Raw genomic sequence first — 61738 nt, 5'->3', positions numbered from 1 at the left:
CCATGGTCTCAATGGACTGATGCAGAAAGTAAAAAGGCCAAATTCGATTGCATTGCCAAAAATATTATAACCTCTGCTTTAAATTCTGATGAGTTTTCAGGGTCTCACAATGCAAATCATCAAAAGAAATGTGGGATACTTTGGAAGTCACTCGTGAAGGAACAAATGAGGTGAAAAGAGCTAGAAAGCATGCTCTCATCCAAGAGTATGAGATGTTTAGAATGCTTAAAGGTGAAACCATAGCTGAAGTGCAGAAAAGGTTTACACACATCATCAACCACCTTATGAGCCTAGACAAGACGTTTGATAAAGAAGAGCTGAACATCAAGATCTTGAAATGTCTTGATAGAGCATGGCAACCAAAGGTAACTGCTATTTCCGAATCCAAAGATCTAACTTCATTAAGTGTTGCTTCTTTGTTTGGAAAGCTTAGGGAACATGAGCTAGAGATGAATAGACTCAATGTTCAAGAGAGTGAAGATAAGCACACAAGGAGCATAGCCTTGAAAGCATCCAAACATAAGGGAAAGCAAGATTCAAGTGATGATAGTGATGAGGAAAATCTAAGTTTGCTGTCAAGAAAATTCAGCAAATTTCTAAAGAGAAACCGCAACAAAGACAACAACAAGGATATGTATGGAAACAAGAAACCCAATGAATTTAATTCAAATAACTATACTTGTTTTGGTTGTGGTGAGCAAGGTCACATAAAGGCAGATTGTCCCAACAAGAGCAAAGAGAAAAAGACAAGCTACAAGGAGAAGAAAGGCAAGACAAAAAGAGCCTACATAGCTTGGGATGAAAATGAGGTCTCATCATCAAGTTCTTCATCAAGTGAAGATGAAAAAGCCAACATATGTTTAGTAGCTGAGAATGATGATGATGATTCTTGCAGTTCAAGTGAGGTAAGTTCATGTGCTTCCTTAAATGAACAAAACTATAGTGAATTGCTTGAAGCTTTTCAAGAAACTCATGATGAAGCTAATAGATTGGTTCTTTCAAACAATCGATTGAAAGATCTTAACAATGAGCTTGAAAAGAAAGTTAAATCACTTGAAGAGGATCTAAGAAAAGCAAAAATTGATTTTGAAAAACTGGAAAATCATTTCAAAAATGCATCTTGCAAGTGTGATACTCTCATTTGCACAAATTGTGAAAATCTTGAGAAAAAGGTTCACTATCTTGTTGAAACTGTGGACAAGCTTTCAAAAGGGAAATCAAACTTTGAGAATGTCTTGGCATCTCAAAGCTGTGTTTTTGGAAAGGCTGGTTTAGGCTTCAATCCACAGAATAAGCAAGATAGGTTTTCAATTTTTTTTTAAGAAAATCAGAAAAACAACCGATTGTTAAGACGAAACAACCGGTTGTTACATGCTTTTACTGCATGAAGAAAGGCCACTCTGTTAGATTCTGTAAAATTAGAAAATATTGTGTTCCTAAAGGCCTTATGAAATGGATTCCTAAGGGATGTGATGTTTCTAACAACAAAGAAAAGCTAAAAGGACCCAAATTTGTAAGGGGACCAAATCTTGCAACTTGAATTTGTTTATGCAGGAAAAATGAAGAGAAAAAGAAGAACTGAGCCATCTGATCAAGCTGTTGAAGAAAAAGGCAGTCATTGAAGCTGAATCAATGCTATGAAAAAGATCAAAACAGTGAAAAGAAGTTTTCTTGATCAACAAGCAATTGGCTCATTGAAGAAACAACACAAGGATAAGACCTTCCTTTATTTGTTCTCAATTTTTGCTTCAAAGTTCTTTCTTATGATTAATTGTATTTTAATCAATATCATGTGCTTTAATCTGTTTCTGTTTATGGTTAAAAATTTCAAAATCAAGTTTTTAACTGCTGCAGAAAAACAACCGATTGTTTCTTCGAAACAACTGATTGTTTTGAGTCTGACAGCACTGTGAAGAAATTGATTTAATTGCTTTTTGAAATTTTATCCGTTGCAGATCAATTTCAAAGGGAGAATCTTGGTCAAAGGACCTGTGTTTAAAGCTGAGCATGATCAGAAAGAAGTTACAACAGTCATAAAGGAATAAATTCCAAAATCTTGGAAATTCAAGAGCCTTAATGACTAGTCAAAGATCACATGTGAAGACCATGTGATTTTCAGCTTTTTCTGACATTTTCAGTGCAGAACAGAGTCAAGTCCTCTCTCTGAAAAATCAGGTACCCATTGAATGAAATTAAATTCAAATTGATTCTCTTTCTTCTATAAAATCAGGTGCAGATTTCTTCCATCAAGAACAATCAATTGCAACATCTCTTGCAATATCTCTTGCTCCATCTCTTGCAAATTTTTCTGTGAAGTGAGTTTTCGTCTCTGCTGTCATGGAATCAACCCCTCCCACCTCTAAAAGAGTCAAAACCAGAGCTGTAAGATCTGGAGGAAGACTTGAAAGCTGGTTTTCTGGTGACACCGAACTCATTGAGAAGTATAGGCATGAAACAAGTGTCAAGAAGATAAACAACCCCAAGGTTGTGTGCTTTGATTGGCTGAAAAGTCAAAAGCTTGACAAAGTGAGGAGGCTTCTCAAGGACCAATCACTCAGAAAATGTCTGGAGCTAAAAGGGAACATATATTTAGATTTGGTGAGGGTATTCTACACCAACTTGAAGTTTGAGGGAAACAACCTAGTCTCTCATGTGAAAGGTGTGGAGATGGAGATAACTCATGAGGTTTGGGCAGCTGTTGCTGGGCTTAAGTTCTCTGGTTTGAGAATCAACAAGGGAAATCTTGGTGTGGTGGAAGATTTCAACAAAATCCAGTTCTACAAAAGTTGCTTGAAGAACAATCAATCTCAAGTTAGCACATGCTCGGTTGGAGGTTTGAAGCTTGATGAGAGATTGCTTGCTCTCATTGTTACTTGGATTCTAACTCCAAGGGGGAGTAACCACTCTGTACTGACTGAAGAAGATCTGGTTTACATCTTCTGCATCACCAAGAAAGTGAAGATCAATTGGATTCACATAATCAAAGAACATATGCAAAAAGCCATGAGGTTAGGCGATTACCACTATCCCTATGTTGTTTTAATATCTAAGTTTCTACTCTTTTTTGAAGTTAATCTTGAAGATGAAACTTCTGAGCTGGTCAAGTCAACTCAAGAGTTGAACAATTGATCACTCAGCAAGATGGGCTTTACAAATGTAGGTGGAAAGTGGATAAGTAAGGATGGTGATCATGGTGCCTCATCAAGTGGTGCTGCTCATCTTGAACAAGATGAACCTGCTGATATGGATGTTCAACATGAAGATCTAGCTGGAGATTTTCAAGATGCAGGGCCTAGTGCTGCTGATGGATATCAAAGAGAAAGAATGTCAACCATGTCATCTTTTGAAAGACAAATGATGGATAGGCTAGATAGCTTTGCTGAAAATCAAATAAGCCTTCATGATCTGTGTGTTAGTAACTTTCAGAGGATTGATACAAGGTTTGACAACATGGATACAAGGTTTATGACTCTAGACGAACAGATTGAAGCTGTCCAGAATCAAATCTTTGATCTTCAGTTTGCTGATGAAGAAGAATGAAGGAAAAACAACCGATTGGTCAACAAAACAATCGATTGTTTTTTAGTTGTTCTTTTCTGGTTTTAAAATTTCTTTCCTTCTGCTGTTGATGGTTTATTCTGATGTAATGGAAACAATTTTTTTTATCTCTTATCTTTTTCTATTTGTGAAGACAAATAGGGGGAGATATATGCTGTGTTTGTGTTTCCAGTTTGTTTAAATATCTCTGTTTTTCATTTTGATTAAAAACAGTTTAAGTAACATGTATTTTGTTTCTGATATTAACTGTTTTAAGCCTTAAATGTTTATCTGTATGCTAATAGAATATCAGAAGTTCAAAATATTGCTCAAAGTTCTATTGCAGGAACTGCTTCAGATTTAATCAGGTACAACACAAGCATCAAGGATTTGTCTTCATCAAATAGGGGGAGATTGTTGAACCAAGTGGTGTTCAATGTTTTGAAGAATCCAAATCCTTTGAAGGATGATGAAGCCTCTGCTTTGCTTTGTGTTGCTGTGCTGATTTAAGCTTTGTTCTGGGGTAGTTTAATGTTGTAATCCACCCTTAGATTAAATCTCAAGCATTAACATCTCAACTTTTATCAAAGCAAAATGTTTTTCAAACTAAGTTGAAACAACCGATTGTTTTGTCGAAACAACCGATTGTTTACACTTAGGTGTTTTGAGAAAGTTTGAAAACCGTTTTTGAATGGTGAAATTTGTTAAGTAACAAAACAACCGATTGATTCGAGGAAACAATCGATTGTTTGTTTTGAAACCATAACAGAAAAACTGTTTTCTTTGACTGAGCTTTAAATGCTTTAACTGAGTACGCTCCAGTCATTAAATGCTTTGACCAATCTATTTTAAATGCAATTAAGAGTTTGTTAAGATTTGATAACAAACTATATTCTTGAATATATTCTGAAAAACTGTTTTTAAGGATTAAGAATCTTGAGACAAAGTTTAACAATAACAACAACTAAGAGTTTTTCAAGAAGTTCTGAGATTGCTTAAGAGTTGAGAGATTGATCAAGGTGCTGGAATAGGATTCTACTTGTATTGATTTCAGATATTCATCTGTAACAAGTGTAATCTGTGTAAACTGCTGAACAATTCGTGTGCATGTTTTGCTGAGATTGGTTGTGTGTTCTTGAGGTGTTCAAGATCAGCAATCTTAGTGTTGGCCAAGGAGAGTGTGTTTCTTGAGGTGTTCAAGGTCATTCTCTTGGTTGTGGTGTAAGTGATCAAGTGGTGATTACTTAGTGGATATCCTTAGGGTTTCTGAGAAGACTAGATGTAGCTCTAGTTTGGAGTGAACCAGTATAAACAAATGTGTACAATCTCTCTATCCCTAACTCTTTAATTTCAGCTTGTTTGTTGTTTGCTGGTATAAACAACCGATTGTTTCGAAGAAACAACCGATTGTTTTTTTCTAGTATTACAGTTTTGCTTGTTGTTTTGGCTAACTGAATTGCTGAATCAATTGGTTTCTGAAATAAATTCATTCTAGCTTTGGAAAGTTTGCGAAAACCCCTTTAAACAATTCACCCCCCTCTAGTTTAAAGCCATCTTTTCTAACAAGAACAACAATAAGCTTAGATTTTCAAAATTTTGATTAGTGTGCAGAAACTTGGTAGCAGGTCACGACTTACTATGACTAACTACATTCACATCAAGATTAGAGAACTTGACCTTGGTGTCCTCCACTGAGGTCACTTTTTACACACATCCCATGTATCAGCCCACCTAAGAACAAAACAAAACTCAAAATTACATCACTATGCACAAAAAATGGTAGCAGATCACCCTTTATTCCTACACATGTCACCACTTATTGTGACTAACTATATTGAAATTGAGATTAATGAACTTGACCTTAGAGTCCTCCACTAAGGCCACTTTACACACACATCATGCACTTACTAAGAACAAAACAAAGTTTAAAATTTCTAAAAATATTTTACTGTACAAAAACTTGGTTATAAGTCACCTCTTATTCCTACACATGTCACCATTTAATGTGATTGTGACTAACTACATTAACAATGACATTAGAGAACTTAACCATCGTGTTCTCCACTAGGGTGACTTTACACACATCTCATGCAGTGTACCACCTCACCCAAGAATAATACAAAGCTTAAAATTTCAAAAATTACTTTGTGGTGCAAAAAGTTGGTAGTCGATCACCACTTATTCGTACATAGGTCACCACTTATTCTGATTAATTAACAATGAGATTTGATAATTGTACCTTGGTGTCTTGCATTGAGGTCACTTTACACACACCTCATGCACCACCTCACACAAGAACAAAACTTAAAATTTATAAAGTTACTTAACTGTGCAGAAACTTGGTAGTAGGTCACCACTTATTCCTACACAAGTCACCACTTAATATAACTATCTCTAACTACAATAATAGTAAGGTTGGAGACCTTGATCTTCGTGTCATCCACTAGGGTTACTTTACACATACCTCATGCATTGCACCACTCTACATAAGAACAACACAAACCTAAATATTTCTAAAATTAATTAACTGTGTAGAAAGTTGGTAGCAAGGGTCACCGCTTATTCCTACACATGTCACCACTTACCTTGACCAACTACATTAAGATTGAGATTAGATAATTGTACCTTGGTCTCCTCCATTAAGGTTACTTTTCACACTCCTCATTGATAAGTGTCAAATTTCAGCAATAAAGGCCAAGTGAGAAGACACTTAGCCCACAAAAATTAGGTTAAATAGGGGGCTTGAGGCACAACCCTAAATATCAGTGATTGAGAGGAAAACACCTTTGAGTGAATTGTAATCCAATTGGGAGAATATGAGGTGTTAGAAACCCTAGAGGAGGCAACCGTCAAGGAGAAAATCCAGAATCTTTTTTTCTTGCTCTCCCTACTTGTAACAACCATCATGTGTGGCTAAGTCTACCATTTGGATTAGGAGTAATCTGTTTTAACTTTTATGCATTGATGTGATATCTAAATATAATATTTTGTTCTTGATTAATGATTGGTATTATTTTTTTGTTTGTAATGTTTGGTTTTCCATGATTTCGAAACTTAGATTTGACTAAAAAGTACTTCTAAGGTTTTGACCCAAATGATAATGTTTAACATATTTGAATGCTAGGAATAGATTTGAAATGTTAATTTCTATCAACATCTAATATTAATAATAAGTTTTTTTTATAAATATGCGAAAAATCGATATTTAGGAAGCATATTAATAATTTTATATGCGAGGAATCGATATAAATGATTTTTATACGGGCATTAATATCAATCAAAGGACACAATATTTTCATGCTAATCAAAATACAAAAGAGTGAGAAAGATGAACCGCAATCCTTATTTTTTCAATTGAAGCAACAAACTCTTTGACTTATTTTCTTATTAATCATTGTCATCATAACAAATCCCAAAAACCTTTATTATTTTGTTTTCTATTTAGTGAATATTTTACTTGATTATTCAACTGTTCCTTGTGGGTTCGATATTCGTCCCTATAGACAAATTATTACTTTTGACAACACGATGCACTTGCCGTAAAAAAGTCATCACTCATGCACCACCCCGCAATAGAACAACACAAAACATATATGTTTACATAAGTGGTAGCCCTTCTATATGGTTTTACCTTCCTAGTGAGATCGTTGGAACAAGGAACACCCTAAAATATAGCTGGTTAAATTTTCTTGGATAGAATTGACTATATATAACTTAAATTTAGCCAAGAGGGGTTTGTGGTGATGCTGACAGAGAATGTAAATCGTGCAAAAGGATTGTCAAATACAAATGAATGCACACAAAACCTGTTAAATAAATGATTGTGAAATTCGTAATCCATATCATCATTTTGTTCTTTTTTAATACTTCTTTTATTTTTGCAAATTCTATGATTCTTTTGATGATAGTATTTTGTTATATTGTATATAATCATTGTATATTATTATGTTTATGTACTCTATTAATCAGGTTACGACATCAAATTTTATGGACTTCTCACAATAATTTAGGAAAAGCTTCTAAAGAATATCTATTAACATTCTAACAAGAAATAAATAAGGAAAGAAATAGAGATGTAAATGATCAATAAAAAATACTATTAAGTTTTACTATATGAATAATATAACTATTTTGTGAGTTTATAATTTTCATGTTTAATGTTTTACTTTTTCGAATTATTTTAAAGAGACATTAGGTATGTGAATTTTTTTATGCTTAAAAATTATGAATCTCATAAATTATAAATTTTATAAATAAATAATTGAATTAATAAAATATATTATTAATATAACATATAAACTTTTATTATTTAAATTTTCATTTTATTTTGAGAAAAAATAGATTTTCATGTACTCTACATAAATAATATTATTAGAATCATAACATAATTTTTTTGAAAATATTAGTTGTTAAAAATGTTACTTTCTTAAATATAGCAATTATTAGATTTTTTTTAGTTTTAATTTTTTGAAAAATTAAAATTTTCTTTTTATCAAACTCTCGTTTAAATTGAATAAAAAGACTTTAATAACTAAAAAAAATCAATTATTTAACAATATTTTAGCTTTTTTAATTTAAGTATAACATATTTTATTGTATATATTTGTATGTTAGTATTGAAAATGATAATATTATACATAATGTGATTACTCCAAAAAAGTTTTCTATTAGTTGAAAATAATGAATATGTAAAATCAGAAAAAAAATTATCAATTTTTTGTTTAAAACATCACAAAAATAATTTTCTAATTCTGTAATTTAAGCTAGTTGTCAAACAAATATTTTTGTTAAAATAAAATAATAAATTATAATTTAAAAAATAAATTTATTTGAAAACTTTGATTCAAATCATCATTTGATAATTTTACACCATATAAAAATTAGGTATATTTATTACAAGAATAAAAGTCACTTATAAAATGTATAGATTTATTGAAGGATAAAAAAACTTTGAATACATTATAATATGGCCCAAAAAAAAAGCAGTTGTGAAATAATCATTTTCTTTTGAGTAGTGTTGAAAATAGTCTCAAGTATTTATGATTAGTGTTGAAAAAAGTCTCAAGTATTTATGAGTAGTGTTGAAAAAAGTCTCAAGTATTTATGAGTAGTGTTGAAAAAAGTTTTAATTGATTAATTAAAATATAAAATAATAATGATTAAACTTAACTAAATTTTAAGTTTTTTCATTGGATTTTTTATAGTTGTATTTACCTACTAAAATATTATTAAATAAAATTTATTTTTAAATAAAAAATAATAATTAATCATTATATTAATAAAAATATAAATTATTTTAGAGATTAAAATTATTATTTAATTAATTAATTGATATTTAATTAGTTATCAAAGTTTTAGCTATTAATTTTAGAATATAAATTAGTTAATATTTAATTAAATATAAAATTAAAATTAATTTATAAATTTAGAAATTATATTAAATAATAATATTTTTTTAGTTTTTAAATTAGTGTATAATTTAATTAATATATTGATTAATCATTTTTTATCCCTAAAATTCATTTTTATTTAATTATTTTTGTGTGTGTTATGTTTATAATAACTATGTTATTAACTAGTTTATCATTTTGCAAACTTTTTTCTTTCTACTTATCTTGTGTATTTAAGACATAACTTTGGTATCTCTTATTCATTAAAAAACTTTAATTCAAAAATAAAGTTTGATATATATATATATATATATATATATTTTTTTTTTTTTTTTTTTAATTTTTCTTCTTCTATCATTAGTTTGTTAGCATTAATATGATACTAAACTTTATCATTAGTTTGATAAACTTTATTTTTTTATTCCTTTTATTTTTCTTTTATCTTTTTGAATTTGTTCTCTTTCTTTTATGAGAGAAATTTCGATAGAATCTAACTTGGATCCAACCAATTCTCTTTTTCTTCATTATTCTGGTAGTTGTAGTCGATCACCAAAATTACATTACATAGATCTCTCAGTGAAAAACTGTGAAAAACAATATTTCATTTCTACAGTAATAAAAGTTCTACATTATAATAGATGATATTTTTTATATTTAATATTTTCTAAGAATATTAAAATCAAGTGATCCGCGAGTCAATGTCTTACAAAAGATTTTCTGAATTTTTTCTAAATACAAATGACAATGAAAGAAAAACATGAAAATGAGTGATATTTTTGTAAGTTTTAAATATCAATATTTGTAAACTTAACATATAATACCAACAATGGAGAACTAGAATTTGACCTAAATATGGAACATTTTCTAGAAATCACCTACCCCACATGATCTTCTGGTTTTATAGGAAATTATTTTATCAGTCAATAAAATATTATCATTATATACTGTTTATAACTAGTTATTGAAAAAGCTAAAACAAGATTATGATAAAGGAATGTAAAAAACTGCATGCTTAGTGATTTTTACTCATAAAAAATACTGCAGGTACAATTTGCTGAATTATGGGTTTTCTGCAAAAAGTTGGAGTTCTGGATTAGGGAGACAAAATATTTGATTATTGATTCTGGAACATTCTTTTCTGTTCCATCTGCATAAATTTGAAGAAAATAACAATGAAGCTTATTAAGGAAATAATAATTATCAAATTATATGTAATTATTATATGCAATATTTGACGATATTGTACCAATTATATGCAATTAATTTAATAATTATATAATCTCATGGTTAGTATCTACATAATTAGATTGTAATTTGGGGAGAGAAACTCCCTATATATTTCCTATACATAAAGTGATGTAAAATACACATAAGAGAATAAGAAACATTTCTTCTTCTTATCATTTTTTATCATTTTCTTATATGGTATCATAACACCGATCTTGGTGCCCTGACAGCCTCTCCATTTTTATCCCCTAAATAAAAATCATGTCTAGCAAAGAAGGCACAGTAACGAGTCCGATAGAAACCTCGTACAACGCTTCAGAGCCGAGCAAATTCAGCAATTGGCAAGGGCTATTTACTCGCTCAACAATAACGGTAAAAGTGACACGTTTGTTAGCTCTGCAGATCTGCTTGCCCATAACTCCTCTTCTAATTCTGCTTTTACGAAACCATGGATTTTGGATAGCGGAGCAACCGATCACATTGCATCTGATTCACAATTTTTCACACACACTTCATCATCATTTATTTCAAATGTTAATCTGCCCACAGGCTCAACTGCGCCCATCTCATCTACATGCACAATTAAATTCAATGACAAAATCACTCTCAAAGATGTTCTTTGTGTTCCTTCTTTTAATTTAAATCTCATGTCCATTAGTAAGATAACCAGTTCACTAAATTGTTGTGTCGTTTTTACTCCACATGGTTGCGTTTTACAGGACTTGGCTACGGGGAGGATGATTGGCTCGGGTAAACAACACGCAGGCTTATACTATATGTCCCCTCTTCCAAACCAAGCCCACACATATCAAATATCGACCGATCCTGATTTATGGCACAAGCGCCTTGGACATCCTTCTCCGGCGTGTCTACAACTTGTATCTTCCTTACTACCTATCCCTATCAGTAAAAATCTCATTCCCATTCAGAATCATTGTAGTATTTGTCCCAAAGCTAAACAGACAAGGCTATCCTTTCCTTTAAGCACAATAAAATCTCATTCTCCATTTAATCTATTGCATTGTGACATTTGGGGTCCTCATAAAACCCCAACTCATTTTGGAAAACGTTTTTTTCTCACTATAGTCGATGACTATACTAGATGTACTTGGCTATTTCTTATGAATCACAAATCTGAAACCCAACATCTCTTAGAGTCATTCATTACATTTCCACAAAATCAATTTCAGGCATCTATTAAAACCATCCGCGTTGACAACGGACTGGAATTTATTTCAATGTATGATTTTTTTCTCAAAAAAGGTATTGAATGTCAACGCACTTGCGTCTACACTCCTCAACAAAATGGAGTAGTAGAACGCAAACATAGACATGTTTTAAACACAGCACGAGCCCTCCTATTTCAGTCCAATTTACCATTAGAATTTTGGGGAGAATGCATTTTAACCGCCACATATATCATTAATCGCTTGCCATCACCTTTACTAAAAAATAAATCACCTTTTGAGCTACTATATAATCAACCACCTTCACTTTCTCACCTAAAAACTTTTGGTTGCCTCTGTTACGCAACTGTTGTTTCACCTAAGCAAAAATTTGATCCGCGCGCCCGACAATGCATCTTCATTGGTTATCCTCATAGTCAAAAAGCATACAAATTATTTGATATAGATGCAGACACTTTTTTTACAAGTCGGGATGTCATCTTCCATGAAAGTGTTTTCCCATTCTGCCAACAGTCATAGACACCATCCTCACCTCCATTACAAGGTATTTTGCCCACTATTGACATTGACTTACCCACTCCTGTCCAACATTCACTCGATCAACCTTCTTCTGTTACTCATCACAATGCACCTGAACCTCCATCAAACCAACCTTCTTCTCCTACTCGTCACAATACACCTGAACCTCCATCAAACCAACTCTCTTCTCCTACTCATCACAATGCACCTGAACCTCCATCAAATCAACCTTCTTCTCCTACTCGTCATAATACACCTGAACCTCTAGTAGACCAACCTTCTTCTCCCATGCCAAGAAGTTTAGCACCCATTACCAAACCTTCTCCAACCGACCTTCCTGTTCGACGATCCAGTCGCACATCAACCCAACCTTCCTGGCTTCAAGACTACGTAACGGGATCCCAAGCCAATCATTCGACCACTGTCCAAGACCGACCGAATGGAACCAGGTATCCTATGCATCATTTTCTTTCTAATTCACGATTTTCTTCTACACATAGTGCATATCTTGCTAACATCACAGCCACCAAAGAACCTCACACTTATGCTCAAGCTATCCTTGATCCAAATTGGCAAAAAGCAATGGACGAAGAGCTTTCCGCCTTGCAGCTAAATCAAACGTGGACCTTGACATCGTTACCCGCTGGGCAGAAACCCATCGGATGCAAATGAGTCTATAAAATAAAGTACAACTCAGATGGTAGGGTCGACAGATATAAGGCGCGCCTTGTCGCAAAGGGGTACACTCAGATTGAAGGTGTTGACTATTCTGAAAATTTTTCACCAACAGCAAAATTAACAACTTTGAGGTGTCTCCTCACCATTGCAGCAGCCAGAAATTGGTTTACTCACCAGCTAGATGTGCAAAATGCCTTCTTACATGGCACATTGCATGAAATTATTTACATGGACTTGCCACCCGGGCATCATCGGCAGGGGGAGAACATTGTATGTCGACTCAACAAATCCCTTTATGGTCTCAATCAAGCATCTCGAACACGTGATTAAATCTGTAGGGTTTCAACAGTCCAAGACAAATTACTCTCTATTCACAAGACATAATAACTCATCATTTACTGCCATTTTGATTTATGTGGATGATATTCTTTTGACAGGAAATGATTTGACAGAAATTCAGCGTGTTAAAGATGGTTTATTACAACAATTTCGCATTAAAGATCTTGGAGACCTAAAATATTTTTTAGGGATTGAATTTTCCCGTTCCAAAGCTGGTATTTACATGTCCCAAAGAAAATATGCGCTTGATATTTTGCAGGATACGGGACTCACAGGTACTCGTCCAGACAAATTTCCAATGGAACAATACCTAAAACTCACACCAGACGATGGAGAGTTATTAAAGGATCTCGTCAAATACAGGCGACTTGTGGGACGACTGATATACCTCACGGTTACTCGGCCTGACATAGCATTTTCGGTTCGGACCCTAAGTCAATATATACAGGATCCACGAAAACCTCATTGGGATGCCGCAATTCGAGTCCTAAAGTACATCAAAGGATCACCAGGACAAGGATTGTTATTGCCATCTGAAAACAATCTTACATTGACAGCTTATTGCGACTCAGACTGGGGAGGTTGTCAAACAACTCGGAGATCAGTGTTTGGGTATTGCATTTTTCTTGGTTCCTCTATTATCTCATGGAAGTAAAAAAAAAACAGACAAACGTATCAAGATCATCAGCGGAAGCAGAATACCGCGCAATGGCCAATACTTGTTTGGAGATAGTTTGGTTACGATATCTGTTGCAGGATTTAAAGGTGCCATGTAACTTGCCAGCTCAACTTTTCTGTGATAATCAAGCGGCATTACATATAGCAACAAACCCAGTATTTCATGAACGCACAAAACACATTGAGATAGACTGCCACATTGTGCGAGAAAAATTACGAGCTGGGATAATCAGTCCTTCATATGTACTGACACAGTATCAACTCGCAGATATTTTTACGAAGGCATTGGACAAGGAACGATTTTTGACGCTACGACACAAGTTGGGGGTTCTTGATCTCCACCTACCAACTTGAGGGGGAGTATTAAGGAAATAATAATTATCAAATTATATGCAATTATTGTATGCAATATTTGACGATATTGTACCAATTATATGCAATTAATTTAATAATTATAGAATCTCATGGTTAGTATCCTACATAATTAGATTGTAATTTGGGGAGAGAAACTCCCTATATATTTCCTATACATGAAGTGATGTAAAATACACATAAGAGAATAAGAAACATTTCTTCTTCTTACCATTTTTTATCATTTTCTTATAAAGCTAAAGAAAAGAAAAGAGTAAAGCAAGATATTCATTAATCTCACAATACAGAGCTTAAAAAATGGAAATGCACTAATCTATGTGCTTCTTTTTACTTTACATCCTAAACAAACGAAGCATTTTCATTCTAGTCTTAAACATGGTACAAGAAGTTGGACTCTGAATGATTGAGTATAAACCAAACTACAACTTCATCAGAAAACTTATAAATCTAGTCAATCACAGATTGTGAACTACACAAGTTTTTTGACAAAATTGAATCTTTATATACAGGCCAATTGTAAGAGAAGAAATCCATGACTTTGGTGCACATGGGTACATAGATTTAGATCCATCCCCGGCTAATATAAATGTAAATCTCCCTCTTCTTCCATATCCATCTCACAAGAGTTACAAGAAGAAAAAAATTAAACACAGAAAATTGAAGAAGCAGGTCCTGCACCAGAGCAAATTGTGGATTCATCAGGGAAGAAGGTGAGCTGGTGACATTTACTACATTGTTCCAGCATCCTCTGATGTAGGTGGCCTTTCTCTCTCAATCACAGGTGAAGATTGCCCTCTTGATGTTGTAGTTGTTGATGGTTATCAAGGCCAGCAATTGATCTTTGTACCTGTTAATGATAAGAAAGGTGTGATTCGCGTTTCCACTGATTTCAACATCTATTTCTCCACCTGCACAAGTTGTCCACAATCCACACTGTGGAAGCTTAAGGACTATGATTATTCAACATAAAAGTGGTTTGTCACAACTGGTGGTGTTTTGGGCAACCCTTGTTGGAGATCCCACATCGACTAGAGATTAGAGCCTTTCATAGTATATAAGTGGGTGCAAACCTCACCCCATTGAGCCGGTTTTATGGGGTTGAGTTAGGCTTAAAGTCCACTTCGTATTATAAAGCTCTGTTGCGCACTCTGAAAACTTTCTTTTCTTTTTATTCTTCTTGGATTTATTTTCCTTGTTTCTCTGTTTGCAGCAATGGCAGAAGAACGCGTCACTTCTTCGTCTCAACCCGATCCGGCGAACAGCTACCTCTACCTTCATCCTAGCGAGAACCCCGCTGCTCCGCTCGTCTCACCAGTGCTGGATGCTTCAAATTACCACTCCTGGAGCCGCTCAATCTTGACGGCACTGAACGTTAAAAACAAAGTGGAGTTCGTTCTTGGAACACATCCTTGCCCAGAAAAAGACCATCGAAATTTCTCAGTTTGGAATAGATGCAATAATACGGTAGTCTCATTGTTAGTACACTCCGTCTCTTTACCTATTCGGCAAAGCATTATGTAGGGATATCGTGTGCGGAAGCGTGATAATTTCAACCAAAAATTATGAGAAATTAAAGTAACAAGTAAAGTGAGAATGATACCAGAATTTTTAGGTGGAAAACCCCTTTAAATAGAGGTAAAAAACCACCGGCGAGAGAGACAAAACTTTCACAATAATGATACTGGGAGTACAATGAATTCCTCTCAAACTACTAGATAAATAGCCCTAAAACAAATCCTCTCTATATGGGTTAAACACTTACACCCAAGAACAGAAATAGAGAGTATATGAAAAGAGAGAGGAAGCAAGTGTGTGTTGCTTGTTTGTAGTGTGTTACATTGCTTGAAGGAAGTCACTATATATAGTGGTTCTAGGAGACAACAATAATAAATACAATTAATGGTAATTAACCTCCCATTGATTGCAATTGATTGCGACAATTAATCTCCCATTGATTGCAATTGATTGTGGCAATTAATCTCCCATTGATTGCAATTGATTGTGACAATTAACCTCCCAATTATGACAAGAAAACGGAAAATGTGAGTCATAAATCCACACATTATTTGGATGGATAGTGCCCTAGACATCTGGAATGACTTGAAAACTAGATACTCTCAGGGTGACCTATCTAGAATTTCCGATCTTCAAGTAGAAGTAGCTTCTTTAAATCAGGGGGATTTATCTGTGACTGAGTATTTTACAAAATTAAGGATAATTTGGGACGAGTTTGACAACTTTAGGCCTATCCCCATGTGCACATGTTCTGTAAAATGTTCCTGTTTAGTTAATTCTATCATAAGTCAAAGAAAGTGCGAAGATTATGCCATGCAATTTTTGAGAGGGTTAAATGACCAATACAGTAATGTTAGATCACACGTTCTTCTCATGGAACCCATCCCACCTATATCAAAGATCTTTTCTCTCGTTGCCCAGCAAGAAAGACAATTAGCAAACCACATTTCTGTTAGCATATCTAGTATTAACAGTGTTGATTCCACTAGGACATCCTCATCTACTCTATGCACTTTTTGTGGTAAGCATGGGCACACTGAAAATGTTTGTTTTAAAAGAGTTGGGTTCCCTCATCAAGACAATAGGAACTCCAAACCTAACACTAGAAAGGTATGCACGCACTGTAACAGAAATGGTCACATTGTGGATACCTGTTACAAGAAACATGGCTACCCTCCTAGGTACAAATACTATAACTGCAATAGGACTAGTCAGATTAACAGTCTTATTACTACTGATGGTGTTTTCTCTGAGCCTTGTCCTAAAGAACAGGAAAAACGTGATTACCATCTCACTGCACATTAAATTCAAATTATCAATGATGTTTTGAGGCAAAACAGCAATGACACTCCGCCTAATCCTATTCAAGTGAATCAAGTGGGCTCCTTCTCTGCAGACTCCAATACACATGAGTCTTCAACAGGTAAGCACTTCTTCTCCTCTTTAAATCATAGTCATAATTCCTGGATCGTTGACTCTGGCGCCACTGATCACGTTTGTACTGTCTTGTCTGCTTTCACCTCTTATAAAACTATCAAACCTGTTTTGATCAACTTACCAAATGGCCAACATGTTTTTGCAAACTATTCAGGAACAGTCGTTTTTACAAATATATTTTATCTTCTTGATGTGTTGTATATCCCTCAATTTGCATGCAACCTTATATCTGCTTCTAAATTGTCTCTACACTTAAAATGTAACTTGATCTTTTCCCCCACACACTGTCTTATACTGGACAACCTCTCCAAAGAGCAGATTGGTTTATCTAATGCCAAAGCTGGCTTGTACATCTTTAACTCTTCTATTTTTCACACTGCCACACACCACTTTATTCCTTCTGTCTCCTGCACTGTTAAGGAAAATAATCTATGGCATTATAGAATGGGGCATCCCTCTGATGAAAGGTTGCATGTCTTGAAAAGTCAATACCCTTTTGTTTTTGCTGATAAAACTCATATGTGTGATATTTGTAATCGTGCAAAACAAAGAAAACTTCCCTTTACTCTAAGCACCTCTCACACTACTACTATATTTGATATCATTCATGTAGATATTTGGGGACCCTGTTCTGCTACATCTATGCAAGGTTTTCGTTATTTTTTGACCATTGTAGATGATTTTTATCGTTATACATGGACTATATTATTGCATGCTAAATCTGAAGTTCGCATCCATCTCATAAATTTTTTTGCTTATGCTGAAAATCAATTTAAAACAACCATCAAATGCATACGTTCTGATAATGGTGCTGAATTTGCCATGAAAACTTTTTTTGCTTCCAAAGGCACAGTTCATCAAACTACTTGCATTGAAACCCCCCAACAAAATGGTATAGCTGAACGTAAACACCAACACATTTTAAACATCACTCGCGCTTTACTGTTTCAAGCAAATTTACCTAATATTTTTTGGGACTTCGCTGTCCAACATGCTGTTTTCCTCATAAATTGCACACCCACTCCCCTTTTACAAGATATTGCTCCATATGAAAAACTTTTTGGAAAACCTTGTGATATCTTTTCCTTACGGGTTTTTGGCTGCTCATGTTATTCTACTACCATTCATTCTAATAGAAAGAAATTAGATCCTAGATCTGTTCATGGTATATTTCTCGGCTTTCCACACAATACTAAAGGTTACATCATCTTAAATTTAAAGTATCATCGCATTGAAGTTTCAAGACATGTGATCTTTCATGAACATCATTTTCCATACATATTGAATCATGATGACAAACGGAGCCCCAACACTTTATCTTTACCCATTCCTGCTAACTATAATACATTCTGTGATGATATTTTGTTTGATTATAACTGTCACAATCATGAGCACGAGCCTCCAATCACTCACAATGAAGACAACATTATTCCAACTAGACGCTCTAGCAGACAAAAACGACCCCCTACCTACTTAGAGGACTTCCATACTTGCTTACCTGCTGCAAACACTGTAAGTAATCGGTATCCCATTCATAAATTTCTTTCCTACACTGCTCTCTCACCTTCTTTCAAAAAGACTATTTTATCTATATCTTTTAACACTGAACCCAACACTTACACTGAGGCTTCTAAGTATCATTGTTGGAAACAAGCAATGCTAGAAGAGCTTAATGCTAACAACACATGGCAGATCACTATTCTTCCTCCAGGTAAGAAAACCATTGGCTGCAAATGGGTTTTTAAGGTAAAACACAAAGCTGATGGAACCATTGATCGCCACAAAGCACGGTTGGTAGCAAAAGGCTACACACAATTAGAAGGTCTTGATTTTTTAGATACTTTTGCTCCTGTAGCAAAACTAACCACTTTAAGACTTTTACTTGCTGTTGCCACTTCTCAAAACTGGATTCTTAAACAACTTGATGTGAATAACGCTTTTCTCCATGGGGACCTCCTTGAGGAAGTCTACATGCAACCAGCGCCAGGCCTCAAACTCCCATCTCCTCAACATGTTTGCAAATTACAAAGATCACTCTATGGCCTTCGCCAGGCTAGCCGCCAATGGTATGCAAAACTGTCTCAATTTTTACTTTCACATAAATACAATTTATCCTCTGCTGATCACTCTCAATTTTTACATCATAACGGACCTAACATCACCATTATTCTTGTGTATGTTGATGATCTGGTGCTTACTGGAAACGATCATGAGGAAATTGCTCATATCACCTCTCTGCTGGACACTCAATTCAAGATCAAAAACCTAGGAGACCTCACCTATTTTTTGGGCCTAGAGGTGGCCAGAAACAGCCAAGGGCTCCACATCTGTCAACGAAAATACGTACTGGACCTTCTTCATGAAACCGGCATGATCAATTCTGCTCCTATGCCTACACCCATGGTTCACTCATCTCGACTTTCCTCCTCTGTTGGCACACGACTCAATGACATTAAAACCTCTGAATATAGAAGACTCATTGGCAAGCTCATATACCTAACCAACACACAGCCTGGCATTGCCTTTATTGTCCACAACCTCAGCCAATTTATTTCCTCTCCTACCAATCTCCATCAACAAGCTGCTTTTCGTCTTATTCGGTACTTGAAAGGCAACCCTGGAAACGGTATCTTCTTTCACAGCAACAACACTCTCCAACTTCGCGGTTTCAGTGACTCGGATTGGGCTACCTGTCCTGAAACTCGAAAATCAGTAACCGGTTACTCCATCTTTTTGGGTGACTCTCTCGTCTCATGGAAATCCAAGAAACAACAAACCATTTCCAAAAGTTCTTCTGAAGCCGAGTATAGAGCCTTAGCCACAACCACCTGCGAGATTCAATGGCTAACCTATATCCTGCAAGACCTTGGTATTTCCTATATCCAACCAGCAACCATCTACTATGACAACCAATCTGCAATACACATTGCCTCAAATCAAGTGTTTCATGAGCGTATCAAGCACATCGAAATTGACGGTCACATCGTCCGAGACAAGATCACCGCTGGGCTTCTCAAGTTGCTTCCAATCTCTTCCTCTATGCAGATTGTGGATATCCTTACAAAACCCCTTGCTCCAACAATATACAAAGAGATCCAGTCCAAGCTGGGAATGAGAAACATATATTCCCAGCTTGAGGGGGGCTGATAAAATAATTGTACCCTTTATTAATAACTGCACACCTTTACACACTTTTGTTTTGGGCCTTCCATTTTTTGGGCTTTTGTTTTTCTCTTTGTAATCTGTGTTTTGCTGTTTGACATGTACATATATATACTCTTATGGATCCAATAATAATTAGTTTTTTCTGTGCCATTAAGTTTCACAATTTAGACTTCTTTCCCTCTCTATGTTCTCTGTTCTCTCTCCCTCTCTGTTTAGGGTTTTTCATCCTCTGTTGGTTGGTGCCTTGGGTGATTGCTATCTCTTTGCCATGGCGGTTAATCACATTATGGTATCAGAGCCATTTTTGAGCCTATCCTAGCAAGTGTTTGTGTTGGGCCTATCGTGCCACCCGCTATCAGGCCGCTATCGGACCACCCATAATATATAGTCCCACGCACGAGTTGGTAGTCTCGGCATGAGGGGGTGTGTTGGAGATCCCACATCGACTAGAGATTAGAGTCTTTCATAGTATATAAGTGGGTGCAAACCTCACCCCATTGAGCCGGTTTTATGGGGTTGAGTTAGGCTTAAAGTCCACTTCGTAATAACCCTGGCTCTCAAACCATCAGCAACTGGTTTAAGATTGAGAAGTACGAGGATGCTTACAAGATGGTTTATTGTCCAAGTGTGTGCAATTATTGCAACTATCCATGCAGTGATATTGGAATATATCAGGATCAATATGGCAATCGTTTAGCTCTAACTTCTGAGCCATACAAAGTGCAGTTCCAGAGGGTTCAATCCTAAATGAGTTACATACACACAAAAGAATGCCTACTTCTGGACCTGTTGTTCAGGTGGCTTTCCCTCCAAGAGCTGGTATGGTTCACCTCAACCCATTTCTCAGAATAGCAGCATTGTTTCTTCATTATGGTTGCAAAGTCACTTTCATCACTCCAAAACCCACACTCTCTTCTTGAGTCAAACCACATCACTTGCTTTGTTCTTCTTTTCCTCGCCAAGTAAATACACTTCAACCTCAACCCTCTGCATCCAACAATGAATATTTTGATATATACTTTTAAAATGATTTGTTATACATATTTTTAAAAAAAATTATCATGAAAATTATTACTTGAATTGCAAATCTAAAGGAAATAAAGTGGATATGTACCAATTAAACACTATTTAAACCTTAAAACATTTCGAATTCTGATAAATTTCCAAACCCTCAAAATATTTTGTAACAATGAAATAAAAAGCATTAAACACCAACACTCAACCAAATTGGAAATGTAATCACAAATTACAGTTTGAGTATATGTTTGCATACTATTTTATGCAGTTGAGGTTACTACTTGTTCTTACAACAAGGACCAAGAACACTAGAATCAGGTTGACAAGATTAACTCTTATACAAATCTTCCGAACTTTGGGCTGGACTCTCTAGGCTTCTCCTCAAGGTAGATTCTCTCGGCTTCTCTTTCGGCTAAGTGCTCTTGGCTTCTCCTTCGGCTAAGTGCTCTCGGCTTCTCCTTCAGCTAGGTGCTCTCGGCTTCTTCTCGGGTTGGGCTCTCACGGCTTCTACTCGAGTTGTGCTCTCGGCTTCTTCTCCTCACAGGTGGGTGTGTGGACCTGCAAGGCGCTCCGATGCCAAAGTCAGATATAGTTTTATGTTCATCAGATAAATTGAATCTCCCTCACCCTTGAGTTGAACCTCTATTTATAAGGCTCTCTTATTAGGCTTAAGAGTTACTTGGGTCTTTTCTTTTTGCACCTAACATTTCGAAAACACACCTGTATATTTGGGTCCATCTTATGGACTTTGCTATAATCACTAATTTAATTTTACTTATTTACTTTTTATATTTAACCTTTCGGTTGAGACTTTCGGTGCAACCTTTCGGTCGAGACTTTCGGTACAACCTTTCGGTCGAGACTTTCAATACAACCTTTCGGCCTAGACAGTACACTACTATATTACAGAAATTCAAATTCACACTTAAACTTCACTTAATATTGTGAACAGGCAACATAGTATTCAGTGGTAATGCTCAGGTGACTTGAGCATTCTTCTTCCACTCCTCAATTAGTCTCTTAATGATAACCTCACAACTCCCACCAACACCACATGCCTTCCTGGCTGCCTCCTTCATTTCTCCAGCTTTGACCCTCAAAGACTCATTGCTCATCATCTCTTTGATTTTCTTTGCAATCTCCTTCCCTTTCACCACCTTTTCTGTCCCCCACCCCCACTCATCAGCCCAAATCCCCACCCCACTCATCCTTATGGCTTCTGCTGTCATCTTCTGATCCCCAAGCTGAGGCCATGTCAGAATAGGCTTTCCCTCCCAGAGTGTCTCATTTATTGAGTTCCACCCTCCATGACTCACAGACCCCCCCACTGCAGGGTGCCCCAGAATCTTGATCTGATCAACAAACTCCTTCACAACCACACCTTTTTCCCTCACCTTACTCATCAATTCACTCCCCAACACATCCTCCAAATCCTCCTCCTCTTCTCTGTCAACCCTCTTCAACTTCACCACCCACAAAAAACCATACCCACATTCTATTAACCCCAAAGCCGTGTCCTTTATCTGCTCCTTCCTTGTCTCAGTCCTGCTCCCCAAGCTAACATACACCACCGACCCTTCAGCTTGTTCATCAAGCCACTCCAGTACCCAACTCATGCCACCCTTTTGACCTTGATCCACATTCTCAAACTCACAGGGCATTAAGGGACCAATTCCATACACCGGGGGCAACCCTCTAACCACTTTTCCTTCATTCAACGCTGCTAGTGCCTCTCCTTCCAGTTCCTCAAAGGAGTTGATGAAAACCCCATCGAGCTTGGTGAGTTTGCGACTGTCCTCCATGATCATTCTCTGAAAGGAGTTGCTACCTTGAAGAAGAAAAGCGGTAGGGACCGATGATCTAGGTATTGGTGATGTGAAACCCGGAATTTGAACAGCATCACCAATGAACGTAGAAGGGTGCGGTTGTGCAGCCGGATCGGAATCAGCAAGAACAGAAACGTATGCAGTGAAAGAGAACATTCTAGCTGCCGTGGGGAAGTACATGTAACTGGGACAAAAGAGTTTCTCAGAAATTGTGACTGCAGCGGAGATTAAAGCAACATTGTAGATGAAAGCAGAAAGTGGTGTTGTGAGTGAAGATAGGATTGGATATAGAAGGTGAATGGAATGACGAATGGTTTGAAACTGAAGGTAAAAAGGGTCAATGTTGGGGGCAACTGTGGTTGGATCCAATGGAATAAGGTTGAAGTCAATTTGAGTTACTTGGTGAGGGAAAAAAGAACAAAAGCGAGAGATGATGTTTGATTCAGCAATAGAGACAGTGGGTCTGGGAGTGATGAGAGTGACTTTGCAACCATGGCGGAGGAACACTGCTGCTAGTCTCAGACATGGGTTGAGGTGACCCATGCCAGCACTTGGGAGCAAAGCCACATGAACAACTGCTTCAGAAGCAGACATAGTTTTGACGTGTTGAATCACCCGAAGACTTAGTGTTAGCTGTTGTGATATGAATACCAAGAACAATAACAATTAAGAAAAGTAAACAAGGTATATATATTATTCATATCTCAGATAATAGTTTAATAGATTACAAATGATAGAACTGCTAACTAAATCCCAACTAATACATAAATGATAATTAAATCTCACTATCTACCAATGTCTTAACCACTAAAACATAAATGATAATTAAATCTCAATATCTACCAATATCTTAACCACCCAACAATAATATATGTTCTTCGTTTCTATTCAAATTCATACTTATTTCTATTCAACAGTTACATGTTTTTTATTTTATGGTCATAGGAATAGGTTTGGAAGTTTCATTTCATATATACTATTCATTTCTATTCAAGAAGACATTTGATGTGAATGATTTAAATGACATGTTATCAACCATGGTTGTCAAACTCGCGAGTCTATGTAGACTCGTGGGAGCTCCGTAGACTCGACTCGTAGACTCGACTCGTAGACTCGTAAGAGTCTACTTTCATATTAAAAAAAAAAATAGTGTAAATAACTACATTTAGTCCTGAATGAGAATTAATAATATACCAAATCATCTAACTTCAAAGTCTCAAATAAAGAAGGTCATACAAATACTACAAAAGTTAAATTGTTCAATTCAAGTCATAGAAATTAAATAATTAGAAATTCAAATTTCCATGTCCAATCCTCTAATGATATCATCTCCATCATCATCTCCATCATCATCTCCATCTTCATCTCCATCTTCATCTTCATCTTCATCCACATTGACATCAAAAGTCAAATTTTCAAGATCAAATGCATCTAGAGTTGGAACTGTTATTGCCGGATTTAAGTGAACATTTGCATCTTGAACTTGATCAATCTCATCAATATTATCTCCCTCTTCAGTTATCCATTCATCATCTGATTGAATATCATCAAAGGGAAGAGCAACTGTTTTTCTAATTTGCTTATTACTCAACTTCAAGTTGTACATGACATACACCAAATCATTCATCTTTTTCTGATGCAAACGGTTTCTTCTCTTTGTATGAACCTATATTAAATAGGAAATTTAGTAACTAACCATATAAAACTAAATAAAGAAATTATAAATAACTTCAATTACCATTTCAAATGAGCTCCAATTTCGCTCACATCCAGAAGAGCTACAAGTCAAGCTTAGAATTCGGATAGCAAACCTCTTCAACTCAGGAGTTCTATACCCAAACATCTCCCACCATTCTCCAGGAAGTATTGTTTTTCTACTTTCCTTTGCGTCATCCATTGCAAAGGCTCCTCTACCAAAATGATACTCAACAAGTTGCACATTAATTATCCTTCTTTCAGCAGCATCCTTAACCAATCTTCTCATGGATGTATACAAGCCTTCTTTCACCTCAGGATCATCAGATCTAAACTCAGGTTCATAATGGAATTGTGGATTAAGATAGTATGCAGCTGCATGCAGAGGCCTATGAAGTTGATTATCCCATCTTGCATCAATTATTTTCCAAACCTCTTCATAGCTACATACATTCATTCAATAGTAATCAATACCAACCAACCAACTATCATATAAGTAATAGAAGAAGAACGAGTAATTAAATTTTTAAAGAGAAAAGCTATAAAATTTTTACCTTTTCTTAATATGATTAAAATTGTTCTTAATCTTCTCCTTTGCACGATCCATCTCTTCATATATGAAACCCATTGCAGGTTTTGCATCTGAATCCACCAATCTTAGGACCACCATAAGAGGGGCAGCAACTTTGAGGCACGTGGAGATATTCTTCCAAAATCGGTTGTCTAATATCATATTTTCAACCTTTTTCCCCTCTTGTGAAGTTCCAAATTTACTTGTTTTCCATTCTTCAGAACTGAACATGGTCAATAATGAGGCTTTCAGTTCATGAAGACAACCTAGAGTTAAATAAGCGGTGGCAAATCTAGTTACACCCGGTCTTATCAAGTCTCTTTCTTTTGTGAACTTCTTCAACATGCTGATTAGCATTGATCTGCCATAAATATAAGTGGTGATCTTTCTTCCTTTCTTGATAGTAAGCTCATGGACCTTCAACTTCTTTTCAAAATCTTCAAAAATCAAATCAATGCAGTGGGCAGCACATGGGGTCCAATACAAATGCTCCCTTTTTTGCATCAACAACTCTCCAGCTGCCTTGAAATTTGCAGCATTATCAGTCACCACTTGTACCACATTTTCTTCTCCAACTAATTCAACAACATCATCCAGCATCTTAAAAACTTTATCTGCAGTTTTTGATATGTCCGAGGTGTCCAATGAATACATAAAAACAGTCCCTTTAGGACTATTTACCAAGAAGTTGCAAATAGAACGCCTCTTTTTATCTGTCCACCCATCAGACATGATTGTGCAACCTGTTTTCTTCCACTCTTCCTTGTATTCTTGAAGCACTAAATCAGTTTTGTCAATTGCTTGCTTCAATAGTTTTTCTCTAATATCATGATAAGATGGAGGTTTATAGCCAGCTCCATATTTTCCAATCATTTCACACATCTTTGTAAAAGCTGGATTTTTAATTACATTAAACGGAATGGCACTTGTGTAAAAAAATTCAGCAACTTGAGCATCCACTTCTTCTTTATAACCTTTCTTCATCATTTGATTTATGGTAGCTTGAACTGCCCCCCTACTACCAACTTTTTCTTTTCCTTTAGAACCAAATATATGTTGTCTTTCTTCAAGCCCCTCACATCCTTGGTCTTCATCAATTATATTTAACTTTCTTTTTTTCAAAGAGGCTTGCTTAGCTTCTGCAACAATTTTTATCATCAAATCTCTTATTTCTTCTGGAACAGAACAACAAGGTTCAGAGTCCTCCCTAGTTCCAGCAAGATGATGTTTGAACCTGAATATTCCTCCACTCATAGTCTTTGAACAATAACTACACTTCACTTTTTTACCATTGCCATTAATATCTATCCCATGCTTCCATCCAACATCAGTTCTATTTCCTGGAGCATTTTTACTTCTATTAGAAGATGCAGATGCACTTCTATTGAGCTCACTTGAATTTGATCCACTCCCAGACATTTCTTAACAAAAATACTGCTCCTCCAAATTCAATTTCTGTCAAAAAAACAAAAGTGCAGGGCAACCAGCAACTATTCTCAATTAAAAAACAGTGCAGAACTATTCTCAATTAAAAAATAGTCCATTCTGCAGCCAATTAAAAAAAACAGAACCCTAATAATCCTTTCCCTTTCCTACACTAATTTCACACCACTCAACTCTAACCTTATATGATGAGCAGCAACAACCCACGAAATCTCCGACGCGACGCACCACCGCAACGCCCCACCGCGACGCCCCACCGTGACGCACCACTACAACGCACCACCGCGACGCGACGCCCCACCTGCAACAACCCACGAGTCGCGAACACTCCGACGCGACCTCCGCAACGCACCACCGCGACGCCCCACCTGCTGCAACGCGACGCCACCACCGCACCACCTACAGCAACTGCAACAACTCGCGACGCCACCACCACCACTGCAACTTGCGACGCGACCACCACCACTGCAACTCACAACTCAATCTATCGCTGCTACACTTCACAGAACAGAACGGAAACACAAAACGAAACGCAAAAACCCTAAGTTTTTTTATTTCATTCAGGCCCCCATTCAAAACGACACAGTTTCGTTTTTTAAAAAAAAACCCAGCTGGACTCGCCAACTCGGACCAGAGTCGCGAGTCCACACCGAGTCTACCGATTCCACACCGAGTCCACCGAGTTTAGGTCAAAACCGAGTCTGCTACCGAGTTAACTCGGTAAGGCAAAGTAGAAACGTGAACTCGGACGAGTCAACGAGTTGACTCGCGAGTTTGACAACCATGTTATCAACTACATATCAATGCTTCATTTCAGAAAGTTACTCTCCTTGATGAATAAAAGGATAGTTGTACTTTTATAGGCTGTTTCAAAATGGTTTTCTGTTTATTCAAAAGGAATTCAGGAACTGTTGCTCTATGTCAAGTCAAGACAAAGTATAACAACCCTAAATAGGTTTTTACATTCCTTTATCATAGTCTTGTTTTAGCTTTTACAATAACTAGTTATAATAATATTTTATTGACTGATAAAATAATTTTTAGAAAACCACAAGATCATGTGGGGGAGGTGATTTCTAGAAAACAAAAATGTTCAATATTTTGGTTTTGGAGGGTTAGAGATCAGGTAGTGTAAAATATTAATTTTGGTCTCTGTAAAATATTTTCTTTGATTTTCATCTCCAAAAATTTCAATCTCTATTATTTATTTTCTGATACGTGAATACCATTTATTTTATGAATCATAAGATTCTTTTTTTTCAAGTAACACACATTATTGTATAACATTACTAATATATTTCTCTTTAAATACTTATTTAACCTGTTAGTTAATTAATGTTACATAATACTAAAGATAAAAAAAAATAGTTTCTAAATTTCGTTAACGTAAGTTTGATGCAATCATAGTAATAAAAGAGGAAATAAAAGAAAAAGAGAGAAATACATCACACTTAAACTTAATTTTTGAATGATAAGCATTTGAGATCTCCAAGATTTTTTAACCTAAAATGCTTGTGTAGAAAGAATTTGAGATCTCCAAAATCTTTTAACATGAAATGTTTGTGTAGAAAAGTTTTTGTTTGTAAAATGACTGATGGAAAAAACGCACGCGGAAGCAACACACATAATCACGAATCAACTGCAGAAAAATAAACAATACAAGATCTAACGTGGTTCGGTCGCCAACTGCAACCTACATCTACACGGACAACTATTAGGTTTTCATTTTTATCCTGTTGCACACCAATTACAAGTATAATGATATCTTTAAACAGAGATTATAAAAGAGACACAATAATTAAGCACACTCACCAAAAATGTGTTTAGACAGCCCAACCTAATTGCTCCTGACTTCATATCCAACAATGACATCATTGATGATAATGACATTCACATATATAAAATTTGAATTTGTTCCTTTAGTGAATTTGAAATAATCAAACTTAGATTGTTTGTAATCATGAGAAAGTAAGGTACTGCTGAATTTGGTAAACCAACTCCTTGAATCATATTCATGAACATGTATAGATTTGTTGTGTTTACAAACAACAAAAGCTAGAGTGATATTTATGATATTGTGTTCATATCCTTGAGGAATTTGCATAAAGATTTCTTCCCTAAGGTTATCATTGAAAAGAAATATTATTTGACGTCTAACTACGCTAGATATTAATATTGAGATGCACCTAGGCGACGCCTTACGTTGACCTTGACCCCCGACGTTGACTTTGACCTTGACTTTGTCAACGCCCGGATACGGGACGGTACACAAGCCCCCAGTTTTAAGCTGAAGACTTGTCTTCAGCGCAAAGACTAAGGCCTCGCCCACGCCGTCCACGTGTCACTCCTTGCTGACTCAACACTTCTCGAATTATTGACGTGACACTCTCTGAACCATAGGGGTGAACTTAATGGCTGATTGGACATCCTCTGAAGCGGGGAAAGTAATACCTTTTGGGGCCACGCTCAATCGCGTGCCACGTGGCTCATCACACGGCCAGCCTCTAGAGTCCCTTGCGCTCCCCTTGAGCGCTTAATCCTTTGACATGCGGCACGATCTCACGGCTCCTAGTTAGCACCTCTTGAGTTGCAAATGTAACGTTCAAGTTACCCAAAACCCCGCGCTCAAACTACTGTTTCATCCATTCTCTCTGCCTGTCTGCACTGTTCATCGCCTTCGAGCCCTTCCTCTGCAATCACTGCTCCCTCCTTCGCACTTCCCTTCCCTCCACACCTCGACACCAAAGGTATGATTTTTCCATCTCCATTACTCTTCCTCTTCATTGCATTGCATCGCTGCGTATTGAACTTCCTGGGACTGTTTATGTTTCTGCATTTTTGTGTTCTTCCGCTCCTCCGTTCTTCTCCGTTCCCTTCTCCTTCTTTCTGGGTTTTCTCGCGTGGGTGGCATTTTTCTAGGGTTTTATCCCCTTTTCTGTCTTGGCATCACTTGTTAAACCCCTTTTCCTTTCCTCTTTCTCCAGTTATTTATCCGCACCATGGTGCGCCCAAACTCAAAGTCTGGTTCTCCCCCCAAGACTCCCAAGACCAACTATAAAGCCTTCTATTCATGGGCCCCCGACGAGCTTTTAAGCGAATGCACCACTCTGACGACCATGAAGGACCTTCAGAGTGCCATACGCGGTGCTCCGATACGGAGGTGCATAGTTTTTGGTGTTTTTTGCTGGCTGACTTGAGCGTCAGAGTGCAAACGGCCGCTAGGGCGCCCTTTTGTCCTTCTTTGCAGGAATCCACAAGTAACCAGTGGGAAGGAGTCCCTAGCTGACGGTTGAGGCTGCGCACAAAGACTTCCCAGGTCAACCGGACGGAACATAACTCAAAATAAACACTTTCAAAATATAGTTAATAAAAAATAAAAATATACTTAACTTCAGTAGAGGCGACGATCGCGGTCGGAGGGCACAGTGACGCAGCTCGGAACGCACGGTGGTCACAATGGCGCGGCTTTGAAGGAACGGTGGACGGTATGTGCATAATGGCGGCTGTCTCGGTGCGGTCAGGTTCGACAACGTAGGCGGCAGTCGCGGGTCGCGGCAGGGTCGCGACAGGGTGCGGGGGTTGCGCGCGGCAGGGTCGGCAGGATGCGGTGGCGGTCGCTGGCAGGTTCGCGGTGCCGGTCGTGGTTGGTGGCAGGTTTGTGGCAGCGGGATCCCAGTAACGGCTAGTCGCGCGCGGTCGGCGGCAAGGTCGCACTCGGTCAGCAGTGGCGCTCGGTCGGCAGTGGCGCTCGGTCGGCGGTGGCGCTCAGTCGGCGGTGGCGTTCGGTCAGCAGGGTGTGTCTTGCGGAGGCGCAATCGCGAGGGTTCTGGAGGGCATGTGAGAAAGAAGGAGAAGTTTGTGAATGAATATGAGAGCAAGAGAAGAGTGTTTAAAACTTCAGCTTTTAACGACGGTTCTCGAAGAACCGTCTTCGAAACCTTACTTTTAAAGACGGTTCTTGGCGCGATCTGTCGTTGTTTAAACCCTAAACCCTAAACCCTAAAAATAATTCTAAAAAATTACAGGATTGCCACCACGTCGCTTTTAACGATGGTTATCTTCAAACCGTATTTGAAGGGTGTCGTTATTGAAGAATTTTGTACTAGTATGAAAAAACAAGGGACTGTTGGTTCATTTTTGCAGATTGCATGGAGAGGGAGAAGTTTTTCAGAGATGGGTGCCAATGGAGTCTAAAGGAGAGGAAACACAATTTCTTCAGTTGTAGCTATTGGAAAAGTTGATAGCAGCGATTTTACTACTGTTGTTGCGGTTTTCCACCATCTCAAGGCGCAAAAGAGATGTGGAATGAAGTAGGGATTTTGGAATCCCCTGGATGGCCAACCATGATGGAAACTATTTGACAGTTCTGGTTATAGGCTTTAAATGAACTGCTTTGTTTTTAAGGAAGCTTTTAAATATTGATTTTGAAGTTCCTTAGGTGTTCGTAATGATGGAATGTAGTAGGGAGGGATTATGATAGGTTTATTTTGGAATTTTTTTAAGGGTTGGAGCACCCCTAAAGTGTCCCCTATATAATTTGAATGATTCTTTGCTGATTAAAAGAAATAAGAAAACACGACCAAGCTAAGATAAGTTTCGGAAGAGGAACTCTCCTCTAAAATGACAAGCTAAGATAAGTTTCGGAAGAGGAACTCTCCTCTAAAATGAAAACCTTGCATCATGACTCTAATGGTGTATATGTTTGGCAACAATATCATGGATAGGAAAACACATATTACATGCTAGAAGTAGATTGTTAACTGAGCTGCAAAATTTGTATCTGGAACTAATAGGCATTGTAATTATCGAGACAATGTTAGTCGAGCTAGGGCATTATGTGATTGAAACGTTTGTGGAAGTACTTTGAAAGTCTAATTAATATACTATGTAAATAGAATATAGATGTGTTTAAATAGGTTGAGCACCTTTAGTGTCTCCTTTAGTTTATATTCTTTTTTAGTTGATAAAGAAATAATATTGTCTCTCTAGTCTAGTTTCTTTGAGAATTTATTTTCTAACTACATATAACGAAGAGCTTAAATTTATTTAGAAAATCATACACTACTTTGTACTTGGATAAAATGATAGTACAATAGAAATATGAATATGATAAGTATAGAATACAAGGGAGAAGACTTAAATTATCCACACCTTATTATAACATATTAAGTGAAACATGATATAAAGATTTGAATGTATTTTACACTAATCTTTGGAGTGTGAGAATGTAAATGTAAATTTCACAATAATCTTGCTTGCTCAAGTGATGATTGCACATCAACCTCATCATCCCCGTTCACTTCTAAGAATTCTTTAAACGTCATCTCACGATATTTCTTTAGATGTTTTTCATCAACAAACTTTGCGTTAGGGTTGATCAATTTGTCCAGTGAAGGTCCATGAAGGCCAACCACAGATATCCTTTGCACCTTATTGTTGTCAACAATAACTCGATGGATGTGACTCTTATACATCCCATTGGTTAAGATCTACAATTGATTGATGTTAAAAACATAAGCCAAATGGTGAGAAGGAGCAAAAAGGTTTATTAATAATAAGGCATTAAAAGAAAGATGATGGAGGAAAAAAATTTGTTTCACAAAGAATGAAATAAATTAAGTAACACACTTAAGAGGTGTGCTTCAACCTTTATAAAAAAAAAAAATCATGTTACATAATCTACAACCAAATCATGTAGTCCAACAAATAACAAAGCAGTAGTCCAATAATAACAAGTGTGTTTCTTCCTGCACCCCTATATGCTTTGAAATATCCTAATTACCCTTGATAGTTTTGGATGATTATGGAATAGGATGTTCCGTAAGTAAAAGATGTTTCCAAAATAAGAAATTCAAAAGACAAAAAATCCATTCTTTCCATAACATATTTTCTGGACTTCGAAAAGATAAATTCAGAATTCATAAAATGTGTTATGGAAAGTATGTTCCAAAAACATTTCAAAAAGAACTATCTATAAGTATTTTTAAAAAAAGTAAAACAGTCTTTTCAAAAAAAAAATATGCAAGGAGAAATTTGTTAGAGTGCAGAAAGAAAATCCTAATAAAGAAAGAGATGTGTTACAACCTTAAAACTGGTCAAAAAAGAAAATCAGTTAAATATTCCTACTATATGTGCTCACAATAAGAAGACACCTACAACAACAAAAATGATAAAGTATCTATAAATCATACAAACTATTTTATGGAGAAAATAATTTGAATAAAAGTAACCTCAAGTTGATCACCAAGCTGGATGAGGATGGCATGATGAGGAATATAGGCATTAATCCAGTTTCCTTTGTGGGAAAGAATTTGGAGACCACCATTTACATCTTGAACAAGTGTAATTATAAAGCCAGGGTCAGTGTGTTGAGGCAAGCCAACAGCTCCCTTGGATTTGGCATTGGGTGGATAAAGGTTCATGGCCAGTACATCAAACCCTGACTTCAATTCCAATGCCTTCTCTACAAAGTGTTCTTCAAACCCTAAGCTTTTAGACACTGCCCTCGCCAATTCAATTACTATCCTTCTCATTTCTTTGCCATATTCTTCTAAAATTTTGCTGATGCACCAAATAACCCAAAACAACTTCAAATATATGGAAGAGGGAATGCCATAATAATTAAACCTAGATAGATACCTTTCTCATCAGATTTATATATGCTGGAGAGTAATTTACAAATTGTATTATTTTATTTTGCGGAATTTACAAATAATATCTAAATTAGTTTCTATTATTAATAAATAATTTTTAAATTGGTATCTAAATAGTTACCTAGATCTAGCTATTAATTATTTAAATCTTGGTAGATAATATTATATACCAATTTAGAAACTATTTAGTAATAATAGAAACTAATTTAGATATCATTATTTTTTTTAATCTATTAAATAATATATAGTTTAGTTAATATATCTTTATCTCTAAAATTAGTTTATATTTAATTAATTTTTTTAGTGACTTTAATCATCAACATTGTAAAAATAAACTTGATTAATGTTGATCTAAATAATTGTAATTCACTTCAACTAAAAATAATATATAATCTATTTTAGTGAATGAAGATAAAGTTATCAGAATTAAGGTGTAATATTTTTCTTTATTGAACCAATGAATTATATTTTGAAGTAAACATAAAATTATAGATAACTATATAATTTTCTAAATAAAATAATAACAATTAATTTGAAAATGTTAACATAACTATAGATAACTATATTTTAGAAAGGTTATAAAAGTGTAATAAAAGAGTAATTGAGATGACAGCTAAAATTTAAAAAATGACAGATATAAAAGCTTAATGTATATTTATGTATGAAAAAGTATATTTTGAGAGTTGTGATGAGAAATGATATTTTGGGTAAAAGGGGTGACCAATTGAACAAGTGGAAACACCTTAGAACATAAAGGGAGATAGAGAAATAAGTTTTGTGTAGTTATTATGTACCTGAAACCAGATGGGTTGGAAGGAAAATGAGATTGAGGATGCGCAACAACCTTCAGATATTCCCTGTTTTCCCCAGTGGAGGAGTTTAGTTCCCATCTGATTCTATCCGATGGACTTCTTTTGCTGTACATCCTTCTCTCATTCAATGTTGTTTGATCAAAGAAATCAGAAACTCCATTTAATATATTGTCAAATACTCCATCTGGGATGCTATGGTTTACCAACTGCATACATATCAAACAATCAGAAACTATATATATATATATATATATATGTTGTAATATGCAGCTTGCTTTACTTGGTATGGAGTTTCACGGAATCAACTTTTTGATTGTTGTAATCAGTGAGTGTATAACAAGGTTTTTGGGAGGAAGATTTTTTGTTAAAATTAATTAACTATTAAAGTTAGTTAGAAGTTATTTAAATTCTAAAATTGATAAATACTTGATATATAGTTAATTAGATATTAAAATTATTTATTATAAAAAAAAATTAGAGAAAAGAAAGAGCAAAGACAGTTTACATAGAAGAAGCCATATTCTAGGCAAGCATGACGGAGGCATTGAAGGGCATGCAGTTGCTGATTAGGGCTATCAGAGAAGAGAAGAGAGTAATCAATAGTGGGTATTTTATCATCACAGGCTGAGTAAAGATCAGCATGATGAAGATGTTCTACCACTGCAAGCTCTGAGAAATTAGCATTGGAGAAAATAGGTTCAGAAGACTGAATTTGGGATGCAAAGGAACTTATTTCAGCCATTATAATCAAAGATTGAGAGTGAAAGAGAAGCTATACTTTGGTAGTAACTTATATCATGTCTCAGATGCATAACCCCTACGGTGATTGTCATATTAGCATTTAATATCAACTTCTCAACTATACCATTAAATGTGTTACGTGTTTTTTTTAGTATTTCTTATGATAAGAAAGCAATTTGTATGTGACTAAAACATAAATTGTATGTGACTTTCCAACATAAATTCTCCAAAATAAATATGTTCAAATAAATTAAAAAATATCACAAATATCCAGATAAAATCCAATACGTAACTTACTAAAAATATATTTTACATTTTTGTTATATTAGTCAGTGTCCAAAAAAGTTTTATAGTTTCCACGTTTGACTTTAACATTAATTAAACTGATGTATACTGCCTTGCATTATTATTGTTCATTAGTCTCCGCATAAAATAAAAGAAATAAAGATAATTATGTTTAGAGTCTTTTTCAAATTTGTGTAATTTTAATTAAGCTCTAATTAAAAAAATTATTTAATTTAGGAACTTAATGATTTCTTTTTAATAAAATCTGACTTAAAAATATCTAAATTTATAATAAATTTAATACTTAATTAAGTTTAATTATTATAATTAATATTTATTAGTCCTGTACTTTTTTATCAATAAAAATAAATAAAATAAAATGAGAATTTTTTATAAAAAAAATAACAAGACCAAAGTACACAACACCTTGTTTTTGTTATCTCCAATAATAGAACTCGGTAGAAGATCGACTCTTCCCAACTGGAGTTCCAACAAACTCAACAAATCAATCTGAACCTTATAGAAAATGACTAAAAAGATCTAGACATGACTACATTAGAGCAAGAAAATCATCCCTCCAAAAGGCCCTAACAATCTTTTAGCCAAAATAGCAATAGAAAACACCTCTTAAAATGAAGAAACCCCCACACAAAAACCACCCTACAACCTTCTTCTTTTGACATGGATCTAAATTCCCAAATGCATCATTAACCATGACACGTATGGGATCATGACCTGAAATTTTATGCTCATTTGATTGGAAAATTGAAAGTGTTTCAATCGTATTTTGTACAAAAATTGTCTCGTCATGTAGAGGCCAAAATGTATAACCTTTTGGAAAATGATGAAGAATCAAGTGCTCAAATGTTGCTTCTCGAGTTTGCCATTTTTTGAGATTGAATTTCGGATATGGACAATTTATCTTACCCTCAACGCTCTTATTAGTAAATGCAATGTCCAAAAATTTATTCAATCCTGATATGTATTTCGAGGCATGTTATAATCCAAGACTTATCCATATCTAAATGGAATTGTTTGATAAAAATAAAGCAAACTTATCACGAAAGTTTAAAAAAAAAACATGTGTCAACAAGAGCATTAGAATGCGTAGAAGAATAAGAGTAGAGAAAGCGTATAAAGAAGTTGTACAAATTTAGTGTATGAAGAAGATATGAAAGTGGTAAAAAAAGTAACCTTCACTATTAGTACGTAGTTGAAGGAGAAATAGTATATGAATATGGTACCAAGAACCTATGAAGTGCCTATCATTAATAAACAACAAAAAATTTACATACCTTTGACTTTTTTAAGTGACTAGAAATAACTTCAATAACTGCACGCTATTGGCGGATGTGGGCATAAAAGATCCACCAGCTGAGGAAGTCTATAGGAGGTTGGCTGGCGGTGGAACAGAGGAAAGAAAAGGGGAGTAGCTGTTGGTGAACATTCACGACACGCTATTGGCAGATGTGGGCATAAAAGAAGGTTGGTGCAGGAGCAGGGTCTGGTCAAACTCGTGTGTGCAGTTTGGCATGATCCCGATGATACTGGTGGTTCCTTGGTGACTGTTGCTAGCAGCAGGAACTAAGGTCTTGCGGAAGGTGCTTCTAAGGGGCCGGGGTTGCACGACTCTGTATCAGCCCTTTACAGACGCTATGTTACTTTGATCATGGGTGTGTTTATGTTGGAGTTGTGAGGAACCACCTCTTGAAAAGGTCCAATTAATCTGTAATTAGGTCGATGTTTATTCTTGATAAGCTATATACTTCTATGCTTTTGACTCAGGTAGGTTTTGTAGTGGTTAGTTTTACAACCTGGCTAAACTTCTGCTTTGGTGTTGCTCCTTGTTGGTCTTGGGTTGACTGGTGAGGCAGGTTGTTTGGAGTCTTGAGTGATGAAGGTCAAGTGAACTGGCTGGGGTTGTGCATGGAGTGTTGAGTGGAAGATGGATGGTGTGGTGCTTAAATAGTCGAGTGAGGAGTTCTTTGGAACCTCTGGATGAGGTCTTAAGATTGTAACCATTGTCCTTTTGGAGCTGTTGTCGAAAATGAAGAAGTGCTCCTATGGATGGATTGGTATGGATGTTGTTGCACTTATCTAGCTGTAAGTGGTGCCTAGGTTATTACCTCTGCTGTCTGATTGCCTTTAGCAATTGATTGGGGTGATAGGGGCCTCTGGTTCTGGATGACACATTTGATGTGGCTGGGTGTTGGGTTGGGTTGTTGGCCTTTGTAGTTGGTTCTTGGTTTTGTGTGTTGTTGGAAGGTATCTGAATGTCACAGAATGTTGTGGTTCGGTTTTTGGTCTCATTATGTGCATTATGACGTGGCTATTGTGAAGTAGTGTGGATGGGACATGATGGCTAGTTGGATTTTTGTGATTTTTTGGTTGGGCGTGATGAAAGGTGGCATGAAGTAGAAGTGGACCACGCTTGGTGTGTGTGTGCAGGTTTTTGGGCTCGTTAACAACAACAATTTCTCCTTATCCATTTAATTAAGAAGATTCAAATGTGAACATGGAGGTACCTTTGGTCAGAAGGTATTGAGAAGCAATCTGAGGCTGTGTTTTATGGTTGAACATAGCTGCTATGCTGGAGATCTCCCTATCAGTAAACGTTAAGTGGTCATTTTTGTTTTATGCTTTTATGTTGATTCTATGTAATTCATTTGATGTGGGGTAAGGGGTTCTAAATAGCTTAAGTTACTTATTTTATGTTTTTGCTCTGTTTATCTATTTGCTTAAGTTATGTGTGCTCTTGTATACGGGTTGGGACACCCCTTAAGTGTCTCTTTTTATTTTATTTATTCTTTGCTGATAAAAAAAAACTTCAATAACTGCAAATCTACATTTGTTTTCACCAGCAAACAAAGTATTTGGAAGGTAAAGAAGAATAATGTGTTACTTAAAATCAAACTACTTCTAATAGGAGTAATCTTAGCACAAAAAGTCAAAAAGAATAGACACAATCAGAAAAGTCCAACAAAAAATATATGTATATTCTATCTTGAATTTTGGATAAGATGCATCAACATCTTCTTCTAAAAAAACAAAAAGTTATTATCAACAAAGAAACCGCTTAAAAAAAACAAAAAGTTATTATCAATAAATAAAGTTGCAACTTGCATAAATACTAAATCAAAACATAAATGATATGAAGTCTATTCATCATGAGTTCTTCAAAAGAAGACATGGATTGCATTTTTTCTTCTTGATTTCTAGCACCAGCATTAGGTCCAGCATCTTGATGTGCTTCAGGTAGATCTTCTTGTTGAAAATCCATATCAGCAGGTTCATCTTGTTCATGATCAGCAGCAGCACTAGATGAGGCTCCAAAGTCACCATCTTTGCTAATCCATTTGCCACCTACTTTGGTGAAACCCATTTTGCTGAGAGATCCATTGTTCAACTCTTGAGTTGACTTCACCAACTCAGATGTTTCATCCTCTAGGTTCACTTCAGAATAGTGCAGAAATTTAGAAATCAAAACAGCATATGGATAACAATAGTCACTTAACCTCACTGCCTTTGGCATGTGCTCTTTGATGATGTGTATCCAATTAATTCTGATCTTCTTCATAATGCAGAAGATGTACACCAGATCTTCCTCAGTGAGAACAGAATGATTGCTTCCCCTTGGAGTTAAAATCCAAGTCACAATGAGAGCTAGCAATCTTTCATCAAGTCTTAAGCCACCAACTGAACAAGTCCCAACTTTTTCATTTTGGTTCTTCAAGCAGCTTTTGTAGTATTGAACTTTGTTGAAGTCCTCCACTACACCAAGGTTTCCCTTGTTAATTCTGAGACCTAAGTACTTTAGGCCAGCTACAACAGTCCACACTTCATCGGTTATCTGCATATCTACACCTTTTACATGAGAAACAAGGTTGTTTCCTTCAAACTTGAGATTTGTGTAGAAAACCCTTATTAAATCTGGGTAGATGTTCCCCTTCATCTCCAAGAACTTTCTGAGAGATTGATCTTTGAGCAGCCTCCTTATATTATCCAGTTTTTGGCTTTTCAGCCAATCAAAGCACACAACCTTAGGGTTGTTTATCACTTTGGTGCTAGTTTCAAACCTATATCTCTCAATTAGATCATTGTCACCCGAAAAACATCCTTCAAACCTTCCTCCGGACCTTACAGTTCTGGATTTGACTCTTCTTGAGGTGGGAGGAGTTGAATCCATGATGGCAGAGATGAACAACAGAGAAAAGCTCACTCATAGATTTTGCAAGAGATGTTGCAAGAGATATTGCAATGGGATGTTCTTGTGGAAAAGATGAGCTGCAACAGTTTTTATAGCAAAAATAGAATCATAGGATATTCAATGACATGAGTGGGTACCAGATTTTCAAAGAGAGAGGACTTGACCGTGCCCTGCACTGAAAAAGCGTAAGAAAAAACAGAAAATCACATGGTCTTCACAAGTGATCTTTGACTAGTCATTAAGGCTCTTGAATTTCCAAGATATTGGAATATATTCCTTTATGACTGTTGAAACTTCTTTCTGAGCGTGATCAACTTTTAACTCAGGTTCATTGACCAAGGATTCTCTCTTTAATTTAATCTGCAACGGATAGAAAATCAAAATAGAAATTAAATTGGTTTTTTCACAGTGTTGTCAGACTCAAAACAATCGGTTGTTTCGAGAAAACAATCGGTTGTTTTTCTGCAGCAGTAAAGTTGAACACTTTACGGAGATTGTACCAATCAGGTCATCGGGTGTGATGACGTGGCAGCAAGCGATAATATAAGCGTGTTGAACGGGACACCTGGCCGACAGAAGGGAAGTAAATTGGGAAGTCAGTATAGTCGCCGATCGCAGAATGGGTGTTCTCCAATCTCTAGTATGCGTAACCGGCGGTCACCAGAGTTGCGTCACAGTCGTCGTATGTGAGTACTAGGAGATCAGGTGGTTAGAGATCGCTGGGGAATGCTAGGAGATCGGGTGGTTTACACACCGCCGAAAGGGGCACATCGCCGAACAATCAGGAAAGCTGTGCACCAAGTTACTCCCTGTATGGATAACTTAGTCGAATGGCGAAAAGAGTAGAAGTAACGCTCAAGTTGTGGAGGCTCTAGATGGTGACACGTGTACAACTGGATGTGAGCCACGTGTCTGGAGGCGTAACCGTCAGGAGAGAGAAAAAGCTCAAGTATATAAGGAACACTTAACAAACTTTTGAGGTACGCTTTCAGAATACTTTCTAGTACACTGAGATTCACTACGCACGGTTCCTTGAGTTGAGATATTCTCTCTGAGTCTTTGGTGATTCTTCCACTGACTTGAGCGTCGGAGCGCGATCGGCCGCAGTGGCGCCACTTTGTTTTCTTCAGGTTCTTGCGAGGAATTAAGACGTGAAGAGTGAAAGCTAACGTGGTGCGAAGCTGATCCAAAGGAGAGATCTTTGATGTGGCAAGACTCTTGCACTCAAGTCAACCGGCTGGATCATCAGGGGCCCACCATGGGGCCTGTAAAACGTGTTTCCCATCCAAAGCGTGAGTTTCTTGAAGATTTTGCAGTTCTTATGTGGTTGTGTGCTGGTGCAACCATTTTCTGAAGTTTTTCTCTGTTCGTTTGAGTTTTCAATCGGTAAATCGAGGTTTTTACCGTTCGTTTGAGTTTTCGATCGGTGAATCGGGGGTTTTAGTGGAGAAGTAAAAGGTTCGTGTTGAGATTGCGAGTTTTTGTGGAAGTTTGAACATCCGAATCGATCGTGTGCTGTCGCGGTTGTTTTCTTGGAAGTTTTCGAAGTTAGAGAAGTTCTGACCGATTGATTGTTGGATCAGTCGTTCCGGTGGTGAAGGTTCTGGTAGTTGGAGTTTGATCTGTTGATATTTCATGCGAAAGATGAGAAGTACACGTCCAAGTCCCGTTGTGCCAACTGTTGAAGAGAGCGTCGTAACCATGGCGCAAATGAGGGAGATGATGCGCACGTTGCAAGAGAATGTGGAGGCGTCGCGCGTTGAGCAAGCGAATATACACGAAGACCTGGTCGCATCTCAGGCCAGAAATGAAGAGCTCAGCAAGGTTAATGAGGAGCTGCGTCAAGCTCTTCACGAGCAGAGAGGACGTACAACCGATGAAGAAGTTGCACCGTCGTCATCATCGCGCGTGTTTCCGATGCCGTTTGCTCAGGCGATCATGGACACGGGGATCCCTGCGAGCATAGTGGTTGTGAAAGCCTCTTTCACCGGCGTGGAGGATCCTGAAGCACATCTCACCGCGTTTCACACGCAGATGATGATGTCAAGGGGCTCAGATGCAGTTTATTGTAAGATGTTCATGAGCACACTCCAAGGAACAGCCCTAGAATGGTTCGTCAGCCTGCTTACAGATCACATAACCAGTTTCCAGCAGTTCTCTAAGCTTTTCGTCGACCAGTACATCGTGAACAAGGCGCCACCTATGGTGTCTTATGACCTGTTCGACGTAAGGCAGCATCAGGGATAGTCCCTCAGGGACTATCTGAATAGGTTTGGAGCACAGATAGTCCGCTTGCCTGGCAAGGACGAGGAGATGTTCGTGCACGCCTTCAAAAAGGGCGTGCTGCATGGACCTTTCAGCGAGTCGCTAATTAGGAGCCACCCCGCCACGTTGCCGAAATCCGGCAACGTGCTGTGGCTTACATCACCGCTGAGAGCGAGGTCGCTGAAAAGAGAGGGAACGTGGCTCCTAATAAGCCACGGGCCCAAACTAGAATTCAGCCGCAGAGGGTGTCGGAGACGGCGGCAACCAAGAAGGATCAAAGGACTCGCCATCCTTATGATCCAAAGAAAAACAAGGGGAGAGGGCCAGGGCACCCTAGAGAGTTCAACCGCCCTCCGAGGTACGAGTTCGTCATGGGATTGGCAGACCTAATCGCCATCCCCAACATAGCTGCCAGGCTTAAAGTGCCTGAGAAAGTTTCAGACAAGGTGTTGGGACCAAAACCGGATATATGGTGCGAATTCCACAAAAGTTTTGGTCACTCCCTTGATTCGTGCTTGGCCCTGGGCATTACGTTCACCAAGGAGGACCTCAGGGACGTTGTGCCTCATGACAACAATCCCATAGTTTTCTCGCTAGTCACGGCGGGAAGGAAGGTCCACCGGGTGCTGGTGGATCAAGGAAGCTCGGCAGATGTCATGTTCTGGCCGACTTTCAGCAAGCTGCAACTACCCCTTGACCAGTTAAGGCCCTATGGAGGATGCTTGTATGGGTTTGCTGGCGACCAGGTGGAGGTCAGGGGGTACATCGAGTTGAGAACTACATTCACGGACGAGGCGGCCTCGAGAACGGAGAAGATCAAGTACCTCGTCGTGAATGCCCCCCCGGCGTATAACATTCTGTTGGGAAGGCCGACCCTCAACAGGATAGGAGCTGTACCCTCAACGAGGCACATGAAAGTTAAGTTGTCGTCAATGGAGGGAGTGGTGATCACCATAAGGTCGGACCAGAAGGAGGCAAAGAAATGTTACGAAAATAGCCTCAAGAATAAGAGGTCGGTGAGCTACATCACCCCAACACCGCCCACCGGTGTGGAGCCCAGGTCAGCAGAGGGGCGGGTTGTTGACATGGCGATGAGGGTGATCACCGAAGGTGACGAGATCATGATAGACGCCGAGGCGGGGGGAGAGAGCGCCGGTCGGGAGGAAGAAGCGAGAAACCGCCCAGAGGAGGCTAGGGAGTCGGGAATCGCCAGGGAAACCAGGCCCAAACCCGTCGAAGAGTGGCTTGAGAGGGAGATCGGGGGTAAGGTCTTCAAGTTGGGGAGATCTTTGGAATGTGAGACACAAGACCAGATCGCCAAGGTGATAGAAAGGCATCTGGACGCTTTTGCATGGTCTGCTTCAGACATGCCGGGAATCGATCCCGATTTCTTGTGTCATCACCTAGCGATGGACCCTCAGGTTAGACCAGTGCGACAGAGAAGAAGACAGGCGATTAGGGATGAAACGCAGAAGCTCCTCGCCGCGGGCCATATCAGGGAGGTCCAGTACCCTGAGTGGTTGGCTAATGTCGTGCTGGTAAAGAAGAGCAACGGGAAGTGGCGCATGTGTGTCGACTTCACGGATCTAAACAAGGCATGTCCGAAGGACTCGTACCCTTTGCCAAGTATAGATGCCCTGGTCGGCAGTGCAGCAGGGTGCAAGTTGTTGAGCTTTCTGGACGCCTTCTCGGGGTACAACCAGATTAAGATGCATCCTATGGATGAAGAAAAGACCGCCTTCATGACTGAGAGATCGTGCTACTGCTACAAAGTGATGCCCTTCGGGCTGAAGAATGCGGGGGCCATGTACAAAAGGCTTTTGGATAAGGTACTTGCGCCGATGCTAGGGAGGAATGTACAAGCGTACGTTGATGATATGGTCATGACTTCGCTAGAAAAGAGCAAACACATCTCAGATCTTGAAGCTAAATCCCGAGAAGTGCATTTTTGGCGTGGAAGCGGGGAAGTTCCTGGGTTTCCTCTTGACTGAGAGAGGAATTGAAGAAAATCCTGATAAGTGTGCTGCCATTTTGGCGATGAGAAGCCCGGCTACAGTGAAGGAGGTGCAGCAGCTTACAGGTCGGACGACCACCCTATCTCGTTTCGTGTCAGCTAGTGGAGAGAAAGGCCATCCGTATTTCCAGTGCTTGAAGTGAAACAATAGGTTTGTCTGAACGAAGGAATGTGAAGAAGCTTTCGTGAAGCTTAAGGAGTATCTGGTGAGCCCGCCGGTTCTGTGCAATCCTTTGGTGGGAATGCCTCTCAAGTTGTATTTTGCTGTAGCTGAGAGGGCGGTGAGTGCGGTGCTCGCCCAAGATCAAGGACAGACCCAGAAACCTATTTATTTCGTTAGCAAGGTGTTACAAGGCCCAGAAGTAATGTATCAGGCCTTGGAGAAAGCCGCGCTGGCGGTTGTATTCTCGGCGAGGAGGTTGCGCCACTATTTTCAAAGCTTTACGGTGCTGGTGATGACCGACTTGCCTATCCAGAAAGTTTTAAAGAAGCCTGATGTAGCTGGGAGAATGGTGAAGTGGGCAGTGGAGCTGTCGGAGTTCGACATCAAATATGAACCCTGAGGACCGATCAAGGGGCAAATTTTCGTTGATTTTGTGGTCGAGCTTTCTTCAGAGGCAGCACAAGTTGAGGGGGATGATTTTCGTTGGGTACTTTCGGTGGATGGATCGTCCAACCAGCAGGGCAGCGGTGGTGGAGTCATTCTGGAAGGGCCCAACGGCGTGCTGATAGAACAGTCCCTGAGATTTGCCTTCAAAGCCAGCAACAATCAAGCAGAATATGAGGCGTTGATTGCAGGTATCTTGTAGGATAAGGAGATGGGAGCTAAGGTGTTCGTGGCCAAGAGTGACTCGTTGTTGGTCACGGGGCAAGTAACAGGCGAGTTCCAGGCCAAGGACCCGCAAATGGCGGCTTACTTGGAGTATGTGCAGGAGTTGAAGGGTTCCTTTGCCTCGTTTGAGGTGGTGCATGTACCCAGGGAGCAAAATGCCCAAGCTGACTTGCTAGCCAAGCTTGCCAGTTCGGGCAAGGGGGTAGGAAGAGGACCGTTATTCAAGAAACTCTGAAGACACCCAGAGCGTTTGTAGCAGATCACCAAGTTCTCTAGATAAGTAAGTCGACGAAGAGAGTGGCGAGGAGTCACAGGTCCTTGACCCAGGAGACCTTGAGAACGCCAAGGATAAGGGCATGTCTAGGGGAAAGGGTGAACATGGCACAGGTCTGCGCTACGCATAGGCCAGACACGTGGATAACGCAATACTAGCGCTGCCTGGCAGATGGCGTTCTCCCGCTGGATCCAATGGAGGCTAGGAAGATAAAGAAGAACTCTAGCAAGTTCACCCTGATCAATGGCGAGTTGTTCAGGTTTGGGTTTACACACCCACTCCTAGTATGTGTGCACGGAGAAAAATGTACAAGAATTATGGTCGAGCTCCATGAGGGTATATGTGAGAGTCACATCGGGGGTCGAGCTCTGGCTGCAAGAGCTCTCCGTGCAGGTTATTACTGGCCAACGATGAGGGAAGATTGCAAGAAGTATGCTCAATGTTGCAAGCAATGCCAGCAGCACGCCGATTGGCACAAGGCACCCCCAGAAGAGCTTAAGTCCATTTACAGCCCCTGGCCGTTTCATACTTGGGGAATTGACATTCTGGGACCCTTCCCATTGGCGATCAGGCAGATGAAGTACTTGGTAGTGGCGATTGAATACTTCACCAAGTGGATCGAAGCGGAGCCAGTAGCCCAGATCACCGCACACAAGATCGAGAGCTTTGTATGGAAGAACATCGTGTGCCAGTTTGGGTGCCTAAACGCCTGGTGTCAGACAATGGGACTCAGTTTGCAAGTCACCTGTTGAAAAAGCTGTGTGAAGAAGTGGGAATACAACAGGTGTTTGCATCCGTTGAGCACCCACAGACGAATGGCCAAGTAGAGTCTGCCAATCGGGTATTGCTGAGAGGTTTAAAGAGAAGACTAGAGAAAGCTAAGGGATCGTGGGCTGAAGAGGTACCCCGCATAGTTTGGGCGTACCATACCACTGAAGAGTCAGGAACCCACGAGACCCCGTTTAGCCTGGTTTATGGATGTGATGCGACGATTCCAGTCGAAATCCAGGAAAGCTCGCCGAGATTCCAGAACTTTGTGGCGGAATACTCGAACGAAGAAAGAAGAATGAATCTGGATTTGCTGGATGAGGTCAGGGAGGAGGTGAGAATGAAGGTCGAAGCAGTAAAGAGAAGGATTGAGCGAAGGTATAACTCTAAGGTAATGCCAAGGCAGTTTAGAAGTGGCGACCTGGTGATGAGGAAGGCCCATCAGTACGAGATGGAGAACAAGTTATCGCCTAAGTGGACGGGACCGTTCAGAATAACCGAGGTGCTCGGGAACGACGCCTACTGCTTAGAGACGCTAGAAGGAGGGGCGATTCCTCGCACTTGGAACGCCACACATCTCAAATTTTATTACAGTTAAAGCCTTGTAAGTAAAGACGAACATGAAGAGATTTAAATAGTTTCTGTTAAAACAGTTTCAAGGGGGCACTCTTTTTTCCCTAAGGAGGGTTTTTAATGAGGCCATCCAATAAAGAAGAGTTTTCAAGTTTAACGTTTCTAAGATTGCATGCTTGTTGTTTTGAAAGTTTTTAGAAAAAAGACCTTGTCACTTGTACGTGATCTAAGGCAACAGTAAAGTTCTATTGCATGCTTTCTAGTAAAAGTTTTCAAGTCCCCATCGTTTTTCGGCGATCGGCGGCAATAGTTAAAGGTTTTAAAGTCTCCATCGTTTTTCGGCGATTGGCGGCAATAGTTAAAAGTTTTAAAGTCCCCATCGTTTTTCAGTGATCGGCGGCAATAGTTAAAAGTTTTAAAGACCTCATCGTCTTTCGGCGATCGGAGACACCAGTAATGTAAAAAGCCCTCAACGCTCTCGTGCGTCTTGAGGCGAGAGAAGAAGTCCTCCTCGCCCTTGAGCGAGTGCAGGCGAGAAAGAGAAGAAGTCCTCCTCACCTTTGAGCGAGTGCAGGCGAGAAAGAGGAGAAGTCCTCTTCGCCTTTGAGCGAGTGCAGGCAAGAACAGATTGAAAGACCTCTTTGCATAAACAGATTAAGGCAAGATTAAAAGTCCTCAGTGCATCCAGGGGGGAGGAGATGTACACCCTAGGCAAGTTGAGGCACCAGAGAAAGTCCTTCTCACCATAGAGTGAGTTCAGGCAAGATGAAACTGAAAGGTCAGGGGTGTTCATGACCTTAAACGGCGGGAAGGGAAGGTTGATGGAAAACGCCTTTTCCCCTTTGAGTGAAACATCAATATCGACCCAGTAAGAACAGATAAATCTTCCACGCTTGCAGGTGGTGCGAAGATAGATAAACTCGTTCTCGTTTTCAACGAGTTCAGGTACGGCGTGAAGGGTGGAAGAAGTTAAAGGATAGCTGAGGTAGGTTCGCAGAGAACACCTCACTATCCAGATCATTGTTCTAAAACTCAGGGAGGTAGAGAAGGATCCGAAAGGCGCCTCTACCCCCAAATGAGGGAACAATGATCAAGTTATGCAAAACAGGGTAACATCGTCAAAACCCTATGGCGTGAAGGTTGAGATAGTAAGGGGGTTGTACGGCGAATGCTAGATCAGAAGAGTTTCAGGCGATGACAGAAGTTAGGGGCACCTCACTTGCCAGATCAGGTAAACTGTATTTCAATACTAGTTTGAGTTAAAACCTGTTGCCTAGTAAGTGATTTTATGCTAAGGTTTGTTGCCTTAAGTTCACAAGTTTTGTTGAGCGTCATCGCCGAAGAGTTGATAGTTGCTCAAATTTACTTTAAGTTAACAGTTTGTTAAGTTTGTTACAAGGTTAATGGTTTGCTCAAGTTAAAAGCAACAAATAGAGGCAAAGGCGCATAAGGTGAAATAAAAATACAACGTTCAAGCAATAAAAGTCATATAACTAGTGCCAATTGAAGTATAGATTGGTCATTACAAACAAAAGACAAACAGAAGGTCTTCAAAGAAGAGGTGATGGGGAAAAGCAGTTAGTCTTCAGAAGGCACAATCTTCCCATCTACCACTTTGTTGCAGATCGACAGCATGGAAAGGTCGAGCTCAGGATATTGGCATGACATTTGCTCCAGAGCAGCTTCGAACCCAGAGGTGAGGATTTGAGCAGCACTCTGCTCGAGCTCGTGTATTTGGTTTTTCAGTTCTTCCTTATCCTCATGAGCTCGAGCAAGTTGTTCAGTAACTTTCTTACTCTCACCCCGAGCTTGGGCAAGCTCTGCAGCAACCTTTGTGGCTTCCTCACGAGCTTGGGAGAGCTCAGCGAGAGCCTTATCCCTGTCTGCCTCGACCTTCCGCAGGAGGATCTCCCTATCTGTCGATCTCTTTTCAATTCTCTCCACCCTGGAAGCTTCAGCCTTTCGTGCAGCCTCCAAATCTGCCACCTTGACCCTAAATGGGACCAACTTGCTCTCCAAGTAAATTTTCTCTTGGAGTTGGATGTGCAGTTTTTGGCGTAGATCAGAGGCTTCCTTGCCTGTGTTCCTTAGCTCAGCGTCCAGCGCATCCTCCAGCCTTGAATGTTCCATTTCATTCATCAGCAGATTGCAAGTGAGCTTTTCAACCTCAGCCCTTATCATAAGATTTGACTCCTTGAGCTCGGAGTTTTCCTCTTGAAGCTTCTTGAGTGAATCCTTCACAGCTCTTGATACAAGCGAAGGGAGATCTTCCGCCAAGGTCTTCAATTGAGCTGCGAAGGGTCCCAAGGTCTCTTTAAAGGGATCTGGGAGGCTTGAGGCTGATGCTGGAGGTGCCGGTGGAGTTTGATGTTGACTCTCACCACCACCCTCTTGAGCTTGTACAGCAAGGGGGGCTTCCAGGCATGGTGATGAGGCCGGAACTTCTGTTATAAGCATTGGAGAAGCCTGAACACCCTCATCTTCTCCTAATGCGGCCCCAGCAATGGATGTGGTGGAAGGAGGACCCTCTCGAACAGATACAAACGGTGTAGAGGCGCTCGGAGGGTTCTCTACATAATTAGGGTTGCTACTCTCGATCACTATGGGCGCGGCGGCCAGTGGTGTTGCTTGGACTGGTTCTAACGGAGGTGGTGGCGGTGTTGGTGTTGGAAGTGCAGGTGGTGTGGAGGTGGTTACCCTTTTTCTCTTGGTGATGAGACCATCCTCGGTGGGTTCATCGTCGTCTTCTTCTTCCGACACCACCTGAGGAGTCTTCCTCTTTGGTCTCTTTAACACCAGTTTTTTCCTCTCTGGGGCGGGTAGGGCCCCAGAAGAAGTTGGACCTCGGGGAGAAGTTTTTCCTTGGGAGATGGCGATCTCCACAACCGAGTTAGGCACAGTTTGGGAGCCCGCCGCGAGTTTGTGGGATCGGGTGATCGCCCTCAATTCAGCCAGTTTTCCTTTGCCCAACATTGCGTCTGCACAAGGTAAAAAATATATGAGTATGCTCCAAAGCAGAAGCAGAACATACAAGTATATACAGAAGTAGCATAGGCAAATAGTACATGGATGAATGATCAAGACCAGTACAGAACAAACAGAATGCCAAAGACAGAATGGTAGAAACGATAAGTCATTTTCAACACAAAATGAGAGTCTTGGTGTTGGGGTAGGGGCTGACCTATGTGCATTTCAAGCTGGCCCTCAAGGAATTCGAAGGAGATTATTGAAGCAGTGGGGAAGGTAATGTTGGCAGAAGCCACGCTTTTCTAGAAGAGACAAAGGTCTTTGTCCAACTCCCCCATGTTGTCAGGACTTCTTGCTCTCTTGAAGTTGTCCCTGGAATCCTTGTTCCCCTTGTTTACCCAATACAAGGGGAAGCCATCAAGTAGCGAAGGGTCTTGGTTGTTCGGGCACACCTTGACGAACTTCCCCTTCCAGTCTTTGTAGGATTGTTGGAAGATTGAGAGGATTGACCTCCCAGCAATCCCATTCAAGCTGACCCAGAGGCGATCTCCGGGATTCTTTGCCTCAAATAGAAAGAGGAAGACATCAACCGAAACCGGCAGTCCCAGGTGTGTGCAAAGAATTTGAAACGCCCTCACGAATGCCCAGCTGTTGGGATGGAGCTGGGCAGGGGCGATGTCGAGCTCGGTCAACAACTCCCTCTCGAAACGAGTGAAAGGAAACCTAAGTTTCACTTTCTTCAGCAGCGTGGCATAGACGAAGTAGAACAACTCGTCGTTGTTCCCCTTGTTATCCGCACAGACTGGTTCTCCAGGGAGGCAAGGCAGCACCGTCACGTTGTCATCGTGCTCCTTGTGAAATGAAAGGTTGGGTCGCTCCCCTTTCTTCAGGCGAAGCACCCCCACCTCAGTATTTATTGACGAGGTTTCCTTCAGTAGAGTTGGGGTGGCCCAAGGGTAGAGCTCTTTGTAGTCCCGTGGAGGAAGGGAGGCTCCCCCGGCTTGTGGTGGAGTTGTTTGGGTAAGGCAGACCTCTCAGCCTGTGTGGAAGGAGCACCAGAGGCTCGTGGGGGGTTGTGTGTTGGTGGAAGGTTTGTCCCAGTGGTAACCCTACGAGTTTTGGGAGGAGGTTTTCGCGATGAGGAAGGAGGATTAGCGGTGGACTTTGTCTGAGCCATCGCAGGAACTGCAAAGGAAAGAAAAGGGAGGAGATGAGGATAGCAAGAGAACGACTCGATTGAAGGCGAAGAAGATAGAACGAACGAGTGAGAGTTCACTGGGGTAGACGTTATCAGGAATGAAACTCTAAGTTACGAGAAAAGAGAAACAACCCACAACGTATGCTCCAGACAGTTAATGGATGATGCAAACCGATTAAAATGCAACAAATATCAGTAGAAGGAGTAAAGGAGTTACCTTTTGATGATCGGGTAAATGTTGAAAGAAGTTGAAGATTGAGGGAGACGAAGGTTTCGTAGTTCGCAGAGAGAGCGTTTAGAATGCTTGAAGATGAAGAAATATAATAAAACAGTGAATAGCGCGAAGGGTTTAAGGGTTTCAAACGTTGTAGGAAGCACAAACGACAATTAAAAACAACCGTTGATGAAGCCACGTGTCGTTTGATCAAAAAGGGGTTGGTGAAGCGTCAGAAAGGCAAAGGAGTACGAACGTACGGAAGTCCGTACAAGGGCCACGTAGATCGACGATGATTTGACTTCTTAGTCTTTTCGCTGGTCAAGTCTCAGCTTAAGACTGGGGGGCTTGTGTACCGATCAAGTCATCGGGTGTGATGACGTGGCAGCAAGCGATAATATAGGCGTGTTGAACGAGACACCTGGCCGACAGAAGGGAAGTAAATCGGGAAGTCAGTATAGTCGTCGATCGCTGAATGGGCGTTCTTCGATCTCTAGTATGCGTAACCGGCGGTCACCAGAGTTGCGTCACAGTCGCCGTATGTGAGTACTAGGAGATCAGGTGGTTAGAGATCACCGGGGAATGCTAGGAGATCGGGTGGTTTACACACCGCCGAAAAGGGCACATCGCCGAACGATCAGGAAAGCTGTGCACCAAGTTACTCCCTGTGTGGATAACTTAGTCGAATGGCGAAAAGAGTAGAAGTAACGCTCAAGTTGTGGAGGCTCCAGATGGTGACACGTGTACAGCTGGATGTGAGCCACGTGTCTGGAGGCGTAACCGTCAGGAGAGAGAAAAAGCTCAGGTATATAAGGAACACTTAACAGACTTTTGAGGTACGCTTTCAGAATACTTTCTAGTACACTGAGATTCACTACGCACGGTTCCTTGAGTTGAGATATTCTCTCTGAGTTTTTGGTGATTCTTCCACTGACTTGAGCGTCGGAGCGCGATCGGCCACAGTGGTGCCACTTTGTTTTCTTCAGGTTCTTGCGAGGAATTAAGACGTGAAGAGTGAAAGCTAACGTGGTGCGAAGCTGATCCAAAGGAGAGATCTTTGACGTGGCAAGAATCTTGCACTCAAGTCAACCAGCTGGATCAGAGATTATACAAACATGTAAAAGAACTTAAAAACAGAAATTTATAATAGAGATAAGGAATGTCTTATCCTTTGTGTTGTTCTTTCAATGAGCCACCAAAACCTAGCATCTTCTTGAAAACTGAGGGTGGCTAAGGGTACTTTTCTTTTCTCAATCACATGGTGGCAGACAAAAATTTGTTCTACCTTCATTTCCCACTCTAAATAGACTTCCACGTTTTCTTTTCCATGGAAATGGGGTAGATCTACCCTAACCTCTCTTGGGCTCTCTTGTTCTCTTCTATCTCTTCTAGTTCTCCTAGGGGGTGGTTGATAGTACTCATTTATCCTAACACTTTCCTCCTCAAAAGAATCATGATTTTGAGAACTAGATTCATGAGAACGTATCTTTTTAGATTTTTGAGAAGTTTCATCCTTTTCTTTAGCCAATTTCAACTCCTTGATTTGGGCCTCATGCTCCAATTGTCTATATGAGAGTGATTGAAAGTCCTTGGCTAATTGTTTTAAAAGAGATTTGATGGACTTTATATCACTTTCATTAGATTTAGAAGACTGATGACATGACTAAAGATTTTTGTTTAAGTATTTTACTTCAAGAAAGAAAAGGAAAGTAGTGAAGGTAGCTTTCCAGGAAAGAGGGGTGAGTCATTAGAACTTCTTAAGTACCAAGTCTTTCCTTGCCAAAACCTATCCCTAAAAAACTTCACACAATTCTTTTTCTAATTAAATTACTTAGACCACAATGAGAAATGAAAAGTCAAATTTTATACAAAAGAAAACAATGCAAAGCAATTAACAAACAAAGCAATTAATCAAAGCTAAGCAAGTAACTAACATAAACAATTAAGCAAAGCTATACAAGTAGTTAACGTAAAGCAAACTAGCTAAGCACAATTAAAGATTGCTAATCTACAAAGCTTTAAACTAGACGTTTCCTAGGTGAGGCTTCTAGACACTTTGAGCCTTTGAAGACACACTCATCGTCTACACGTGATTAATCCACTAATTAAACAAAGGTTAAGTGTAATTACAACTCAAAGAAATACAAAGAAATTGAATTGTACAAATTAAATTTCAGATTTCTATACTATGCACTCCTTTGATTTGTAGTTGCTCTCCTTTTTTGTGTCCTTCAAAGTGTATGTGTTTGGTATTTGTATTTGTGTTTGCTGCTGCTCCTTGTCTTAACCTCTTATGAATAGACAATTAAATTCTCCAAAACAGTACCTACTAAGTAGAGCTAGACTCACCTCAATTCCACTTAACAAGCACTAATTGAATTTATCCACCAACAATTTAGAGGTTAAGAAAAGAAAGCAAGAAACAAATTAATTTTTAAAACAGTACCACAACAAATGGATTTGAATTATGTGACACAACTTAGAAAGAGTTTAGAATAATATTGGACAAGCAAATAAAAATAGGCACTCAATAAAGGATGGCACACAAAAGGAACCTAAAGAAAGGAACTAGAATTAATTTGAAAAACCAAAACGGCACTACTGGAAAAATTTAGATTCAGAAAGCGTGACTTAAAATATTTATGCTGAGCTGGCTATTTTGAATTTGCTTCTGAAAACTTAACCACAAACGATTCAATGTCTTAGCAAGCCTTTGGCGCTGGAATCACACCAAAAAAATTCACCAAATAATTGTGATAAATTTTTCAAAATCACTGTCCAACTACCGTATATTTTGGCGCCAGAATGCACTCTTTTCTTATTTTATTTATCATTTTTTTTCTATTTTATATTTTCATCTGATTCTTTTTTTCTTGATTTTCTAACACATCAAACTGTATTAATCCAGATTTTCAGAATTTTTCTTCAACGTATTAAAATTTCATAACAAAAAACAGTCAGTGCAGAATTTGAAAAATAGAGGAGTCCTAATTCTGGAATTTAAAAACAGAATAAGAAACTTCAAAAACACAATGGAGTAGATGTATATGAATTTGTATGGAACTAGCATACAAATATGAACTCAAACTAAAAGAAAAATGCACCAAAGGATCAACAAACACAGAAATATAATTCTAGACTCAAATTAAATCAAGAAACCAAAATTATCAACAAATTCAGCACAACAAGGATTTGATGACATATTAGGAAATACATGACTAGACAAAACATCAAAGGATTCAGAAAATAAAATGACTCAAGACAAATCATATGAACCAAACAAAATTTCAAACAAGACTCAAACAACCTAAAATCAAAACAACAACAATATTTCATATAGATTCCTACACATAATATGAAAATAAGAAGCTCAAGAACAATTTGAACATTTTGCACCGATTGAATTGCTTAAAACAACAACTAAATCAAATTAAAAAGCAAAAAAGCAACAAGACAACATGAACAAGTGATGAACAACATAGAAATAAGAAGAACACAAACACAAAAATGAGAGAAGACACTTAGCTCTTGTAGAACCTATGCTCATGATACAAAATGATGGATTTGTGTCTCCTTTTTTGCGGTTTTTGTTGATGAATGTGGAAGCTCCATGGATTGATGGTGGAACAAGGCTCTACTAGGAGTTGTGATACCCTTGGAGGTGCTTGAGAAGTAGGAAGAGTAGGAGTGGTTGGCCAACTCCCTTTGTAGGTGAAGGTTTGAAGATTAAAAGCCTATTCCAAAGAGAGTTTAGGTAAGGAGTGATGGAGGAGGGCCAAGCTCACCACACTATGAAATGCCAAGCTCCAAGTCTAGACCGTCTAGAACCATGCGGGGAGCGTCTAGACTCAAAAGGAGAGCGTCTAGCACAAGATGAGGGGCGGCTACATAAGGAGCGTCTAGGAGGAAGCCTAGACCGTCTAGGACCAAGCACCTTCACGCACACATGGGTCAAAGCTACGTTTGGAGGGAGAAGACCTTGTACATGTTACATGGAGGCCCATTAGGGGTGCCTTAGTAATTAGTGTAGTGTTAGAAAGCATAAACTTGTCTTACACATGATTTACCCTAGATTTTGTGCACATTCTAGAACTTTGCTTCACATGGCCGACCATGTGCCCATGTGCTGCATGTGGAGTCATTTCCATTTCATTTGAGAAGCATTTAATCTTCTCTTAGCTTAGGATTTACGGCCTCCTTAGCTTATAAAAGGAGAAGCCATCTCTTGTATTTTTGAAGATTAATGAGAGTAAAGTTATGCTGCCAACATTGTGCCATACTTTGCTTCTACCTAGTTTCTAGGATCTAATCTTCATCTTCCTCACCTACCATAGGGCTGGCCGAACCTCCCTACTTCCATACACATCATGCACCTTCAAGATCACCATAACTCCTAGGAGGATCTTGCACATTTACATCCATGGCTTTCGCACCATTGTTTACATGATTCCGAGAAGATCTCCATGAATTTGCCATCAAGGAGTGAGAATGGCACAATTTTGGCAGCATTTCACTATTCAATTAATCTTGAATCTACATGACCCAAGTGTTGAACCTTGTGATGTTCAATGTTTTGAAGAATCCAAATCCTTTGAAGGATGTTGAAGCCTCTGCTTTGCTTGATGTTGTTGTGCTTGTTTAAGCTTTGTTCTGGGGTAGTTTATATGTTGTAATCCACCCTTGTATTAAATCTCAAGTAATTAGCATCTCAATCTTTATAAAAGTAAAATGTTTTTCAAACTAAGTTGAAACAACCGATTGTTTTGTCGAAACAACCAATTGTTTATACTAAGGTGTTTTGAGAAAGTTTGAAAACTGTTTTTTGAATAGTTGAAACTGTTAAGTACCAAAACAACCGATTGATTCGAGGAAACAACCGATTGTTTGTTTTGGGACCATAACAGAAAAACTGTTTTCTTTGACTGAGCTTTAAATGCTTTAACTGTATACGCTCCAGTCATATATCTTTGAATATATTCAGAAAAACAGTTTTAAGATTTAAGAATCTTTTGACAAAGTTTTTCTAAGAGAGTTTTCAAAGAGCTGAGATTGCTTAAGAGTTTTGTGATTGATCAAGGTGCTGGAATAGGATTCTACTTGTATTGATTTCAGATATAAATGATTTTTATACGGGCATTAATATCAATCAAAGGACATAATATTTTCATGCTAATCAAAATACAAAAGAGTGAGAAAGATGAACCGCAATCCTTATTTTTTCAATTGAAGCAACAAACTCTTTGACTTATTTTCTTATTAATCACTGTCATCATAACAAATCCCAAAAAACTTTATTATTTTGTTTTCTATTTAGTTAATATTTTACTTGATTATTCAACTGTTCCTTGTGGGTTCGATATTCGTCCCCATAGACAAATTATTACTTTTGACAACACGATGAACTTGCCGTAAAAAAGTCAGCACTCATGCACCACCCCGCAATAGAACAACACAAAACATATATGTCTACATAAGTGGTAGCCCTTCTATATGGTTTTACCTTCCTAGTGAGATCGTTGGAACAAGGAACACCCTAAAATATAGCTGGTTAAATTTTCTTGGATAGAATTGACTATATATAACTTAAATTTAGCCAAGAGGGGTTTGTGGTGATGCTGACAGAGAATGTAAATCGTGCAAAAGGATTGTCAAATACAAATGAATGCACACAAAACCTCTTAAATAAATGATTGTGAAATTCGTAATCCATATCATCATTTTGTTCTTTTTTAATACTTCTTTTATTTTTGCAAATTCTATGATTCTTTTGATGATAGTATTTTGTTATATTGTATATAATCATTGTATATTATTATGTTTATGTACTCTATTAATCAGGTTACGAGATCAAACTTTATGGACTTCTCACAATAATTTAGGAAAAACTTCTAAAGAATATCTATTAACATTCTAACAAGAAATAAATAAGGAAAGAAATAGAGATGTAAATGATCAATAAAAAATACTATTAAGTTTTACTATATGAATAATATAACTATTTTGTGAGTTTATAATTTTCATGTTTAATGTTTTAATTTTTCGAATTATTTTAAAGAGACATTAGATATGTGAATTTTTTTTATGCTTAAAAATTATGAATCTCATAAATTATAAATTTTATAAATAAATAATTGAATTAATAAAATATATTATTAATATAACATATAAACTTTTATTATTTAAATTTTCATTTTATTTTTAGAAAAAATAGATTTTCATGTACTCTATATAAATAATATTATTAGAATCATAACATAATTTTTTTGAAAATATTAGTTGTTGAAAATGTTACTTTCTTAAATATAGCAAGTATTAGATTTTTTTTTAGTTTTAATTTTTTGAAAAATTAAAATTTTCTTTTTATCAAACTCTCATTTAAATTGAATAAAAAGACTTTAATAACTAAAAAAAAATCAATTATTTAACAATATTTTAGCTTTTTTAATTTAAGTATAACATATTTTATTGTATATATTTGTATGTTAGTATTGAAAATGATAATATTATACATAATGTGATTACTCCAAAAAAGTTTTCTATTAGTTGAAAATAATGAATATGTAAAATCAGAAAAAAAATTTATCAATTTTTTGTTTAAAACATCACAAAAAGAATTTTCTAATTCTGTAATTTAAGCTAGTTGTCAAACAAATATTTTTGTTAAAATAAAATAATAAATTATAATTTAAAAAATAAATTTATTTGAAAACTTTGATTCAAATCATCATTTGATAATTTTACACCATATAAAAATTAGGTATATTTATTACAAGAATAAAAGTCACTTATAAAATGTATAGATTTATTGAAGGATAAAAAAACTTTGAATACATTATAATATGGCCCAAAAAAAAAGCAGTTGTGAAATAATCATTTTCTTTTGAGTAGTGTTGAAAATAGTCTCAAGTATTTATGATTAGTGTTGAAAAAAGTCTCAAGTATTTATGAGTAGTGTTGAAAAAAGTCTCAAGTATTTATGAGTAGTGTTGAAAAAAGTTTTAATTGATTAATTAAAATATAAAATAATAATGATTAAACTTAACTAAATTTTAAGTTTTTTCATTGGATTTTTTATAGTTGTATTTACCTACTAAAATATTATTAAATAAAATTTATTTTTAAATAAAAAATAATAATTAATCATTATATTAATAAAAATATAAATTATTTTAGAAATTAAAATTATTATTTAATTAATTAATATTTAATTAGTTATCAAAGTTTTAGCTATTAATTTTAGAATATAAATTAGTTAATAGTTAATTAAATATAAAATTAAAATTAATTTATAAATTTAGAAACTATATTAAATAATAATATTTTTTTAGTTTTTAAATTAGTGTATAATTTAATTAATATATTGATTAATCATTTTTTATCTCTAAAATTTATTTTTATTTAATTATTTTTGTGTGTGTTATGTTTATAATAACTATGTTATTAACTAGTTTATCATTTTGCAAACTTTTTTCTTTCTACTTATCTTGTGTATTTAAGACATAACTTTGGTATCTCTTATTCATTAAAAAACTTTAATTCAAAAATAAAGTTTGATATATATATATATATATATATATTTTATTTTTTTAATTTTTTTTTTTAATTTTTCTTCTTCTATCATTAGTTTGTTAGCATTAATATGATACTAAACTTTATCATTAGTTTGATAAACTTTATTTTTTTATTCCTTTTATTTTTCTTTTATCTTTTTGAATTTGTTCTCTTTCTTTTATGAGAGAAATTTCGATAGAATCTAACTTGGATCCAACCAATTCTCTTTTTCTTCATTATTCTGGTAGTTGTAGTCGATCACCAAAATTACATTACATAGATCTCTCAGTGAAAAACTGTGAAAAACAATATTTCATTTCTACAGTAATAAAAGTTCTACATTATAATAGATGATATTTTTTATATTTAATATTTTCTTAGAATATTAAAATCAAGTGATCCGCGAGTCAATGTCTTACAAAAGATTTTCTGAATTTTTTCTAAATACAAATGACAATGAAAGAAAAACATGAAAATGAGTGATATTTTTGTAAGTTTTAAATATCAATATTTGTAAACTTAACATATAATACCAACAATGAAGACCTAGAATTTGACCTAAATAGAACATTTTCTAGAAATCACCTCCCCACATGATCTTCTGGTTTTCTAGGAAATTATTTTATCAGTCAATAAAATATTATCATTATATACTGTTTATAACTAGTTATTGTAAAAGCTAAAACAAGACTATGATAAAGGAATGTAAAAAACTGCAGGCTTAGTGATTTTTACTCATAAAAAATACTGCATGTACAATTTGCTGAATTATGGGTTTTCTGCAAAAAGTTGGAGTTCTGGGATAGGGAGACAAAATATTTGATTATTGATTCTGGAACATCCTTTTTTTCTCCATCTGCATAAATTTGAAGAAAAGAACAATGAAGCTTATTAAGGAAATAATAATTATCAAATTATATATAATTATTGTATGCAATATTTGATGATATTGTACCAATTATATGCAATTAATTTAATAATTATAGAATCTCATGGTTAGAGATTCTATAAAATACACCTAAGAGAATAAGAAACATTTCTTCTTCTTACCATTTTTTATCATTTTCTTATATGGTATCAGAGCACCGATCTTGGTGCCCTGACAGCCTCTCCATTTTTATCCCCTAAATAAAAATCATGTCTAGCAAAGAAGGCACCAGTAACGAGTCTGATAGAAACCTCGTACAACGCTTCAGTGCCAAGCAAATTCAGCAATTGGCAAGGACTATTTACTCGCTCAACAATAACGGTAAAAGTGACCCGTTTGTTAGCTCTGCAGGTCTGCTTGCCCATAACTCCTCTTCTAATTCTGCTTTTACGAAACCATGGATTTTGGATAGCGGAGCAACCGATCACATTGCATATGATTCACAATTTTTCACACACACTTCATCATCATTTATTTCAAATGTTAATCTGTCCACAGGCTCAACTGCGCCCATCTCATCTACAGGCAATATTAAATTCAATGACAAAATCACTCTCAAAGATGTTCTTTGTCTTCCTTCTTTTAATTTAAATCTCATGTCCATTAGTAAGATAACCAGTTCACTACATTGTTGTGTCGTTTTTATGGTTGCGTTTTACAGGACTTGGCTACGGGGAGGATGATTGGCTCGGGTAAACAACACGCAGGCTTATACTATATGTCCCCTCTTCCAAACCAAGCCCACGCATCTCAAATATCGACCGATCCTGATTTATGGCACAAGCGCCTTGGACATCCTTCCCCGACGTGTCTACTACTTGTATCTTCCTTACTACCTATCCCTATCAGTAAAAATCTCATTCTCATTCATAATCATTGTAGTATTTGTCCCAAAGCTAAACAAACAAGTCTATCCTTTCCTTTAAGCACAATAAAATCTCATTCTCCATTTAATCTATTGCATTGTGACATTTAGGGTCCTCATAAAACCCCAACTCATTTTGGAAAACGTTTTTTTCTCACTATAGTCGATGACTATACTAGATGTACTTGGCTATTTCTTATGAATCACAAATCTGAAACCCAACATCTCTTAGAGTCATTCATTACATTTGCACAAAATCAATTTCAGGCATCTATTAAAACCATCCGCGTTGACAACGGACTGGAATTTATTTCAATGTATGATTTTTTTCTCAAAAAAGGTATTGAATGTCAACGCACTTGCGTCTACACTCCTCAACAAAATGGAGTAGTAGAACGCAAACATAGACATGTTTTAAACACAGCACGAGCCCTCCTATTTCAGTCCAATTTACCATTAGAATTTTGGGGAGAATGCGTTTTAACCGCCACATATATCATTAATCGTTTGCCATCACCTTTACTAAAAAATAAATCACCTTTTGAGCTACTATATAATCAACCACCTTCCCTTTCTCACCTAAAAACTTTTGGTTGCCTCTGTTACGCAACTGTTGTTTCACCTAAGCAAAAATTTGATCCGCGCGCCCGACAATGCATCTTCATTGGTTATCCTCATAGTCAAAAAGCATACAAATTATTTGATATAGATGCAAACACTTTTTTTACAAGTCGGGATGTCATCTTCCATGAAAGTGTTTTCCCATTCTGCCAACAGTCAGAGACACCATCCTCACCTCCATTACAAGGTATTTTGCCCACTATTGACATTGACTTACCCACTCCTGTCCAACATTCACTCGATCAACCTTCTTCTCTTACTCATCACAATGCACCTGAACCTCCATCAAACCAACCTTCTTCTCCTACTCGTCACAATACACCTAAACCTCCATCAAACCAACTCTCTTCTCCTACTCATCACAATGCACCTAAACCTCCATCAAACCAACCTTCTTCTCCTACTCGTCATAATACACCTGAACTGCCAGTAGACCAACCTTCTTCTCCCATGCCAAGAAGTTTAGCACCCATTACCAAACCTTCTCCAACCGACCTTACTGTTCGACGATCCAGTCGCACATCAACCCAACCTTCCTGGCTTCAAGACTACGTAACGGGATCCCAAGCCAATCATTCGACCACTGTCCAAGACCGACCGAATGGAACCAGGTATCCTATGCATCATTTTCTTTCTAATTCACGATTTTCTTCTACACACAGTGCATATCTTGCTAACATCACAGCCACCAAAGAACCTCACATTTATGCTCAAGCTATCCTTGATCCAAATTGGCAAAAAGTAATGGACGAAGAGCTTTCCGCCTTGCAGCTAAATCAAACGTGGACCTTGACATCGTTACCCGCTTTGCAGAAACCCATCGGATGCAAATGGGTCTATAAAATAAAGTACAACTCAGATGGTAGCGTCCACAAATATAAGGCACGCCTTGTCGCAAAGGGGTACACTCAGATTGAAGGTGTTGACTATTCTGAAACTTTTTCACCAACAGCAAAATTAACAACTTTGAGGTGTCTCCTCACCATTGCAGCAGCCAGAAATTGGTTTACTCACCAGCTAGATGTGCAAAATGTCTTCTTACATGGCACATTGCATGAAATTATTTACATGGACTTGCCACCCGGGCATCATCGACAGGGGGAGAACATTGTATGTCGACTCAACAAATCCCTTTATGGTCTCAAACAAGCATCTCGAACATGGTTTTCAACATTTTCTCATGTGATTAAATCTGTAGGGTTTCAACAGTCCAAGACAGATTATTCACAAGACATAATAACTCATCATTTACTGCCATTTTGATTTATGTGGATGATATTCTTTTGACAGGAAATGATTTGACAGAAATTCAGCGTGTTAAAGATTGTTTATTACAACAATTTCGCATTAAAGATCTTGGAGACCTAAAATATT

The 61738-nt window shown here is 37.7% G+C and overlaps 3 protein-coding genes and 3 pseudogenes across 6 annotated transcripts in view; 3 read left to right on the top strand and 3 right to left on the bottom strand.

The window, feature by feature from the left end:
- The first annotated feature begins 3333 nt into the window (after window positions 1–3333).
- Window positions 3334–20880, top strand: LOC150028127 (kunitz trypsin inhibitor 5-like; annotated as a pseudogene).
- LOC150028128 (uncharacterized) lies at window positions 15140–16747 on the top strand. Its single transcript, XM_090301490.1, has 2 exons — window positions 15140–15439; window positions 15989–16747. Exons 1-2 carry the CDS (start codon window positions 15140–15142, stop codon window positions 16745–16747), a joined length of 1059 nt encoding a protein of 352 aa, XP_090157616.1.
- A 660-nt stretch (window positions 20881–21540) lies between the features above and the next one.
- On the bottom strand, window positions 21541–23545 carry LOC150028126 (UDP-glycosyltransferase 708D1 pseudogene; annotated as a pseudogene). The gene has a single exon (XR_016520405.1). The product of XR_016520405.1 is annotated as a UDP-glycosyltransferase 708D1 pseudogene (transcript).
- Window positions 23546–23934: 389 nt separating this feature from the next.
- LOC137813373 (uncharacterized) lies at window positions 23935–27382 on the bottom strand. Its single transcript, XM_068615568.2, has 3 exons — window positions 25137–27382; window positions 24626–25025; window positions 23935–24553 (listed from the first exon to the last, which is right to left on the bottom strand). The coding sequence occupies exons 1-3, from the start codon at window positions 26570–26572 to the stop codon at window positions 24182–24184; spliced, it is 2208 nt and encodes a 735-aa protein (XP_068471669.2). The 5' UTR covers window positions 26573–27382; the 3' UTR covers window positions 23935–24181.
- Window positions 27383–31661: 4279 nt separating this feature from the next.
- LOC137819500 (2-oxoglutarate-dependent dioxygenase 19) lies at window positions 31662–37330 on the bottom strand. Of its 2 annotated transcripts, none has more exons than XM_090301306.1 (4): window positions 36383–37330; window positions 34044–34267; window positions 32827–33157; window positions 31662–32085 (listed from the first exon to the last, which is right to left on the bottom strand). In XM_090301306.1, the coding sequence occupies exons 2-4, from the start codon at window positions 34172–34174 to the stop codon at window positions 31837–31839; spliced, it is 711 nt and encodes a 236-aa protein (XP_090157432.1). In that variant the 5' UTR covers window positions 34175–34267; window positions 36383–37330; the 3' UTR covers window positions 31662–31836. The 2 variants fall into 2 exon arrangements, with proteins under 2 accessions (XP_090157432.1, XP_068479475.2); XM_068623374.2 differs by lacking the exon at window positions 36383–37330 and adding an exon at window positions 34567–34849.
- An 11763-nt stretch (window positions 37331–49093) lies between these two features.
- Window positions 49094–61738, top strand: part of LOC150028125 (miraculin-like) — a 19871-nt pseudogene continuing 7226 nt past the window's right edge. The window contains exon 1 of the transcript XR_016520298.1: window positions 49094–49263. The product of XR_016520298.1 is annotated as a miraculin-like (transcript). The remainder of the gene's footprint in view (window positions 49264–61738) is intronic.

Source organism: Phaseolus vulgaris, chromosome 4 (genome assembly GCF_051622355.1).
Source record: "Phaseolus vulgaris cultivar YP4 chromosome 4, ASM5162235v1, whole genome shotgun sequence".
NCBI classification, from domain to species: Eukaryota; Viridiplantae; Streptophyta; class Magnoliopsida; order Fabales; family Fabaceae; genus Phaseolus; species Phaseolus vulgaris.
This window is presented reverse-complemented; position numbering and strand designations above follow the sequence as displayed.

What these genes read in the sequence shown, in the direction of transcription:
- LOC150028128 (XM_090301490.1), top strand. Translation starts at nt 15,140, where the DNA reads ATGGCAGAAGAACGCGTCACTTCTTCGTCTCAACCCGATCCGGCGAAC. An exon ending in CTTTACCTATTCGGCAAAGC is followed by an intron (nt 15,440 to 15,988) that starts ATTATGTAGGGA and finishes ATAAATCCACAC; the next exon opens with ATTATTTGGATGGATAGTGC.
- LOC137813373 (XM_068615568.2), bottom strand. Translation starts at nt 26,572, where the DNA reads ATGTCTGGGAGTGGATCAAATTCAAGTGAGCTCAATAGAAGTGCATCT. An exon ending in TTTAATCATATTAAGAAAAG is followed by an intron (nt 25,026 to 25,136) that starts GTAAAAATTTTA and finishes GAATGTATGTAG; the next exon opens with CTATGAAGAGGTTTGGAAAA. An exon ending in ATTGGAGCTCATTTGAAATG is followed by an intron (nt 24,554 to 24,625) that starts GTAATTGAAGTT and finishes TATTTAATATAG; the next exon opens with GTTCATACAAAGAGAAGAAA.
- LOC137819500 (XM_068623374.2), bottom strand. Translation starts at nt 34,803, where the DNA reads ATGGCTGAAATAAGTTCCTTTGCATCCCAAATTCAGTCTTCTGAACCT. An exon ending in TAGAATATGGCTTCTTCTAT is followed by an intron (nt 34,268 to 34,566) that starts GTAAACTGTCTT and finishes ATATGTATGCAG; the next exon opens with TTGGTAAACCATAGCATCCC. An exon ending in TCCAACCCATCTGGTTTCAG is followed by an intron (nt 33,158 to 34,043) that starts GTACATAATAAC and finishes TTGGTGCATCAG; the next exon opens with CAAAATTTTAGAAGAATATG.